The sequence below is a fragment of the Papaver somniferum genome, chromosome 11 (assembly GCF_003573695.1).
Source record: "Papaver somniferum cultivar HN1 chromosome 11, ASM357369v1, whole genome shotgun sequence".
Taxonomy (NCBI): Eukaryota; Viridiplantae; Streptophyta; class Magnoliopsida; order Ranunculales; family Papaveraceae; genus Papaver; species Papaver somniferum.
In genome coordinates this window covers 30425883-30497971 of record NC_039368.1, presented here as the reverse complement: position 1 = coordinate 30497971, position 72089 = coordinate 30425883, and the positions used below count along the sequence as shown (strand labels likewise).

At 37.5% G+C, this 72089-nt stretch overlaps 4 protein-coding genes across 4 annotated transcripts; all 4 read left to right on the top strand.

Moving 5' to 3' along the window:
* The first annotated feature begins 2796 nt into the window (after nt 1–2796).
* LOC113321259 (CDPK-related kinase 1-like) lies at nt 2797–7935 on the top strand. The gene is made up of 12 exons (XM_026569157.1): nt 2797–3265; nt 3380–3865; nt 4266–4396; nt 4514–4555; nt 4646–4754; nt 5300–5378; nt 5457–5753; nt 6048–6160; nt 6393–6500; nt 6583–6645; nt 6736–6903; nt 7301–7935. The coding sequence occupies exons 2-12, from the start codon at nt 3389–3391 to the stop codon at nt 7436–7438; spliced, it is 1725 nt and encodes a 574-aa protein (XP_026424942.1). The 5' UTR covers nt 2797–3265; nt 3380–3388; the 3' UTR covers nt 7439–7935.
* A 2202-nt stretch (nt 7936–10137) lies between these two features.
* LOC113324265 lies at nt 10138–11311 on the top strand. Its single transcript, XM_026572587.1, has 2 exons — nt 10138–10873; nt 11070–11311. Exons 1-2 carry the CDS (start codon nt 10138–10140, stop codon nt 11309–11311), a joined length of 978 nt encoding a protein of 325 aa, XP_026428372.1.
* Nucleotides 11312–36671: 25360 nt separating this feature from the next.
* LOC113323836 lies at nt 36672–41141 on the top strand. The gene is made up of 6 exons (XM_026572180.1): nt 36672–37316; nt 37666–37758; nt 37891–38124; nt 38655–38757; nt 40195–40424; nt 40723–41141. The coding sequence occupies exons 1-6, from the start codon at nt 36991–36993 to the stop codon at nt 40943–40945; spliced, it is 1209 nt and encodes a 402-aa protein (XP_026427965.1). The 5' UTR covers nt 36672–36990; the 3' UTR covers nt 40946–41141.
* An 871-nt stretch (nt 41142–42012) lies between these two features.
* On the top strand, nt 42013–46147 carry LOC113324264 (histidine kinase CKI1-like). Its single transcript, XM_026572586.1, has 6 exons — nt 42013–42030; nt 42124–42360; nt 42649–43368; nt 43469–43844; nt 44084–45756; nt 45917–46147. Exons 1-6 carry the CDS (start codon nt 42013–42015, stop codon nt 46145–46147), a joined length of 3255 nt encoding a protein of 1084 aa, XP_026428371.1.
* Nucleotides 46148–72089: the final 25942 nt, after the last annotated feature.

The following is a 72089-nucleotide window of genomic DNA, read 5'->3' as shown; positions in this document are numbered from 1 at the left end:
CCCATATCGTAGATGCATATATGCCTAAAAAATAAATCATAGATGAATATAAATTATATTAAATGAATAAATATTTTATTTTGTTTTATTTATTTGGTACAAATGTGTAATAATAATTATTATTATTTATTGCATTTTATCGAGCGAAAGAAATATGTTATCTATATAATGATTTTTTTTTATTTTGTTGAAGTTAGCATAATAAATACAATATGATTAATTTAATATTTATACTTTTAGGTTTTATATAATTCGTTAGATTTATGTAACTATCTATATAAAATTTGTTTTTACAACTCTTCAGAACTTTAGAAATCTCTACAAGACATAACTCTGCAAGAGTTTATCAATTTATATACAACTTTCAGAAAGTTATTAATTTTCGTGATTCTTTTAAAATCTCCATAAATCTTTAAAAGTATTTATCAAGTAAACCCTTGGAAATCCCCCTTGGATAACAATTTGATAGAGCATAGTAAATCCGACAAAAATCTCAATAGTTTCACCTTGAATTACAACATTGGGATGCTGCGTTTCTTTGGCCCAGTTAAAAATTAGATCTGTTCCTCCTGTTGCTCCCAATTTTTTATGGTGTACGAGATGTCCTCTAATTCCAAAAATGTTGCTTGCAAAATCCATAGTAGTTAGTGCAGTGTAGTAATGGAGGGTCTGTGGATCTTGTAGAGTGCAAATTTTACGACAATTCCAAAGTGAACTTAAGATAATATTTAGATATCGGAAGTTGAAGTTAATTCTAGAAGTCAGAAACAAAAATATTCTGCTCAAAAGAGTTGGGCTATTTGGATTAGGGTTGTCAATGGGTACTCATTACCCGGATCCGGAACCGGACCCGGTATATTAGGGTCCGGTTCTGGGTCCTAAAGTTGGACCCATTAGCTACTTAGGACCCGGCGGGTAATTACCCGATTGGACCCGAATTTAAACGGGTCCAAACGGGCAATACCCATTGGGTACCCGCGGGTATCGGGTACCCGTTTATTCATTCTTTTATTCATGTTTTTAGCAAAATTATAAGTATTTTTTCTAGTTTTAGCTTTGATATTTTACTCATTTAAATTTTTTCTCTTACATTTAATCTTTATTTAGTACATTCATAAGAAATAATAATATTTTTTTATAAAAATTACTTAAATCCAAGCTAAAAAGAGAAATATATTAAGTTTTTGAGATTTTTTAAATAGTTTTCTTTAGACCCAATGGGTACCCGGAACCGACGGGTACCCGGGTATTTAAACGGGTCCGGTTCTGGGTCCACAAATTTAGGAACCGGACCCGGAACCGTTAGGAACCGGACCCGACCTTTATAAGTAGGGTCCGGGTCCGGGTCTAGTGATACCCGGGAGGACCCGGACCCGTTGACACCCCTAATTTGGATAACACATCAGAAGTAGCTTTTCGACTTCCAGAAGTCAGTTTGAGTATTGAATTTCAAAACGACTTCTAAAAGTCGAAAAGGTAACTTTTTGTGAAGCAAAAATGTTTTGTTTATGGAAAAGCAGAAGAAGCAGAAGTCAGACGCAGATTTGTATCCAAACGTGCTAACATTTTTCTACTTTTAGAAGCCTTCCGAAATCGTGTTCCAAATTATATTAATGACCTTTTGTTTTTAGAAGTCAAAAAGTAACTTTCAAAGTAGTGGTATTCAAACAAGTGTATACTGTTGCAAACTAGCAACAAATGCATGAATTCCCTTCCGAAAAGTTATAAGTGTTCGGACAAAAATCCCCTACTGTCGTTCCTGTTCCCGTTCCCGTTCCTTTCGCCTGTAATGTGGTGCACATCTAAATCCTTCTTTCGGATGCGCGTGGTGGGTCATGAACTGAATATTATTTACCAGTACTTCTACGACACATCACAAAAGAAAAAAAAGATAGCAGGGAAAGATGATAGGGATGAGAACCTTTGTTGATAAATTGGACCGTATTCAAACTGAGTCTGTGGATGGCAGGGATGCAGGCTAACGTTTCTCGTGAAAAAGAGAGAAAAGGAGGATCCAGTTTAGCCTCGGTGACCATCATCAAGCCACAAGCATGTACGTACGTTCTTCTTCACCGTGACGTAACTCTTGAATACTCGGGCCATATTACAACCACTTAAAAATTAAAAATCCATCTACTACTGTTGTCTGAAATGTTTTAAAAGAAGATTATGCCGTCATTTACAAAACTGTACTTGACTGATGGATTTCATATCTTTACTGTTTATGACTATGATAACACATCAACACGAAAGACAGAGACAAACCTACCCTTACTAAAATCCACAGTTTTAGATTTTTTTATTTTATAAGGGACGGTACAGCCTGTAGCGGTTCCGCACCTGACCTGACCTGACCTGATCACATCCTTCCCAAAGACCAACGCCTACCCAATCACACCATCCAGACACAGCGAGTCATTTACCAGAAAAACCACAGACCAATTAGTAGACTAGAATATACACCTCCTGATATACACAGCATACATAACTGATAAGGGACACATCATTTTTTTTTTTTGTTAGGAAACCAGCAGGAAGACAGTGATCCGACATAAGATTATTTATGGTAGCTGTAGTTAACAGAACCAAGTTGGAAATGAATCAAAAAAGCTAACTAAAAATCTAATAAGTAATAACTGATAACATTGGCCTGACAAAGTGCACAATGAAATGGTTGATATTTGTATAAGGGGTGACTGAAAACAGAAAAGTCCAAAAATGCAAAAGAGAAACTCATTTTGCACTCAAAAAGAAAATCTTTCTCACAAAAATTTTCACACAGAAAATAAAAATAATAAAATAATAAAAGCGAAGAAAAGGAAAGGAAGGAAAAAAAGAGAGGAAGTTCCCCTCCTTTTCTTCTTCTCTTTACTTTGCTTCTCTGCTCACCATTCTCTCTCTCTCAATCTCACAAAAGCTCTTCCTCTCTGAGTTGAGAGAGAATTGGATACCTCTTTTTTATTCCTCTTATTTCCCCCATCATCTCTTGCTTTATTTCTCTCATCTTCTTCTTAAAATCCATACTCCTCCGTTTTTTCACTGGTTTCTTAATTTGGGTATCCAATTTTATCTACAATCTATCCTTCTAATCTTCTTGCTGATATCAATTTCTTCCCTGTTTTTTTTCTAGGGTTTTCAGCTGTCTCTTTGAATTTTGATTTTTTTTTTTAGTTTCTATAAGTTGTTGTTCTGACTGCTAATTCAAAGGAAAAAAAAAAACTCAAAAAAGAAGAAAGAATTTTTTTTTATCTCTCCAAAATTCTGGGTATGTATTTCACTTCATTATTACTCTTGATTTTGCTTTTTTGGTAAACCTAGAATTGTGTATTGTGTATTGTATTATTTTAGTGTTGTTTATTTTTTGTCTTTGTTTGTGAAGGTTGTGATCATGGGTCTTTGTCATGGAAAACACATCCATAATCCTCAAAATCTATCCGAAAACCCTATAATTCCTGGAGATCTTGAAAAACAAGTGATTCCAGAAGTAGATAAATCAACCAATTATCCAAGTCCAAGTCCATTACCAAGTGGATTCAAGAATTCACCTGCAAATTCAAGTGTGAATTCAACGCCTCTTAGATTCTTCAAACGACCTTTCCCACCTCCTTCACCAGCTAAACACATCAAAGCATTCCTTGCTCGTAGACATGGCTCTGTAAAGCCAAATGAAGTTTCAATTCCTGAAGGAAGTGAATGTGAATTGAGTTTGGATAAGAATTTTGGATTCTCAAAACAGTTGGTCTCTAAATATGAGCTTGAAGAAGAATTAGGTCGAGGTCATTTTGGTTATACTTGTTCTGCTAAAGTCAAGAAAGGTGACATGAAAGGTCAGGAAGTTGCAGTCAAGGTTATTCCAAAAGCAAAGGTTTAATTCTTTACCCTTGCCTTGTTACTTCATTTACTCTTAATTGTTTTGTTTAGCATCTTCATGTGAAGTATGATTATCAATTGGAAGAAATCACCTCAGTCAGTCATCCTGTGTAATTATCATCCCCTACAGTTCTATCTGTTTCTGCTGCAAACAGGAATTAGTCGTTTCCTTCTTATCAAATTGGATTTCTTATGCTTATAGGTAGTTAATAACTTTTAGTTAACTGGATGAAAGATTCTCGCCTTATGCAAGCTCATCTTCTGAAGACCTATAATATTTTTGGACTGGATCAGTTTTTCAGGGTTTCCTGGTTTCGCTTCTATTTTCACAATAAGACCATGCATGGTTGTGTGGAAATATATATTGTTCTTATTATTGAGTTATGTTTTGGCAGATGCAAACAGCCATCGCCATTGAGGATGTTCGAAGAGAAGTGAAAATATTACGTGCTCTTGCAGGACACAAGAACCTGGTGCAATTCTATGATTCCTATGAAGATGATGATAACGTTTATATAGTGATGGAGTATGTTCGATATACCCAAATCTGGATTTTTATTTTCTTGTTTCATGTCGATGTTCTAGACAGTATATTTCAGCTATATTCTAAGGTATTTGATGTTTCCATTCTGTTGTTCTTCAGGTTATGCAAAGGAGGAGAACTTCTAGATAGGATACTGTCCAGGTACTTTGCTTGTTATACATTGGCACTAGTTGAAGTTTTTTAGTTTACATAGACATTTAGTAACTTGCATCTTTCTAATCACTTTAATAGGGGTGGGAAGTATTCAGAAGAAGATGCCAAGGCTGTCATGGTTCAGATTCTTAATGTTGTAGCCTTCTGTCATCTCCAAGGTGTGGTTCATCGTGACCTCAAACCAGAGGTAATTCCCTCATTCTTAATATTCCAACCTGAGATTTGCACAGTATTTTTTTGTTCCTGGCCATATTTAACCTCTGAGAGAATATCCTCTCAGGGGTTTAGTCCCCTGCTGATTGTTTCTATCTCTTTCAAGTGGGTCTGATTTTATGACCGTTTCGCCTATACTAAGCTTGGCATGGCATCCATGACTGGTATACCTTGCACTAGACAATTCAATGTATTATCTTTTCAGTGGTTTATGATATATAACAAGGATAACAAACGGTCTCAACTTGTTCTGTGAGTCATTGTCTTAGTCTAGAGTTACTTTTTTTTACATGTGGTGTCAGTGTCATTTTATGTTTTTTAATGAAAAACAGTAAGATAATATAGAAAAGGAAAGGGAAGTGATGTGCCAATACCATAAATGTGTGTCCAGCATTATTTCCTGATCCATACATGTTAAATTATAACTGATCAGTGTCATTTAATGTTCTTACTTTTTGATCAGATCATCTAACTACATTATTTATCCTTATTTTGATTCGATTGTACTTGTGCTTGCAGAATTTCCTTTTTAGTACAAAAGATGACACTTCGCCCTTAAAGGCAATCGATTTTGGATTGTCCGACTATGTAAAACCAGGTTAGTCACAGTTATCCGCTTCTCTTATTAATTTATTTATTTACTATGAAGTTGTTTTGACGTCTGGAGATTGTGCAGATGTAAGGTTGAATGATATTGTTGGAAGTGCATATTACGTTGCTCCAGAAGTACTACATCGGTCATATAACACTGAGGCAGATATGTGGAGTATTGGGGTGATTGCATATATACTTCTTTGTGGGAGCCGCCCCTTCTGGGCTCGGTCGGAATCAGGCATTTTTAAAGCTGTTCTGAAGGCAGAACCTAGTTTTGACGAAGCTCCTTGGCCTTCTTTATCTGCTGATGCCAGAGACTTTGTAAAGCGGTTGTTGAACAAGGATTACCGAAAGAGATTAACTGCATCCCAGGCCTTAAGTAAGTTACTTAAATTTCGATATAAATGGGTGATTAGTTTTACAAATTATAAGAAAGGTTTCTTCATGTCTCTCCTGTTAGACTCGTGATCTCAAGTCTAAATGAACTTTAGATTTTGAATTCTCCTAAAGAATGTCTATAAATTGTCAGATAATAACTAAAACAAGTTCTGAATTTAGAAAAAGCAATGGAATATTTTTCAAAGTTTGAAAAATAGGTGAACCACATACATCAAAAGTTTTTTTTTTATCTGATGATTAGATGACTAATGACTGTAGCCTTATCTTTTTTTAGGTCATCCTTGGCTGATGAATCATCAAGATATCAAGATTCAACTGGATATCTTAGTGTACAAGCTTATAAAAGCTTATGTATGCTCTTCTTCTCTACGAAAATCAGCCCTGGCGGTATGTACTTTGGTCTTCTCAATAATTTAGCATTTCATTTTTACAGAATCAGAAAATAGGTTTGCCAAATTCGATACTTTACGGTAGCATTAAATATTCTGTTGATGCTCCAGTAAAATAGATGGGTTGGATGTATATGAACTTTAAATACAGGAATTGATTCAAATTGTGGATGCAATAAAGAATTCGGAGTTTCCTCATGCCATAGTGTTAAATTCTGTTATTGTGACAGGCTGTTGCAAAGACCTTATCAGTACCTCAGCTTGCTTATTTCCGGGAGCAATTTACATTGCTGGGGCCAAATAAAAGTGGCTGTATCTCTGGACTGAGTCTCAAAACGGTTTGTTCTGATTGAATTCCCTCCTCTCCTTTTCTTTTCCCACTTTCCTATGTTAAGGTTAATCATATATTGTCATTGACAGGCTTTGATGAAGAATTCTACTGATGCTATGAAAGATTCACGGGTTCTTGATTATGTCAACATGGTATTAACCTTATGGACTTCATCTCAGTTTATTCGATAGGTTGAATGAATAATTTATGGCAGTTAGCTAATTGTTCTGCGGGTTTTGCAGGTAAATTCATTTCAATATAGGAAGTTTGATTTTGAAGAATTTTGTGCTGCTGCTATAAGTGTTCATCAGCTTGAAGGAATGGATTGTTGGGAACAACATGCACGCCGTGCTTATGATCTCTTTGAAAAGGCTGGCAACAGGGCAATCATGATCGAGGAACTTGCTTCGGTATGTATCTACCATCAATAGGCCTTTGTGAGTCTATATGTATATCTGGGTCCTATGTATGGGGAGGATATCAAAGAACGCTCTTGGTTGTCTCCTTGATATATATAACTTTACCACAACTGACCACCTAGCTGATACGAATGTTATCAAGCCCATCTATTTTACGTTTTCAAATTTTCTTACAAGACTCAAACCCATACTAGTTCCTGGACAGAAAAAATAGTGTAGCTCCTCATATTCACGTGAAAACTATTTCTTGTCAACCCAGGCAAGTTTTATTTATGTCATACATAGTAGACGACTCTGCTATCTTTATTTTCCTTTTTCTTGCCGTTGTTTTCTTAAATTGTTCGATTGACTTGGGGGGGTGATCATTCAGTTTGTTTTTCTCTTTCAGGAACTTGGGCTAAGCCCATCAGTCCCAATTCATGTCGTCATGCAAGACTGGATCAGACACTCGGATGGTAAACTTAGTTTCTTGGGATTTGTCAGGCTCCTACATGGTGTATCTTCACGTTCGTTGCAGAAAGCATGAGATACTTCCCTATTAACTTTACGTCCACCATACTACATGCAATGATTCATTGTTACATAGTTTCCGTAGTCAGTATCCATCAGGTGAGAAAATCCAAGCTGATGTTGCTCATCCAACCCTACTTTGGTTCGTGGAAAGTTATATATGTATTCATCTAGAATTTAAATTGGGGTCCAACTCTACTAAGGATGGCAAACACGATAAAGAAGCAAGACAATGTGAAGAGAGCATAAGCAAATGTATAATCTTCAAACAAGTGAAATTGTGCATTTCTTTTTTCTTTTCTTTATCCTAGGAGAGGTATCTAATGTGTATTTTAGGTGTCAAGAGGATTGTACAGTTGAGGGTATATCATATATGTTTTTTCAGGTCTAAATAGTAATATTTTTCGAGGTTCTTGTGATTCGTGGGTTCATCGTCTTGTGTATCCTCCTAGCTTCTCAGTGAGTTTTTATTTTCTCTTAAATAAATTTCATTAGTCTCTGAACCATTTTGTATTTGCGCTGACTTGCAAAGGCAGAACTGTGGGGTTCAGGGTGTCTCATCGATCTTTTGTTTGTTGCCTCTGTTGTGCTACATTGGTGGATTGCATTGTACATTCAGCAAGATATGGGAATAAAAACCTAGTATCATCAGGGCATGGTGCCATTTAAGCCTCTTACAAAACAACCATTCTGCTGAAACATTTCAACTTTCTTTTGGTCGAGGCTTCGGGTTGTAGCTTAAATATGCTTTGACGGGATTCCTATTAGCTTCCCTGGGTTGGCCTAAATTGACGTAGAGGAGAACATTGTTTTGTGTTTTGTTTAAAAAGTCCTGCAAAACAAAATGGTAGACAAGAAGAAACATCATCTGTACTTCTGTAGTGGAGTTTATGATTGACTGCCTTTTTGATATGACCATTAATATTGGGGCAAAGTTTGTGACAAATCCAAGTATCTAATGTATTTTCTGACTATTCAAAGCTAGACCAAATTCTTGTCTGACTATTGTCTCCTTTCTTTTTAATTCTAGGAGTTTACTTCTTTTGTATTTGATACAAAATCACAGGAAAGCATATTTTGTTTTGACTATAATTTCTGTATCTTTCTCAAAACATGCTACCGGTATTACTCTTTATAATCAAAACTAAGGAATTATTAGATTATTCAAATTTTAGATATTAAACTACAAGCAATTGACAACATACTATATATACCAGCGCAACCTTCTCCCTTTAATCAGCAGCAAAAGGTGGTTGCCAGAATCATCTTACAATCTATTTTTCATATATAAGTCAGTTGCCTAGAAACCCTTTGGCAGGTTCCAGAGCATCCGCTTCTCTCTACTTAACTACAATTTGTGGCAGAAATGTCAAATTTAGAAAGCTCGTTAAGGATTTCCTCATGTGAAAGTATTCCATCAAGTCCAAGAAGTAGTTTCTGCAGCAACAGTTTCAGCACTTGTCAACTGTCTCGCTTCTATAGTGAACCGACCAGTCCAACCCGAAGTTGTACTTCGGATTCTCCATTTCTTTGGGAGCTAGAGAAAGAGCAGTTTATGATCAAAAGTTCAAGTCCTGCTATTCCTCTTGGTGACATAGATAATAATTTTGAAGAAAGTTTTGAGTTCAAAACTATTACCACCATTTTGGATAATTTCGAGACACCGTTGAGTTGTCACCAAAACCATCCGAAACCAGAAACAGATCAGATTTGTTTCGCAGACCAACTCTTTGACAATGGTCATATCCTTCCATTAAAACCACCCCCACGGGTCCAATACTGTAATAGTGGTAGCAATGCAAAATTTATGTCAGAGAAATCAGTTCTTAAATCGTCACTTGCGTGTTGGAGTCTCAACAAGGCTGATTTTGATCCCTTTGCGACCGCTCTCGAGCATGTCAAGAAAGAGGAGAGGTGGAACCAAAGAATTCCAACTAATGACAGTCGTCGTCGTTCTCGTTCTCTGTCACCAATGAAGACTACTACTTGTCCTCCTTCACTCTGTGCTAATAACGCGAATGAACTCCCAGCAACCTGGAATGGGAAAATGCCACCTCATCCCCGGCACAGAAATGCAAATCCTAATAAACTAACTTATTTTGAACTCAAAGCTTTAGTCACTACAAAACCAGTTGAAAAGACAAGGGAGGCAGCGACATTGGCAGTGTTTCCTGGGAGGTCTGTGAAATTGGTCAAAGCTCAGAAGAGTAAGAGAGTGAATTTGTTGAGGGAATTTCTTGTACTCAAAATGGGGTGTCTGGGAGTCAAAGTTTAGAATCGTCACTCGCGTATTGGGTAATGGTTCCACACCACTTTCACTGGACTGCAGATCTCTATCTATATATGCAATGTACTTACTTTTTATTTATGTAATGTCTTGTATCAAAAGGTTTTAGTGACCGCCATGTTCACCAGTCACATATATGCTATTTTTTGCCAAAACTTCCATCTCCGTCAGATAACTTTCCTACTGAACTCAACTGCTTTATACAGGTGAAGTGATACCTTACTTTTTCATCTCTGCCTTGCCTGAAAATATGACACATTGAAAAAGTGAAAGTATCGCTTTTCCTGAAACTTCAATTATTTAGGTAACGTAGTAGAAGTTCTTGCGCTTTCTTAGCTATATATACAGGTTATTTAGTTATGCGGAAGACATCTTATATCGCTATACAGTTGATTAAATTCTCTAGCTTATTACTGCTTCCTTGAATCATGTCGAAGAGATGTAGAAAACAGAAAAAGTTTAACGAAGAGTCGATAGATGAAAGCAATGGAACTGTGAGTGTTCTACCAACAGAGATCGTATTAGGTATACTATCTCGTTTACATTTCCAAACAGTCTTTGACTGCAAACTAGTATCCAAAAAGTGGCGAAGTCTCATAGTTAGTACCCTTCCTTATTTTGCTGATATGCACTTGCGTTTTCATCGCAAGTTACTACGGCTTGATGATGATATCAATAGCGGTGCTGATGCTGGTAATGATAATACTACAGATGGGAGTTTGGGCATTCTTTTCTCGATTCAATTCATGAATTATGATAAGTACAAGGTCGGAGTTTACTACGGGAACTACCACGACGACAATAAACGGTTTAGTTACAGGGAGTCGACATCCCTACTGAATCATCCTCAACTAAACAGCAATAAGAAACAAAGTTATTCTTTAGTTGGCTCGTGCAATGGTCTGGTTTGTTATCGTATACCCTTCTCTGATAAGCGTGGTTTCTACGTCTGCAATCCCATGACCAAAGAATATGTATATTTGCTTGAGGAAAAACCATTTCGTTCTCTGAAGCTAAGCGGATTCGGATACCTTCCTTCTTCAAATGAGTACAAGATTGTTAGAATCTACAGTGATGGGAAAATTCAAGTGTACACTCTCGGAAGTGGCAGTGGGTGGAGGGATAAAGGAGAAGTCAAAGGCGATTGGGTGAACTCAAAGGTAGGTATGCTTGCAAACGGAGCGCTTCATTGGTTGGACTATGCAAAAAATGAAAATAATGGCCTTCGATTTGGCGGAAGAGAAATTTAACGAGGTCCAGTCTCCGCCTTGTTTTCTTCCCCCTGGTTATGATGGGAAGAATCAATACTTTCAAATCAGTGTTCTTCCAGGATTCTTATGTGTTGTTCATCTTGAACTAGATAAAGGTGTGGATATATGGTCGTTAAAGAAGATGAACGGCAACAACATCGACTATACGAAAGAACAAGTTCAGTGTTGGACATGGAGCAAGGAGTTCAGTATAGAAGCTAAAGATTGGAACTGGGATATGTATGACCCGTTTGCCCTTACCAATAGCGGAAAACTTCTGTTGTTGAAGAAACACCGTATTCCACGGGGGCGTCACTCAGCAGCATGTAAAGCTTTCCAGTTACGACCCTAAGACCGCAACTATGGAACAACTCGTGGAGGATGATCAAGTAAAAACTATATTAAACTTTGAAGCCATTCCTCACATAAATAGCTTTGTTTCACTGAGTGCTCTAGGAGAAAAGTGTAAGAAACGAAAGAAGTATCAGCGGAAGCTTGGGCGTGAGAAGACGATATAGCGTATGATTCTTAAATTAAATGAGTATATCTCAATGTTTAATTCATATTCTAGTTTACCGTAGCTCGACCTTCAACGTTATCTTGTTTTATTTTGCTTCAATTTTTTTTTCTTTAATTTTACAAAAACTTTTTGTCAGTACAACACAAATAAATAGAGTGCTTAGCTTAAATTATATTCCAGCTAATTTACATCGTAGCTATAAAAAACCCGCAAATGGGATATGGAAAGTAATTGAGGATATAATAATAATAAGCGAATAATTTTCTGCTCTTGTTAATGCACAGTCTCGTATGGAATTAATTCCGTGGGAGCAAAGTGGACTAACTTCTGAATCTTCTGCTCTTGTTAATTTCTCTGAGTTTGACAAAATCGGATCGCGAATTTTTCCATATCTTAAAGAGATGGATATACACTCACATATGAAGACAAACACGACGATATTGAAGGATCCCATAGACCGATTAACCAGATTGATTCTTGCTAGGGTATATATATGACATAGGGTATTTATGAGACATGTTTGTTTTATTAGCAATTTCATTATTTTCAACTCTAGATAAAGAAGATAAACTTGAAATCATGATCTACTAAACCAAGGTTCAATGACGAATCATGCGAAACCCGATCGACTTGATTTTCTTTTTCATCAGAAACATATCGTTTGCTCCATCATGAAAGTCATCTTTTAGAACCTAGAACCCAAATATATCATTTTCTCGTGTAAAACGAAACTTCATGAAAACAAAATCAAACCACTTTTATACCCTTTTAGATTCCCAAATATAAGATATATCTCTTTTGAAGGAAAAATGACATTCAATAATATGGAACGTCTTTCGGGAGGTATTGCAATAATATGGAAATGGATTTTCTTGTGAAGTTTTGAGTAGTGAGAATAATTGCTTCATCGGCTGCGGATCCTCTGTGCCGGAAATCCCCTGTTCCCCTGTTCCAATCCACTAGTAGCGCGAACACGTGGATACCACCTTAACAACATTTAACCCCGTTATCTTTTTTTAATCTATTTTTACTTGATAAAAATAAAAATAACAAAAGAGAACTAATTTCTTAAGATCCTGTTCAAGTCCTTCCGTTTACGAAAGTAATCTGATCAACACATATCTTTAAGATTCCTGTAACCCAAATCATATTCAGGAATATGTGACAAACAATTAGGATTTAATAAATAAATCTCTCAAATCAAGGAAGAAACCTATTAATTTAGTATAATCTTTGTAAATAATATCTTTGATTAGGTTTAGCTTGATTCTTTATTATAAATCATCATTTCTCAATCAATTAAGAAACCAAAAAATTAGTCGAATTCTCTTCCTTCACCGTCAACTTTTATCACATTAGTTTTCCACACATAAAGAATCTGTTAATAGGCAATTAAACGGGGATCACTTGACAAATCTTTATCACCTAAAAATCATGGTATGGATGTGATCCAATATGAAGTCTTTGAACTCAGACAACCATCTTTATAGATACGGTAAAAACCCAATTTCAAAATCTTGATTGCAGAAGAGATCTGTCATGAACAGTTAGTAAAAGAAAAACAGGATCGCGAAAAGTTTCCTGTTATTAGCTTTATTTTTGATTAAGTAAATACAGATTAAAAAAGCAAAGATGACGGGGGTTAAAGGCCAGTTAGGATGATATCCACTTGTCGCGCTACTAGTGGGCGGAACAGAGGCACAGAGAAATCCAGGCACAGAGGATCCGCGACCAGATTCATCTATTAATGCAAGATGACCCAAGTCAACCAGAATGGCTTCTGTCCTATATGTATGGTTATGGTAATTAATGGTTCCAAGAAATAAGAACAATGGAACTTTATTAAAGATTTAGGAAAAAATATGACTCAACCTTGGTGTCTTATGGGTGATCTAATTCTTATGCTGGTACTTCTTCATCAAGTAATGGTTGGATAAATTCAGTCATTCATTCTGTGGGGTTAGAAGATATTGGTTTTATTGGTAAGGAGCACACTTAGACAAACAATAATCTAGGAACTTGTAAAAAAGATCTAGAATTGATGTAGCTCTTGGAAATGCTGAATGGAATGTCTGTTTTCCAGCTTCAAAACTTCTTCATCTTAATCAAGTTGGAAGTGATCATTGTCCGATCATGTTAGTCTCTGATTATAAGCTACCTAAACTTTGGAAGCCTTTCAAGTTCTTTCTCTCTTGGTTTCATGACTAAAGCTGTGCAGTTGAAATTGCTAAAGCTTAGGGGAAGCATGTGCAAGGTTTTGCTGGTTTTAACTCAAAAAGAGACTACAATTTACCAGAATAACTCTTTATAAATGTAACAAAGCTCATTTTGGAGACATTAATCAAAATGTTGACATTCTGCAACAAAAACTAGGAAATGTCCAAGCCTTACCTCATTTACCAGAAAATACTTCAATGGATTTTGAAATCAATGAAGAATTGCATATGGAACAAGATACAACATGACTTCAACATGCAAAAATCTAGAGATAATTTTCTCAAAGATATGGACAATAATACTAAATGTTTTTCATACTCTTACCAATAGGAAAAGTGCAAGAAACAACATCGATTCTCTAAAAGATAAAGATGGAGTATGGGTTCATTATAAAGATCAAGTAGCTAGCCCACAAACTGATAACTTCAAGAATATAAATACTTCTTATAATCATGTCATTGACAAAAGATTTCATAATCACTTTTTACCTTTTAGTAACAGGCCTCAAATACATACCCTAGCCTAGACCTCAAACTATGAAGGTAATCCATTTGAATTAGGGAAATTCCCATAGTAATGTTCAAATAAAAAATTTTGTTGAGCCAGGTGGATGGCCAAACAAGTTTCTCCACTATGAGAATAACACTACGGGGTTGATTGTCAAGCTCCCGAGCTTAGGATAAAAGATGGAGTGTGTAGGATGAACGCGGTGCTGGAAGAAAAAACTCTGCTGCTCATGACAAAAACTCTGGCATTGGTCATATCAACGTGGGCGTGAGAAACAAAAACGCCAACGGTCGATTTTCCAACGTCCATATTCTCAACGTTATAGTTTTGAAAATTATAAATTCCTTCAACTGAATTCATTTTCAGTCACACCACTACTATTCCCTTCTTCTAAAACTCGTCTAAATCAAAAAAATTTGATACAATATGAACGACATTTTAAGAAAAGCGGTCAATAGTGTAAAGAAGAGAAGAGATCGAAGAAATGAACCGGCACCGCAGCCTGCCGCAGGTGTAGATTTTTCTCAAAATCGGGAACAAAGTTTGCTTCTCCGAGTGTCGTTGCTGCTCTATCATTAGTCCAAGGTCATGTGTCGGGGCATCAAGATCGGTCTGAGGGTTATTATAGAATAAGAGGTGGATTTTCAGACTTAAAGGATGTTTATGAAGTTCTACCCCATCGAGTCCGAGAAAGGGTTGACAGATATCTCTGGCGTGCGCTTTATAGTGTGAAGCCTAGAAGAAAAAACAACAGACTTACGACAACAGTGGTAGAAAGGTGGTGGCCGACGACGCACACATTCCATTTTATGGATTTTGATATTGATAAGCTTGTTTAACTTAATTCAAATTATATTTTTTTAAATAATTATTGAATAATCAAAAGAATTCACCAGAGTTGATATTATACTTGTAATAGGAATTACGCCCCTTGATTCGTATTTCATTTGTGGGATCCCAAGTGGAATTGGAGAGCCGAAACCATTTAACCAAGATGAATGGATATCAAATAGTAAATGAGAGACGCTTTTCCCCTCGTTTATGGAATCAGAAATACGTGAAGATTATAAAGAATTGAAAGGAAGTGTGATTAAATGTTCAGCGTTGAAGTCTTTCCTTATCCAACCCAGAAACCCAGAAGATGTAGATGACTATCCTGAACTCTAAAGGGTGTTTATCTTATGGGTACTGGGTCAGACATTCTTTTCAAACTCAACTTCTGTTGCTCGTGTTGGTTAGCTTCAAGCGTTAGAAGATATTGACAAAGCACCAGATTATGACTAGGGATGTGAAATTTTAGCAGAATTGTACTGTGGGCTGGATCAAGCGTCCATGGGCGGAGATAACTTCACTGATTTCTGGGGCATCATAGAGGTAAATATCAAAATTATTATTTTTAAATTTAAATAATTTTTATGAACAAATGTAGATTAAGTCAAAATACTAACATTATGGAGTAATTTGCAGTATTGGTGGTATACCTACTTCTGTGTTAGTAAACCAATCCTTAAAGACGATACCCATAGATTTCCAATGTTGGACATGTACATCTCGACCAACTTGGCGAAGGACACTGGCAGCGACGTCTCGGGTTCCAGTTTTGTTCAGAGGTTTTATCAGATGATTCGGAGCCACAAAAACGTAGTTGTTGACTATTACATTGATTTTCCTCAGTATGGTGTTAATGTTGGACAATGTATTCTTGATTATTATCTGCGTAGAGTTGTTTTTTACACTCCAGAATCAGAAAGAGGGGTTTGGTACCTGAGAGAAAGATCGCAGTACCAAATACAAGGTATATATGCAATTGCAATTAACCCGCCACAACAGATGCAAACCTCCGGATCAGATTTTGATAGGTTGAGAAGAACCAATTGGGAGAGGTATGAACTAAATACACAGAGGGATATTAGTGAAGCGCAGTATGTCAGATGGTACAAGTCGATTGTGAATCCTGTAATTGGGACACATAACATGCAGATCTATGGGTTTGATTTCCCAGGGTTATCACGCCTGTCCCATGATGCAAATATCGTTCCTAGCCATCCAACTCCAAAAGATCCATGCTTTATGACTTACCCCACCACGGGTACAAGTTCTTCATCATCTTCGTCAAATATGCTCGAAATTCATTGGGAGATGCCAAGTATTACTTCACAAGGTGAGCCAACCACGATCCCCATTGTTTCCCAAGCTATTGAACGTGATTATCCTTACTACAATGTCACTGCCAGTGACGAAGAGTTGCAGAACCAACTGAACGATTTGTATTGGATGAATCGGAAAATGGAGGTTATACACTTGAATGTGTGTCGGAAATGGCACGAGGACAAAATGTTTGGATTGAGTCCAACTATAAATGATGATGGGCGTTCACCGTATACCGATTCCACCAGGAGTAATAGATCATTGCACGATAGTGATAATACAGTGGTGGGAGAAACACAAGTACGACAGAGTTCTTTACCACATGTACGACACAATATTTCACCACAAATTGTGCCTGTGTCTCAACCTCAAGTATTTCGTCTAGATCCTAGGCACATTTCATCATCATTCTCGCCCTACAACCCAAATGATTGCTACAATGTTACACCACCACCACCACCACCACAACAACACACATCTTATATGCTTGGATGAGAGAGTGCTTTCCAATCGCCTAATGTTGTTCAACCATATTTATCTCCTTATGGAAATTTATTTAATATGTTGGAAAGTGGGGATATCCCAGGTCTATCCCCAGGTCTTGGAGAATTCTTGACTCCAGAAGATAACAATAGGAGAGTTAGCGATGAGCGACGTTAGAGAGATTGTAATTTTTAATTCTGCTGCATTTGTAATTTTAGTTTCAAAAGTACGACGTTCTGAATTAAATGAAATTACATATGTTAAAATTAAGAGTTTTACATTAGCTTCACCGAATAATGGTGGACTACATTAGCTTCAATGGTGAAAAGTACTAGGTGGAACAACAACTACAAAGAAAGGGTTGAAATTGTTCAACACCTTAAGGATTTCGAAACATTTATCGAAAGGAAAAGCCACATTTTTCCATCTTCGCCATTCAGCCAAAGATCTTGTTACCATCTCAGCATCAGTTTCACCTCTCAGGCTATATTGATTGGCTTGTATGGTTAAAGATACAAACTCACTTACTTCTTTCTTAATTGTACGAAAACGATTTTCTATGCCACATATGGCACGACGACTCGGATTACGGGTGTAACTACAAAACCCGTCGTGAATAACCGCCCATAAATTCACCCATGCATATTTTGCTGAAGCAAGCTGAGTAAATAAAAAAACATAGTTTCTGCAAATAGATTCATCTTTTTCTTTAGTATGCGGAGCGCGCGGAACTAACAAGGGTCGAGACATGTTCAAGAATTGAAAAATTTGTTGAAGTTGAAGAATGTATTTAAGCTCAGAGAAGAAGAGTAAAGAAGACTAGATGTGTGAATGTGAATTTGGAATTGAAATGGAGAGTATTTATAGAACTCAAAAATTATAGCTGTTAGATCACAAGAGTTTTAAGTTGTCCAGATTCAGCCGTTGGCGCTTCTATGAAAAACGCGGCACTTTAATAAAAGACTCTGTCATGTGAAGTAACAACTGGCGATGCAAGGACAAGCGCCAGTGTTTTTGGCTCAAGCGCCAGCGTTGGTGCCAAGCTCTCCCGGTCTTACATCACGCACGCGCTACGTGTTCCATATCACTCAACAAACCAACAAATTTGTTGGTTTAAACATCCATTTTTCATGTTTGTTGAGTCCATAGTGGGAGAAAAATGAACAAACTTTGCTCCCACTATCGACTCACCCGGTCTTACATCACACGCGCGCTACATGTTCCATCTCACTCAACAAACCAACTTTTGTTCATTTTTCTCCCACTATGGACTCAACAAACATGAAAAATGGATGTACAAACCAACAAATTTGTTGGTTTGTTCATTGCATTAGAACATGTAGCGCGCGCTTGATGAAAGGTCAGGCGAGCTTCTCACCAGCGCTGACGTTTGAGCCAAAAACGCTGGCGCTTGTCTTTCCAACGCGCGCTCTTGCTTAATGCGCCAGCATCTTTCCTGAAAGCGCCGTGTTTTTCATAGAAGCACCAACGGCAGAATCTGGACGACTGAAAACTCTTGTGATCTAACGGCTATAATTTTTGAGTTATATAAATACTCCTCATTTCAACTCTAAATTCACACATTCTTCACTCTCAATCATCTAAAAAAATGCCTCCCTGAGTTCGCGGTGTCAGATACACTGAACAAGAGGATTTAGCTATTTGCAGAACCTACGTTTTTCACACAGGAGATGTTGCCGATGAAAATGCGGGGGTACAAAAACCACACCTAACAATTCGTTTGGAAATTTGAGAGGACTTACTCCAACATACTTTCTAGAGAATCAACTAGACAGTCAGACTCAATCTAGACAAAAGTATATACAAGAGTTTATATCTCTATTTCTCAATTCAATCTGCAATCAGCAAATAGAAATTTGCGAGCCCGATTGAATACAAGAGAAGTAACTTGAACAGTACCAAAGACCAATGTTCAAGCATCAATCAATTTCAACCAACAACCAAAGGTTGGATTTCCTAATTGATCGATACAACGCACAACCTGTGATATTTCAATTATATAAAAAAATATAATGCGGAAAAGAAATAACACAGACACCTGAATTTTGTTAACAAGGAAAACCGCAAATGCAGAAAAACCTCGGGACCTAGTCCAGCTTTGAACACCACACTGTATTAAGCCACTACAGACACTAGCCTACTACCAATGAACTTCGGACTGGACTGTAGTTGAACCCTAATCAATATTACACTGATTCAAGGTACAGTTGCGTTACTTATGTCTCTGATCCCAGCAGAATACTACGCACTTGATTCCCTTAGATGATCTCACCCACAACCAAGAGTTGCTACGACCCAAAGTCGAAGACTTGATAAACAAATCTGTTTAATACAGAAAAGTCTATTGGAATAGATAAATCTGCCTCCCACATAAATACCTATGAGTTTTTGTACCGTCTTTTGATAAATCAAGGTGAACATGAACCAATTGATAAACCGATCTTATATTCCCGAAGAACATTTTAGTATTATCAATCACCTCACAATAATCTTAATCGACTAGCGAAACAAGATATTATGGAATCATAAACGATGAGACGAACGTGTTTGTGATTACTTTTCTATCTTGCCTATCGGAGATATAAATCTCGAGCCAAGTTTACAATTGTATTGAACACGATAAAAACAACAAGATCAGATCACGCAACTACAGAGAAAATAGTTGGGTCTGGCTTCACAATCCCAATGAAGTCTTTAAGTCATTAACCTACCGGGTCTCGTGAGAAACCTAAGGTTAAAGGAGAATCGACTCTAGATTATGCAACTAGTAATACACAGAAGTGCGGGTATTAGGTTTCCCAGTTGCTAGAGTTCTCCTTTATATAGTTTTCAAATCAGGGTTTACAATCTAAGTTACCTTGGTAACAAAGCATTCAGTAATTACCGTTAGATGAAAAACCTGATTCAACCAAGCTAATATCTTTCAACCGTTAGATCGAACTTAACTTGTTACACACAAATGAAATGTACCCTCATTTAGGTTTATGTAACCGTACCTAAGCGTGTATACCATGTTGGCTCAACAATAGTTAACCGAAGTTAGCCATATGATCACTCTCATATCAACCTTGTTCATCTTAAGCATAACTAGTTCAAATGACTCAAATGAAACTAGATAAAGAGTTGTTCAATTGTTATATTCTCATAGAAGTATACAAGAACACAATTGAAGCAAAATCGGTTTGATTCACTTGAATCAATTCATGAACATTATAACCATGGTTTGCAAAGATTGCATTCCTTGTTATATAAATGTTTAAGTTCATGAACATAACCGATTTTAGAACTTTAACCTTCAAGTATGCAAATGGGAACACATACTTGAAATACCCGGACCAAGATTGGGTTTCACCAGTACCCAAACGGGTACGCGTAACTTCAATCCCAAGAGAAATATTCCGACATGAACCTTACGCCAGTTCACGAACGGGTACGCATACTTAGGTTCCCATATTTCTCAAACCAACAGGTACGTGTACGGGTACACATACTATGGTTCCCGGACATGAATTACCTATGTGCAAGAGTACACATCATATCATATATAATAATGGTTAAGTGTTCTAAACTCTTATTTCAATCATTGAAACTTTCTTAAAGGATGACAATAGCCGTTTTCACACACTATTAGCATCAAAGAAATTTTTAAGTTATTAAAATAAGCATAACGAAACATTCCAAGTCTACACCAAATGATTGTATCATACAAACCATGTAAGATGTTACTCAGCAATTTTCACATGATCATCTTTTGACTTGCGTCAAGAATATAAGATGAACTTGGTCGAAGCGAAAGCTTGCCAACACATATTCCGAGAAATATGTAAGCGAGTTAAACTCAGCTCGAAATCTCAAATTTGTATAATAGAAAACTATATCGTAATACGACTTATGTCTCAATATAGGACATAGAGTAGAAATAGACTTTCCAAGTGATAGATGAGTTTCAGTCTCCACATAACTTTTGTTGATGAAGTTCCACAAGCTCTCGTTAGTAGTTATTCGTCTTTAAATGATGAACGTCGTGAAGTCTAAGGCTCAACTACACAATCTATGTCCTAGTCCGAGACATATATAAGTAGTCTAGAAATCAAGACTTATAGTTTTGATCACTAACATTGAAAAACATGCTTGAGATAGCAACGCATGCAAGTTCGACCAAGCAGTGCTCTAACAATATCCCCCTTTGTCAGTTTTAGTGACAAAACTATCAATATATATGGATTACAAAATAAATAAAACTTTGTAGCTTTTCATCTAAATGCTTGATCTCCTTGGCATCTTCAACACGACTCGAAATCTTCGTCACTTCCAAGTACTCCATGATTCTAAACGTGTTCAACTCAGCATCATAGTTGTTGAAGATCCGTATCGATAACAATGAGAAAACAAATGCGCTCAATCATTGTTATATAGTGTCATAGTATCATTACACAACATCAAAGTTCAATTGTATCACAATTTTGACAATAATACTACGGTGATATGTATCACCCCCCTTAGTCAATACTTCATCTCGACATGAAAACCACTCCCCCTTACATAATGATCCGTAAACCATATATATTTGTAGTATGAAACTACATATTAATTCTCCCCCCTTTTGTCAATATAAATTGGCAAAGGTACGAAAACTAGTGGGATCCTCATAAATTTTCACAGAGATACTTCATGACCAAAAGAGAATAACATACCAACTTATTTAGATGCAATCATATAGCCGAAGCTAAATGCATTCATCAAGGAGTTTATAAAGATACAAGATAACCCATATAATATTCCACAGACGCATTCTCCACAAAGATTTGGCAATTAAGCACAAGTTCAAAAAGAACTCTCCCCATAAAATGTTATTCCCGAAAGAACAACGAGAGGAACCTTAATTTTATGAGAAAGGAATGATTTCTTTGGACATAATCAAATCACATGAGAAAATGAATTTGTATCCAAAAATCACAATTGAATTAGCCACAGAAAAATGATCAATTCAATTGGCCATGCTCGATGATGAGTGCCAAATAGTGCATATTTTTACACCCTTTTATTGGCAATTATCTCATCTTTTGTGCTTTAAAATCATATATTATCCCAAATTCTGTATTTTCATTGTTTTCAAGAATAAATATTTTTACTAATTGAATTTGTGTTTTTAGGTACTAAATAAAGCTTGGATGATTTGAGAAGCCAAAAAAGCAGAGGAATAATTACTAGCGACTACGGAAGAGAGACAACACAAAGCTCCCGCGAGAAGGCAGTGAAGCGCGAAGGAACATCACATGAAGAGCAGACGCAATCCGCTTGCACACCTCCCGCAAGCCGCTTGCACAGCATAAATCGATACATGGGTTTGGTAGAGAACCCAAGAACCAAGATCCAAAATCCAAACCCGCCCAAGACGTTAGATTTGTTAAAGCTGCTTCATCCGACAGCTCATCCTTCAGGACATCAACATCTGATGGTTTCGCCTAACACTCGAGTCGCCTCTTTTTTTTTTTTTTTTTCGGTCGAACAGAAACCCAATCTTTTCCCCTCCATTTCTCATTACTCTGCCTGTAAAACCACTAGTACCACCTACATTTAAATTACTCCATCTCCCCGACCATTTATGCTCTCAACTTCTATCATAAACACCAATTAAGCCTCTAACCTCTGTCTCTCTCTATCTTATCTCCTCCCTTATCAAGAACAGTAAACCTAGAAGATAAGATTGAGAAATCTAGGGATAGGGTCTATCTTCTACAGTTGAGGAACCTCAAATTAATGTCTTGCAGAGAAGAATTGAAGAGGGGACAACGAATTCAAACACGTTTTGGTGAGTGGGTTGTTATTAATTATCAAATTGAATTCAAATTGAGTGAAAATTATGTACAAATAGAGAAGGCAGTGTGATGAAAAACTCATTCCCGGATTATCCGGTGCACCAAGCTGTAGTTTATGTTTATTTTCAGTATTATCATCATGTTCTAATTTACTTTGCTAGGGTTTAGATGAAACCCTTAATTATATGTTAAGATAATTTATGTCCATGTTGTTGTTCTTGTTGTGCTTCATTGCTTTAGGAGTGATAATTAGCTAATGGATCAAATTAGCATGTGATTAGTTGTACTGTAAGAAGACAACTAATACTAGGGGTGAGTTAGTGATATTGGTTGATAAGTTAATCCATTTGAGACCTCTATGGAAGAAGATTTGTGCTAAATTGATGTAAGAAGGATTAGTTAGCTTTTTGATCAAATGAACCTGTGATCAGTTGTACTGTAAGAAGACAACTTATACTAGGGGTGAGTTAGTGAGAATAGTTGATAAATCATCCATTGTATTCTTCCCTGGAAAGGAACAAGAACATAATTTGAATAAATTGCTTAGCATAGGATTAGGATGTGGATTCGACTGCCCTAGTGCCATTTAATCTGCATTCTTGTTATCTATTTTGTGTTACATAACCAACATATTGTCGTATCGACACCAGAAAAAAACCCTTGTTGTTACTCTCACTTTGAATCAGTATAGTAAGACCATAAGCTTCACATTACGCCCACCTTGTCCCTGAGGATCGACCTGTGCTTGCCCTGTGTTACATTAAGAAACTGTGACTTGCAGTTATCATTGTAGGCACTGTTTATAATCCTACCACTCGACATAAGAAAACTTACGGAGCAACACAGTATATGCACAAAGATGTGGATCAGGGAAATACCAATACCACGGAATAAACAAAGATTCGTTTTATTTTTCATCACTATTTTCACAATGACATATAATAGACTTAATCTTTGTAAACAAAAGTACATCCTTTCTTCCATCAATATTTGCATAATGACATAAAAGGCTTAACTTTTGTATTCAAAAGTTTATTCTATCTTTTATCAATACTTTCATACCGACATAATAAAGATAACTTTTGAACACGTATGGGACAATCAAGGTTCACGGACGTAAACAACATAACAATTTGGGAATATATGAAACCATAAAGATTAATACTGCAAAAATCATCTTCCAAATATTAGAATTTAAATAAATAAATCTGAAAACATTGAAGATGAAATCATTGGATATAGCTATGTGTACTCACAATAATGCCTATTCCAAACCCTAGTTATCCTTATTAAAAAACACAAGAATAAAATTCTCATAAGAAGTTTCCTAGACATTGAGACCTCTGAAAAATTCTTTATCATCCCCGAACTCCTTGTTGTCAACAGCCATGGGAACATACGGTTCGTGAAGATAGGAGTCAATTCCAACAAACCTTCTAGGCTGATGATGTCGAACCAGGGCCTTCAGAATTTCAAGAGTTCTCATAACAAAATCCTTTATTTGTTGAATCTCCTTCCTTGTTTCCTTCAACTCTTCAAGAACACCAGAAAAACTCTGAGAGTTTGAAGGAAAAACTCTTGGCTTCCTCACATTCCTTCTTTTTCTTTTCAAAGTTGGAGGTAACTGAGATCTTTCTTTTTCCTTCATGATTGATGGCTTAACAATCTGTTAGATTACTGCTCGGTCAAACTCGCATGCTTTGCTATCTCAAGCATGTTTGTCAATGTTAGTGATCAAAACTATAAGTCTTGATTTCTAGGCTATTTGTAGATGTCTCGGACTAGGACATAGATTGTATAATTGAGCTTTAGACTTCACGGCGTTCATCATTTGAAGACGAAGAACTACAAAGGGGAGCTTGTGGAACTTCATCGACAAAAGGCATGTAGAGAATGAAACTTATCTATCACTTGAAAAGTATATTTCTACTCTATCTCTTATATTGAGGCATAAGTCGTGTCACGATATTGTTTTCTATTATACACATTGAGATTTCGAGCTGAGTTTAAATCGCTTATATATTTCTCGGAATATGTGTTGGCAAGCTTTCGCTTCGGCCAAGTTCATCTTAGATTCGTGACAAAAGTCCGAATAAGATCATATGAAAATTTCCGAGTAACATCCCACATCGTTTGTGTGATATAATCATTTGGTGAAGTTTTGGAATGTTTCATTATGATAATTTCAATAACTTGAAAATCGCTTTGATGAAAAATAGTTTGTGAATAACAACTATATAACATCCTCTAAGAAAGTTTCAATGATTGCATTAAAGAGTTTAGAATCATGTAACCATGTTTGGATATAAACATAGTGTGTTAATCACATTATTGTGCAAGTCTAAAACCGAGAGCCCGAAGTATGCGTACCCGTATGCGTACTGGTGGTTACTGATTTATGGGCAAGTATGCGTACCCGTACGCATACCGGCGGAAAGTTCACGTCCGTGAAAATCTACTGGAGTTTGGAAAGTGTTGTAATGTGCACACCCATATGCGTACTGGCGTAACCAAACTCAAGTCCGGCTACTCAAGTATGCGTATCCGCTTGCGTACTTGAGTGGGTTACTTTTTAAAACCGGTTATGTCCATGAGCTTAAACATTTATATTATAAGGAATGCAATCTTTGCAAACCGTGGCTATAATGTTCATGAATTGATTTGAGTGAATCAAACCGATTTTGTTTAGATTGTGTTCTTGTATACTTCTATGAGAATATAACAATTGAAATACTCTTTAACTAGTTTCATTTGAGTCATTTGAACTGGTTATGGTTAAGATGAATATGGTTGATATGAGAATTATCATATGGCTAACTTCGGTCAACTATTGTTGAGCAAATATGATGTACACGTTTGGGTACAGTTCATAAACCTAAATGAGGGTACATTTTATTTGTGTGTAATAAGCTAAGTTCGATCTAACGGTTGAAAGATATTAGCTTGGTTGAATCAGGTTTTTCATATAATGGTGAATATTGAATGCTTTGTTACCAAGGTAACTTGGATTGCAAACCCTGATTTAAAAACTATATAAAGTAGAACTCTAACAACTGGGAAACCTAATCCCCACACCTCCTGCGTGTTACTAGTTGCATAAACTAGAGTCGATTCTCCTTTAACCTTAGGTTTTATTAAACCTTGTAGGTTAACCACTTGAAAGACTTCATTGGGATTGTGAAGCTAGACCCAACTATTTCTCTTGTAGTTGCGTGTTCTGATCTTGCCCGATTCTACTATCTTCTCTAAGATTTGCTCGAGATTAATTTCTCCGATGGGCAAGATAAAACGTGATCACAAACATCTTCGTCTCATCGTTTGTGATTTCTAGTTTCGCCATCATACGATTTAGATTATTGTGAGGTGATTGATAATACTAGGCTATTCTTCGGGAATATAAGACCGGTTTATTAATTGGTTCATGTTCACCTTGATTTATCAAAAGACGGAACAAAAACTCTTGGGTATTTCTGATGGAGACAAATTTATTCAATCTTATAGACTTTTATGTGTGAGACAAATTTGTTTATCAAGTCTTCGACTTTGGGTCATAGCAACTCTTAGTTGTGGGTGAGATCAGCTAGGGGAATAAAGTGCGTAGTATCCTGCTAGGATCAGAGACGTAAGGAGCGGAACTGTACCTTGAATCAGTGTGAGATTGATTAGGGTTCAACTACAGTCCAGTACGAAGTTCATTGGTAGTAGGCTAGTGTCTGTAGCGGCTTAATACAATGTGGTGTTCAAACTGGACTAGGTCCCGGGGTTTTTCTGCATTTGCGGTTTCCTCGTTAACAAAATTCTGGTGTCTCTGTAATTTCTTTCCGCATTATATTTTGTTATATAATTGAAATATCACAGGTTGTGCGTTGTATCGATCAATTAGGGAATCCAACCTTTGGTTGTTGATTGAGATTGATTGATCCTTGAACATTGGTCTTTGGTACCGTTCAAGTTTACTCATCTTATATTCAATCAGGCTCGCATATTTCTATTTGCTGATTGCGGATTGAACTGAGATTTAAATATATAATACTCATTTATATACTTTCCTCTAGATTGAGTATGATTGTCTAGTTGATTCTCTAGAAAGTATATTAAAGTAAGTCCTCTCATATTGCCAAACGAATTGTTGGGTGTGGTTGTTAGACCCCCGCATTTTCACAATCATATTGACATATTTTCCATCAGAAGACATGATGCTTGGAGTATCCATATGCATACGGTTTTGTGAGAGGAATTCACAATTTAAACTCAACAAGCAGTCTTATTATAAAAAGAGTTTCAGAGAGAAGGAAAAGGGAATGTAGGGTTACGAAACCTTTAAACACAGGTTCGTGCACGCACAACTCACAACCCTAAGAAGGGTATAATCGTCGAGAATAACCCTCTTTTATTGATTGACCAGGGAAGTCCTTTCCAATATCAATTAGATATAGAAGAACACCAAACTTGCAAAACACAGCAAAGATAAGAAGAGAAAAGAACGAATAAAATAAAAATTCTCTTTTCCTAAAGCCTGAGGTGTGCACAATATTGTCTCTTTTGATCAGGCATATGAGACAAGATGCACCAAACAACACAATCAAATTGTGATGCGTTGAACAACAATCTTCCCACCATAACCTTTCTGAAAGGAATTCATAGAACCCTGTCTTTCAGAATGTTTAGACCACACTTTCTTCTCTAGTGGTCTTGTCTGATCCTTGGAAACTAACTTCTTCGAAGAAGATAAAATATTACATACCTCAGAGGTTTTCTGAACAAGTTTGAGCTTGTTTGCTAATCGATTCGCTCTTCGTTGAAGTTTATTGACATACCTCATTTTGTGTTTGTAGTTGAAACACTTTGAAAGTTCATGACCTTTGAGTGAACAATACGAGCATGTCAACCTGGAAGATAATTCAGACGCCCGAGATGTACAAGCTGCCAGACACATAATGGAACCTGAAAAAATAGACATAGATTTTCCAACAGAAAGGTCAACTTTTTCTTCCAGATTGGTTGAGTTTTCTTCTGAAAGAATATCAAGATTGATGTATGTATTGCTACAATTATCAAAATCAATATTTTCACAAAGAATCGCAACACTTGATTTTTCGTCTTCATTAGAATCATAGTGATCAGATATTTCATCAAGAGTTGCAGCAAGACCTTTGTTCCCAGTGTATTTTCTGCGGTTTAGACACTCATTCGAAAAATGAGCAAAACCTTTACACTTAAAGCACTGTGGAATATCCTCGTCATCAGTCTCGTCAACATCCCCGTTTTTAGGAGGAACACAATTGTGAGGTTTAACTGATGACCTAGGTTTATCTCTGGAGAACCGTTTACTTCTCTTCAATAGAAGATCTTTAAACTGTCTTGTGATCAAAGAGACTGACTTGTCAAGATCTTCATCTGATGAATCATCCTCAGAAAGATCATCTTCAAAGATGCAAACACTTTTACTTTTGTCAAGTAATTTAGTGTTCTTTTGTGCTTTGAAAGCAACATCCTTTCCGGATTTGGATGTAAGTTCATGATCAAAGATCTTTAACTTCCCAACCAGCGTATTTCTGGATAGAGCATCAAGGTTATTTCCATCAACGATGGCATGCTTCTTAGAGTCGTATCTAGATGAGCGATATGCGAATTTTCATCACAATTCCCTTTGCAGGAATAGTCTTATCCAATGCAAAAGATGCATTAATAATTTCAGACACTTTGTGATTAAACTCATCAAATGAATCTTCATCTTCCATATGAAGGTTTTCGCAATCGGAATTTAGGTTTTTAAGCATGGCTTCCTTTTTCACTGGCATTCCCTTAAAATACGGTTTCTAAAATATCCCAAGCATCTTTAGATCGAGTGCACGTAGTCACATGGTGCTGAAGATCTGGAGTAATGGCATGAATGATTGCATTTAAACCATCAGAAGTTTGCTTTGCAGCAAGAATCTCAGCAGGGTCATATGCACCAATATCCTTTGGAACGGTCGCATCTCCTACTGCAACAACGGGAGCATCATAGCCAGTAATTACATAAACCCATGATTGAAAATCACGCGCTTGAATAAAGGCACGCATAACAATTTTCCACCATAAGTAATTTGAGCCATCGAAGACTGGTGGTACGTTTATAGAGATAACATTTCTGTCCATATCAGATCGCTATAAACATAGACTTATAAGGTCTTTAATGTGTTTGCATGCTCTGATACCAATTGAAAATGCGGGGGGTACAACAACCCCACCAAACAATTTGTTTGTCAATATGAGAGGACATACTCCAAAATACTTTCTAGAGAATCAACTAGACAGTCAGACTCAATCTAGAGAAAAGTGTATACAAGAGTTTATATCTCTATTTCTCAATTCAATCTACAATCAAAAAATAGAAATTTTCGAGCCCGAATACAAGAGAAGCAACTTGAACGATACCAAACACCAATGTTCAAGCATCAATCAATTTCAATAAACAACCAAAGATTGGATTTCCTAATTGATCTATACAACGCATAACCTGTGATATTTCAATTATATAACAAAATATAATGCGGAAAAGAAATAACACAGACACCAGAATTTTGTTAACGAGGAAAACCGCAAATGCAGAAAAACCCCGGGACCTAGTCCAGCTTTGAACACCACACTGTATTAAGCCACTACAGACACTAGCCTACTACCAATGAACTTCGGACTGGACTGTAGTTGAACCCTAATCAATATTACACTGATTCAAGGTACAGTTGCGTTCCTTATGTCTCTGATCCCAGCAGAATACTACGCACTTGATTCCCTTAGATGATCTCACCCATAACCAAGAGTTGCTACGACCCAAAGTCGAAGACTTGATAAACAAATATGTCTCACACAAAAAATTCTATTGGAATAGATAAATCTGTCTCCCACAGAAATACCTATGAGTTTTTGTTCTGTCTTTTGATAAATCAAGATGAACATGAACCAATTGATAAACCAGTCTTGTATTCCCGTAGAACAACCTAGTATTATCAATCACCTCACAATAATCTTAATCGAATAGTGAAACAAGATATTGTGGAATCACACAAAATGAGATGAAGGTATTTGTGATTACTTTTCTATCTTACCTATCATAGATATAAATCTTGATCCAATTTTATAATTGTACTCAACACAATAGAAACAACAAGATCATATCACGCAACTACATAGAAAATAGTTGGGCCTGGCTTCACAATCCCAATGAAGTCTTTAAGTCGTTAACCTACAGGGTATAGTGAGAAACCTAAGGTTAAAAGAGAATCGACTCTAGCTTATGCAACTAGTAACACAAAGAAGTGTGGGGATTAGGTTTCACAGTTGCTAGAGTTCTCCTTTATATAGTTTTCAAATCAGGGTTTGCAATCTAAGTTACCTTGGTAACAAAGCATTCAATAATCACCGTTAGATGAAAAACCTGATTCAACCAAGATAATATCTTTCAGCCGTTAGATCGAACTTAACTTGTTACAAACAAATGAAATGTACCCTCATTTAGGTTTATGTAACCGTACCTAAACGTGTACACCATGTTGGCCCAACAATAGTTAACCGAAGTTAGCCATATGATCACTCTCATATCAACCTTGTTCATCTTAACCATAACTAGTTCAAATTACTCAAATGAAACTAGTTAAAGAGTTGTTCAATTGCTATATTCTCATAGAAGTATACAATAACACAATTGAAGAAAAATCGGTTTGATTCACTCGAATCAATTCATGAAAATTATAGCCACGGTTTGCAAACACTGCATTCCTCATTATATAAATGTTTAAGTTCATGAACATAACCGAATTTACAACTTTAACCTTCAAGTATGCAAATAGGTACGCATACTTGAAATACCCGGACCAAGATTGGGTTTCGCCAGTACGTAAACGGGTACGCGTACTTCCAAACCCAGCAGAAATATTCAGACATGAACCTTACGCCAGTACGTGAACGGGTATGCATACTTAGGTTCCCGGATTTCTCAAGGCAACATGTACGTATAGGGTGCATATACTATGGTTCAGTACATGAATTACATATGTGCAAGAGTACACGACATGTTATATTCAATAATGGTTAAGTTTTTTAAACTCTTATTTCAATCATTGAAACTTTCATAGAGGATGACAATAGACATTTTCACACACTATTAGCATCAAAGCAATTTTCAAGTTATTGAAATAATCATAACGAAACATTCCAAGTCTACACCAAATGATTGTATCACACAAACCATGTAAGATGTTACTCGGAAATTTTCACATGATCATCTTTTGACTTGCGTCAAGAATATAAGATAAACTTGGTCAAAGCGAAAGCTTGCCAACACATATTCCGAGAAACACATAAGCTGAGCTCGAAATCTCAAATGTGTATAATAGAAAACTATATCGTAATGAGGTAATACGACTTATATCTCAATATACGAGATAGAGTAGAAATAGACTTTCCAAGTGATAGATGAGTTTCGGTCTCCACATACCTTTTGTTGATGGAGTTCCACAAGCTCTCCTCAGTAATTCTTCATCTTCAAATGATGAACGCCGTGAAGTCTAAGGCTCAACTACACAATCTATGTCCTAGTCCGAGACATCTATAAGTAGACTAGAAATCAAGACTTATAGTTTTGATCACTAACATTGACAAACATGCTTGAGATAAAAACGCATGCGAGTTCGACCGAGCAGTGCTCTAACAACCGATATCGGTAGGAATGTATCCCAATCGACGTTCTGGGAGAAAGATTATAAAAGGTTCGCCGCTGGAAAGATGAACATTCATGGGCGTGATTGTCACGGATTGACGCATCATTTTAGTGTAATTAGTTGTAATGTATCGGAATTCGTCGCTCAATTAATGAAGAATCACAAAAATCAGCTCGGTGAAGCCGAACAGGAAATGGAACCCAGAACTCTAGAGATGTGGCCAACATCTCACCGCGGTCGTCCTTTCGACTTCCATTCTTGTTTCAACATTATTAGGGTGCTCATCAATTACGGTCCCTACATCGCCCTTGGAATTCCACCACCCGCCGAGAATTGACGCCTATGTAGTAGTTGTTTTAATCTAATGTGTTTCTTTTATTATCATGTATGATGTGGTTGTTCAATGCAGTATGTTTTTATTTATAAGATTGATGGTGCAATGTTTAATCGAGGAAAATTTTAAATTACTTATGGTATTGATGATGCAAATGTGAAGACATCCACATGTTTGGTTTTAGATAATCGTTACAACACAAAATAAACAGCAAACTAAATAACATAATACCATAGTGAATCAATTTTTCCTTCAACTTCAATCTGTCCACTCTACCAAAAAACACTAGGACATTCCCCAAAATGCCTTCCATATGTGTCTTCTTCATAAGAAGTCCGCAAATGCATAAAAGTCTTGCAATCAGGCTTTGAGCATCCACTGAACAATGTTTTTATTTATGATCTCCATATCCACAATGCTTGCAGTGTAATAATTCCTTATTCAATTTGGCTTTAAGTTTGAAGTTTTTGCATAGGTGTTGCAATCTTTTCTTATTCTTCTTTTTTAATCTTCATAGCATCATCTAGCATATGTGGTTCCTATGGAAAATTGGGATCTTGACATTGCAAATACCTGAGCTTTTCCGGTTGTGATTCAATCACCATTCTGATGCGTGAACAACCTTCCCGCGGACATTTTGAATACATCCAAGGGCATTGCATAAGAATGTGGTTATCCATGAAACATAATGGACAAACCTCTTTTGCTTCGACGCATAATATTTCCTTCGCTTTGCCTTTAGAAAACATGGTGAATGCTGAGAAAGAAATCTATTGGTTTGGTTGAGAGGCCACCCTAATGTTGTATTTATAACAAGAAAATAGGCGTTGGTAAGTCAAACAGGCGGTTTTAGTAAAGTCGCGCGGTTTTACTACAAACACAAACTCCTATGGTAATTCAAACGGGCGCTTAAAGGAAAGCCGCGCGGTTTTACTTCAAACGCCAACGACTAAATTTCCAACGACTCGATTTTCTTTCTCGGCCTATAAATTCCATTTCTCCCATATCCAAAAGCACACCTTCTTCTTTTTTTTTTCTTCTAAAACTCTTAATCTCTCACTGTGCAGACATATTTTTTTCATAGGGTAATCACTGGTGTGGGATTTCAAGACGGTTTTTTTGGGATAATGTTTTTCTAATGTTCGTCTCACTGACGGGAAACCCAGGAAACCGAGATGCTCGTTGATTGCGTACTCGTTCTCAATCTATTAGGCTTGCAGTCCAACCATTTCTTGCTCTGGTAATGGAAATTGATCGAGAAAAGTTCAGCGGTGTAACTGAAGATGACGTGATCCAAACAGCTCTTGATAATTGAGAGGAACCTCACGGTCCTTTTCGTTATGAAGCGTGTTTTATAATTCTAAAAGATGGTACATATCGGTCACATATGTACTGCACTCGAATGCCGCTCCCGGTCTTTACAGTGGAAGAAGATGTTACTCTTGTTCGATCTTGGTTACATCGTATGATGAGACCATTGAATAGTGACAATTTCTGGGAAAGAGTATTGGGACATTTTGTAGCATCAGAACGAATTTGTAAGAAACAGTAAGAGCCTAGAACTAAGAATTGCATTCATCACTAAAGAAGTTAAACATTCACGGAAGTTTTGTGGATGGTTCACCGTAGCTATTCTGGATTATCCAACAAAGAACTGGTGAGTATCTTACCTTTGTCCTCACTGATCAAATGCATCATAAATATCTGAACTTGTTGTTTATCTGTTTTACAGAATCCCATCGCTCTTACCAAGTTACTGAAGAAAGCAGAAGAGAGTATAAGCATTTTGAATGTTATGAACTCTACAAAGAGAATGTCGTTGGATTTGATGTAGTTTAATGTTTTTGTTGTGGTTTATTAAAATGTATTTTTTTTTTGAAGCATGAAATTTATTAAGCTAATAACCGGATATTACACTAGGGTATGTGTTACCCAAAGATTCATAAATTACATTTGGATTGGTATGCCATGAATCTATAGCAACGAGACACTGCATCAGGAAGTGAGCAACAATCTTCAGATTATAGTTGCACCGGGGTGTGATGTTGGAGTTGGTGTCGAAGGTCGAAAGTTCTTCGGTCAATGCTTTCCATAATAAAAACGGTATTTTTAATGGACACGATAATATCCATAAGATCTTTGATGGTGGTAGATGGTGCCAATGCAGTTGATCTGAGGTCATAGTAACGTGTACGTATCCAGTTGTTGTGTTGTATTGTCCGAACGATACTTGGTTACCTCCTTTTGTTCTTGCTTGATCCATAGATTCTCGCCAATGTGTGCTAGTGTTGGCCATAGTTGTTGGGAAGTCATCCCTTGGATTCTTTCTCATGCTTGAATAAGGAGGGTCGAACATTTAATACATAACTGAGGTTGCAGTTAAGATACAACAAATCTAATTCCACTATTACACTTAAAATACGAGGAAACAAACAAGGACTGTAGTGCTAACTCAAATGGACCAAAACCTAACCTAAACTATGTGCTTTATAAGCGAGCACTTACAGCTAAGACAAATAAACTAACTATTACAATTTCACCTATGATTGGATAATAATTAAAATAAAACTACCAAGTAGTAATAGCTAAAGTAAACTGAAGAACCAGAAGTTAAATAGGGTGGAAGATCCACCAGCTCAAGGGAATTACTTAAAACTTTAAGTTAAAGGGTGTTGTACTGTGGTTTTATAAAAATGTTCTTCGATGTGGCTCCTTAATCTTGATCATGTTCTGAATTAGATAATGCTACGAGTTGTTGGTGTTCAAAAAATATTGTAATTTTGAGAGGTTGATTTGCAATAACCATAATTCTCATAATTCTTGCCCTTGTCCATTATAAACCATTAGATTGTTGAATAGGTTGTTGAATGCTATCGGACCTTGAAGATTTGGAACATAAGAATTGGCATTCACTCAGGATGAGCGAAATATATGAATGCTATGTAAGATAATTCTTAACTCTGTAAAGTCTAGGAATAATCCAAGAATGCTTGATAGGATCTCAAAGTAGATTCAAAACCCAATCTCCAATTAAAACTAGCTTCTTGCCTCAAAATCTAGATCAACCATGACCTAACACAGACGAATTCACTATAGGGTAAATCTACCTTTTACACTGAAAAATTTCAACCAACGTCCAACAAAAACAAGGCATCTAACATCACACAAAGGGGATTACTAAGACCACCAACAAGAATTAAACTTCAGAAGTATTGAGTTGACTAAAGTGCCTGGTGGTAAGAGGATAGCAGAAAGGGTTGCCTTATAAAGTTTAGGTTTAAAAACATAGGAGAAAACATAAAACTCTGGAATATTACCATTCCAAAACATTTATATGATTTTTTGGAGAGGGCAAGCTGAGAGAAAACTAAATGGAGATGGGGAAATCAAAAAAGCATTGGAGGATAGTCAGAGAGTTATGAATTTTGAATGATTTGATTTCTGATAGCAGGGCAACGAGAAGGTTGAATTTAATAGAATCTAATAGCTTTGAAGGTTAATGATGAGGCTAAGCAAGAGACATGGAGACAAAATATTAGTCATAGATCTGATATTGCAAAAATATGAGGGTAAAAGGGGTGGGCAGCAGAGGAGAATCAATCTTCAGTTCTCCTAGACAAAGATCAATATCATATTGGAGACGGTTAAAGTTTCCTGAGATACCATAAATATCAAAAAAAAGGCCGACGCATGAGGAAACCCAACTCAGATGAAAATCCATTAATAATAGCCATTAACCTCCATCTAGCAATCGGTCGATACCCAGAGATAAACACATCCCTGTTAATCAATCCATCTTCCCGAACAACAACAAAAACGAGCACAGACAACAACAGTAACCCAAAACTTCAAGGAACATCTCCAATCCATCGATTGGAGTTAATAATCAATAAAAATCATGATCAAACCACAGATCTAGCATCTAATAACCCTTAATTCATCCCTAGTGCCAGTGGATCAGACGATTAGCTAAGGTTTTGAGGATTTTTCATGGAGAATTTTCTTAGGGTTTTCTCTTTCCGCCGTAGCGGAGGTTATTTTTCCTGTGTGTTGTTGTAGTTTGATTTTATTTTCGAGTTTAAATTGTAATAAATTTCGCTTAATCTGAAGTGGAAATCTATTTTAAAATCTAAATATTTTCATTCATTGATAGTTAATGCCAATTCTTTTACAAGATATAAACTTAGTCAATAATAAAAAGTACTAAACAACTTCAATAAAAATCAAGTACAAGTTTTGGCCTCCTGTTTATCTTCATTTGATGTATCTTCCTTTCAACGCGCTCTTTGACAGTTTCGCCTTTGTTTTTGAATTTTTTGTTGTTAACTTTCAAAACTGGAGCTCTTCTTTACCTTTTACGGAACATTTTCTTGGAGCAACTTCAAAAACTTGCACTTCCTTCATACAATTTTCGATCTTTTTAAAAATCCCACATACCTTAGAAACAACAACTTCAAGTTTTGCATCGCAAAAAAGTGTGATCGCCTTTTCAGCCATTTCACCAACAATAAACTCAAAAATTGAAATAAGTTTTAGAAGAGAAAATTCAAGAGAAATGAATTTTGGTGTGAGTAAATTGTTTAAAAATGATGGTAATTCATAGAGGTAAAAAGTGAATTTTGAATTTTAAAAAACTAGCCGTTGGCGTTTTTGCTACAAACGCCAGCATTCTAAGTTCCATCACCGCGTTTGTGCTTTTAGCGCCGGCACTTGTTCTTTCAACGCCGACGCTTTTTCTTCGAACGTTAGCGTGTGTCATAAGCTCTGACGCTTAATGATCAACCGCCCAATACTTTACCGTAGTGGAAAACGTGTTTGGTCATCCACCTAGCTCAACAAAAATTTTCATCCGACCATTACCATAGGAATTGCCTTTACAACATCTTTCACATACATAAGCACCAATAATCATTTTATTATCGGGCTTGATACTAATAGGCTCATCCGGTCTCGGAACATTACCCGTACCCATCATCATACCGTTTGAGGTATGTCTCGACTAGTGATCAGTGATTACTAGTTGCTCGCAGTATCCATTAATCCATTAGAGGAGGATGAAGAAGAACAAATGCAACCGTCAGTCTCTCTGGTCAGTAGTTTAGGAGAAGAAGATAATATTCCACTCTGTGATTCCAGTCGAGACTACACCCAACAAAACTCTATGATTACTTACTTTGCTTTCTTTATAAACCCTAACCTCCTTTTTCATCTTCTTTATTAGGAAGAGTACTACTGAAGACTCTCTCTTCTTTTCTGAATGCACACTTCCAACAAAAAGACATGGCGATTTTTCACAGAGCTCCTAAGAATAAACAAAAGCAACCTAGATCTCCGATTCTCTATCTGGTTATTTCAATTTCAGTAATTGCATTTCTTTTCATACTATCTTGTTGGAATTCTACTTCTAAATTCTCTTTTCCCACTGTAAAAGAAGCCCTACAAAATGTAGTATCTTCCTCCTCTATTGATCATACTTTAGAGAAGAAATATTTGTATTGGGGTAATCGAATTGATTGCCCTGGTAAACATTGTCATTCTTGTGCTGGTTTAGGTCATCAAGAATCTAGTCTCAGATGCGCACTTGAAGAAGCCATTTTTCTCCAAAGGTAATTTGATTTTGGGATTCATTATTCACATTGGATTTACAAATTCATATCATTTCTTTTTATGAATTTTTAGAGGTTGCGTCATAAATTACTTCTTTGGGTTTTGGATCATTATTGGGAGAAATCTGTAGCACTGTATTCTGAAAATAGGGTTTGAATGTGATTAGTTATGTCAAACTTTAACCTTTCTTTTGTTTTCCTTAGTGGAAGTACATGCGTTTCTCATGAGTTTGTCTTGAAAGAAATGATTAACTTTTTCTTTAAATGAGGACTTGTTTTGTGTTTTGTATACTTTTTGTGTGGATTTTTTATCTTCTTTCCGTAATTGATGTTCTGAACTGCTCTGTAGAACTTTTGTGATGCCTTCAAGGATGTGCATTAGTCCCTTGCATAATAAAATGGGAAGTCTCGATCAGCCTAGCAATTCAAGTGCTGACGACAGGTAATACTTATGTACCATATATTTCGGAAACAGATCTATGATTTTTGTTTACACAAATGCCTTTTGAAATCTAAACTCCTCAAATGTTTGATCATTTTGTAAAGTCTGAACGTGTCTTATTTTATCTCGTAGATGGACAGAGAGCTCTTGTGCTATGGACTCATTGTATGATTTGGAACTCATATCTAAAACAGTTCCTGTAATCCTTGATAATTCAAAGGTTTGGTATCATGTGCTATCAACTAGTATGAAGTTAGGAGCTAGAGGTGTTGCTCATGTAGAAGGAATAAGTAGAAACGATCTCAAAGAAGAGAAACGCTACTCGAATCTGTTACTCATAAACCGCACTGCAAGCCCTCTTGCTTGGTAGGCTTACTTTTCATTATTATCTTCTTTTTCTGGATAATTTCACTTTCAGTAACAGTTGTCTTCATTTTGGACTTTCCTAATTAAACTTGTTAGAGCACATGTAGTGGCTTGTTCATTTGTATAATTTGGAGGAGGGAGAGTGTAAAACTCTTTGTTCGTGTGTATTTCTATTTCCGGAAAGTATAAATTTTTCCAAATTTGCTTCCTATTTGATAAAATGTAGAAAATCTTCAAATGTGCCAGTTCAATAGAATAACTAATGATAAGCCTTGTTTTAGTTGTGCAATTACCACTTAGAGATTATTAGGCTTGACTGATTCATTCGATTGATTGAGTGAACGGTCAACCTGGATTGTGTAGGTTGAAGAGCGTTTTACTAGTCAGATGCAAAATTAAAGCAGCTAGAATTTTAGTTAGTTGATAATGTGCATTTTTACAGATGTAATGATCCATGTGGTTATCTAGTGCCACTTGAGTGAAACTATATAAATTTTGATGAATGACATTTGACCATGATATCCATCCAGGTTTATGGAGTGCAAAGATCGAAAAAATCATAGTGCTGTAGCGCTCCCATATTCATTTCTGCCTTCTATGGCAACCAAGAAGCTTCAAAGAGCAGCAGATCAGGTACGTTGTCCGTAGGGAACATCATAAATTTATGCAGTTTCTGTTGTGAAAATGTGACATTTGATGTGTACTTGGTGTTTATGGTATGTGTCTGAAAATCCCTGCTAGGTAATTATCTTGTGAACCAAATCGAGCTTTATCATGTTTCACCGGTATGTAAGTATTTTTAGATTCTAGGTGTATACGCTGGATCCAAACTTCAAATTGCAACAGCTTAATAAGATGTTCTAGTCATAAAAGTAATTGGTACGTATGTCTTTTTAGATTCTAGCTCTATACGCTGGATCCAAATTTCAAATTGCAACAGCTTAATAAGATGTTCTATTTATAAAAGTAATAGTAATAAAACTCAACATGGTTGTTTAAGCGTCCTATTTTTAATTTCACAGATGAGAAACACTATTATGTGGACCACGGATTCTATCTGCCTTAAAATCTGTATCCTCCATATTATTCTGGTTTTTATTTGCTATAAGTTATAACTGCAATGTCATGGTTTCCATTTGGAAAAGTGCTGCATTAGCATTGAGCTTACTTATCAGCACCCAACCTCATCCTAAATCTGGAGGAAAATAAACCAGCCTGTTTATTTATTGTAAATATTGATCTGGACCACCCATTTTCCTGGAATTAATCCATGAGTTAAGACCTTCGAGCATAGTAGAGCAATCTTCTCACTACAGGTCAATGAAATCCAGTTAAGAGGAAATTTAGGAAACAAAGTAGAGGTACGAGTTTGTACTTCGTCTAGAAATTTTTACAGATAGTATTAGTCAATATAGTTGAAAAAGTAGTTTGACACAGTAACATAAAAAGTCACTGTTCTGGTCATCTGGTGTTTATATTGTGGTATGTGCATGTTGTGGTGACAATGGTGATGGGGCAGCAGTGGTGGTTAGACCCTGAATCCCCAGGTTTAGGATTTGTCAGGTTCATATCCTAGAGCATTGGTCCGACTTTTCAACCGTTTTAACTTCCTCTCTGTTACTCAGGTGGCTGGTTGAAAAAGAATTTTTTTCCTTAAAGGTAAGGCGATATTATAGTGTTCATAATAGGAAGTAAAGTGTTAAGAGTTACGTACTATTAAACTAACTATAATCAGTATAGCCAAGTACCAAGATCTTCTGACAATGTGTTGGATTAGAAAAAACGACACTAGCAATACCGGGGAGAATCTGATAGTGGACAAAAATAGAAGATAGAGAAAGCTTACATATGATGTTTAGTCATGTAGAGTGAGTTAGAAAAATGCAATTTGAAGTGTTAAGCTTACACCAAAACATAGTCACGCTTACAATCCCGGATCATGTTGTTCTTCTTTAACTTTCTTGCAAATATTTAGGCTTGCACAAAAGAGGGTGTGAGGGTTTTTCTTTGGCGAAGATATTCTGGCTTAGTGTTTTTAGTTTATCAACCCCCAACATTCAATATTTGCAGATCAAGCAGCTGCTTGGTGACTATGATGCTATTCATGTTCGGCGAGGTGACATATTAAAAACCAGAAAGGACAGGTTTGGAGTTGAAAGAAGCCTTCATCCTCACTTGGATAGGGATACTCGCCCAGAATTCATTCTTCAGAGAATTGCAAAATGGGTTGAGGGTGGACGAACAATTTTCATTGCTTCTAATGAGAGGACGCCTGGATTCTTTTCCCCTCTCTCTTCCAGGTACAGCAACTAGTGGAAAATCTTTTATTTCTCGTTGTCTACTGAAAATAGTAATATGGATTCTTATACTTTTCTTCTGCAACATTAGCCTATTGTGGTTTGCATGTATATATTTACGCTAGTTGGTTCTCTATCCTGTCAGTTTCAGGACTCAAAAGACTTTGCCTTAAACACATAATTGATGTGACAACTTAAATTTTTTCATACGTCAAAACTTTCTTGCCCACAAGATCATGAATTCATGTTGGTTAGTGGTTGATATGCGAAGTAACGCTTTTACATTGTTCATTTCTTGCAGGTACAGAGTTGCGTACTCGTCAAACTTTAGTAGGATTCTGGATCCTGTAATTGAGAACAATTACCAACTGTTCATGTTAGAGAGGCTAATCATGAGGGGAGCTAAGACCTTCATTGGAACATATAAGGATAACGAATCAGATCTCAGCTTAACGGATGATCCTAAAAAGAACACCAAGATCTGGCAAATACCCGTCTATACCATGGACGACAAAGAGAGCTGATTGTCCATTTCATTTCATTTTATTCTTTATTTCTCTTTTCTTCCCTTTTTTTATGGTTGGAAGAAGTTTGTGAATCAGGTTTTGAAGTTAGCTTTTGGCTTCTTGATACCCAGAGAGACAAATATGGGTCTGTTAATGTTGTAATTAATGATATCGGCATTTTTCTTTTTAATACAAATGATTTCCTTTTCCTCCATGTAAAAAAAGCTGCAAAATGCAAATGTTCAAAGCACACTTGTTACTCGCCATTGCAGACTTGCTGAACTTGGAACTGGGCAATCAATCCAACGGATTGGCCAATACCAAAGATGTACGGCAGCAAGCTTCTAGATGTTACTCATGTTAGCACCCTATTATGCCTTGTTTAAAAACTGTATTATGAACATTCTGGTTCACGGTGTTTAAAAAGAAACTTTTATGGTGTTTAATTTGGCAATGTTGGAAGTCTCTATGACTGTTAGTGTAAATTATGACCACAAAGTCCGTTCCTATTGTGGAGTTTTGTCTGGTTGTTAAATGCGAGCAACGTATATGAGCAAATTGGCCCTGGCAAGCCGTGTTATCACGCGCAGAAAAGGGAATGCAGACTTGATTACATGGAAAAGAAAACAGACTTGATACACAGTACATGCACCTCTTTGCCCATTTAGTGAGATAAAGCACATAAAAAGGGAAAATAGACTTAATTAGGAAATCTTAAATGACATAAACAACATTTTATACCATAACTGGTTACAAATCCTACGGGTGACAATTAAAACAGGGCGCCAATTTAAGTCAAATTTTGAAACTTTTATGCCTCGTATACATGTTATTTATGATGAAAATTATTCAAAAAAAATTTAGTTTCCTTTTGTGTTTCATAGTCTAATCTCAACCACTATATAACTTCACATCTGTAAGAGGATTTTCTCATTCATAAACACAATGCAGACATAAAAACACACATATTCATTCACACACTAGTTTTTGGTATCATTTGGAGTTGAGATTAGATAGGTAGCAAATATTAGCAACCTTGAAGCATGATGAAGATCATCAGTTCAACAATCGCTATTCGACCAGTAATGTCGTTCATTATTCTGGTAATATAATATTGAATTATCTTCTTTTGTTTAGGCATGATTTCTCCTTTTCTTTTCCGTTCTTAATTTCATTTCTTTTAACTTTTTATGCAGGGATTCCTTGTGTTAGGGATACCGATATCAGCTATTTTGTCATACAAAATAGTGGCTTACCAAGTGCAAGAGGGTCTAGAGTTTGCTGCAAAATACCTGCTCGATCATATTTTCTCTGATGTGCAAGCAGTTTCTCATTCATTACTTCCAAATGCAGCGGCGTTGAACTTAGCAAGGATGTTGGGTTCATCCTTTAAAGAAACAACCCCGCCAGCGTTCTCCAAGATTAGTACCATGGTAAGAATACTTAAACTCAAATGTTCATTTTCAATTTGCTACATTCCGCTACATCCTACTACTGTATGTCGATTTACTGCCGCAAAATGAGACTTTTATCAATTTTTGTTATATTCTCTAGAATTTCGACATTAATTACTTTTATTAGGAAATTGAATTTCGACATTAATTACTTTTAAATTATCTCTATAATTGTATATAGCAATTGATTTGTTTCCATAATATAAACCAAATGCATCATTTCCTTCATTCCGATAATAATGTTTGAACATATTTCATTGAATGTAGGTGGCTCCCAAACTGCTGCTGGCATTCATGGTCCATAATGTATCGCAGATTTCTTATTTGCAATCGAACGGTTTATTCTTCTCTTATTACATGGATGGAAATGAAACTGTATCGTTATATTCAAATGCAACATGTGTTGATGACAAAGAAAGGGCCACCAGGACTTCTTCATACAACTTGTATAAGCAACCAATAGATAAAAACACAGGTGAACCATATGGAGAAGTATCCGTAATTCCAAACTCGGACATATGTTTTAGGAATTCAGTTTGGTTTAGGAAAGCAATGGAAAGTAAGAATGGGTGTGCATTTGTAGGGAATGTATTGGGAAGTAACAATTCATCGTCAACACATTCTTCGTTTCATTCTATGGCTGCTATTAATGGGGAAGGAGTAGTATCTCTTGGTGTATCTGTCAAAACTTTCGTAGATGCCATCAAGAGAGTAAATACTCTTAATGGTACTTTATTTTTAGGTACAAATGAAGGTAAAATCCTCACACATAACAACAATCTTAGCGCTAGTATTGTGATCAATGATGCAAGTGTTTCGATCGAAGTAACGAAAGATGGGGATAATATGGGAAATGATCATCGCAATGGAATTGCTATAGTTTCATGTGATCCTAGTCGTGACTTATTGCGAGGCAACGAAATAGAGATTCGCAGGGAAAGGTACCATATTTATTGCCAACCCCTTGATATAGCTGGCATTAAAGTGGTACGTATGCATCCTTTATTGGCTGCCTTTATTTTTAGGAGCATATCATATGTATGATTAATGCACACAACTAACTATGATTGGTATTTGATTTTGATAGGCATCAATCATGATTTTCCGTGACAATGGATTACTAACACAAGTTCGTAGAAATGATAGTGTATCATCTTTGTTATTGGCGCTTGCGATCATATCTGTGTTCTTTTCGACGGCTTTCTTTATAGTGTTAATATCTCGAGGTACAAGAAGGGAGATGTTTCTTTCAGCTACACTTATGAAACAAATGGAAGCAACACAACAAGCTGAAAGGAGGAGTATGAACAAAAGTATTGCTTTTGCAAGTGCCAACCATGACATTCGTGGTGCTCTTGCAACAATTGTTGGCCTCATTGAGTTTTGTCTTACCGAGGTTTCTCCCGGCTCCAACTTGGATAACAATTTGTCACAAATGAAAAGCGCTTCATTGGATCTTCTCGGTGAGTTTTATTTTTTCTAGCACTCCAAACTTTTTTTTCTTTCGTTTACTTGCAAAAATGCTTTTATTGATGTCTAACAATATCCACAAGGAAACTATTTAGATCATCAAAATTTTAAAAAAGAACACCATTTGTGATTTTGAAATCAAATAACTTTAGTTTCTTTTATTATTCATGTTTTCTTAACAAATCGGGTAATAACTTCAATCATTTTTTTGTTGGGTGTGAACATATTTCAGAATTACTGAATTCAGTTCTTGATGCAAGTAGAATTGAAGCCGGCAAGATGCAATTGCACGAAGAATTTTTCGATTTAGCTAAAGTAATAGAGGAAGCAGTTAATTTCATATATCCAAGGGGGTTGGAGAAAGGAATAGATGTCGTGCTGGACCATTGTGATGGTTCGGTTCTCAAATCTCCGCTCGTCAAAGGTGATCGTGGAAAACTCAAACAAATACTCAGTAACTTGTTAAGTAATGCAACGAAGTTTACATCTGAAGGACATGTTGTCTTACGTGCTTGGGCAAGAAAACCAAATCCCAACGCCTCGATGCTTTCACCAAAATATAATGGTATCTGGAAACGTGTATCACGTTTACTTTGCAATAACATTGGACAAGATTATAACGACACACTCCGTACATTTGAACATAATGAAAATTGTTTGGAGTTAGTAGTTGAGGTGGACGACACGGGAAAAGGGATACCAAAAGAGAAAAGAGATTCTATTTTTGAGAACTTTGTCCAGGTTAAGGAAACGGCGCTTGGACAAGGTGGTACTGGGTTAGGTCTTGGAATTGTGCAATCATTAGTGCGTCTTATGGGAGGAGAAATAAGTATTCTTGATAAAGAAATCAGCGAGAAAGGAACTTGTTTCAGCTTCAACATTTTTCTTTCCCAAGACGAAAACACGATGCATACGACAAGGCTATACCAAATCCCCTGCAAGATAGAAGGTTTATCATCATCACATGTTATACTTGTTATTCAAGACGATGAAAGAAGAAACGTTACAAAGAACTTCATGCGAACACTAGGTGTAAAAGTGTCAGCTATTAACCAGTGGGAACATGTTCTTCCTACTCTCCAACAAATAAAACGCCGGTTTTATGTTAGTAGTCGAAGCTCTTCTGGAAAATCTGAGCAATTAGGTTTATACACCGATCATTTGAGTCGATCAACATCGCATAGTCCTATTACAACAATGTATGATGAGAGTTTAAGTGGAAATGAGCAGGCTGAAGCATCACGTTCATCAACCCCACGTAGAAGAACCATTTTGGTGAGGAATGCGGCATTACCTTTCATTATGATAATAATTGATGATCATGTGGAACAGATATCTGAGGTATGTTCAATAGTTGATAATTTTCGTAATAATCTGCCTAGTGATATGGGATTTCGGATTGTTGGATTACTCTCTCCCATTATTACCGAGAAAAATATGAGGCTTTCCAGGGCGAAACTAATGATTACGTGTGATGACATTTTTATTAAACCATTTCATGGTTCTCGACTGGATCAAGTTCTAAAGAAATTACCAGAGTTTGGGGGTAATATTAGAGAAGAAAGTCAATCAAATTCCACGGATAAACGAGCCACCGAACTTTCTTCTTCGACAAAAAAGAACTTTTCTCCCCGTGCAGATCGAATAATACAACAAGGAGGTGTTAGTCCTAGCACCGATGATTTTAATATTTTGAATGGAAAAAAAGTCTTAGTTGTTGAAGACCAATTTGTCTTACGGAAAATGGCAACGACAATCCTTTCTCGTCTTGGTGCTATCGTTGAAGTTTGTGAAAATGGCGAAGAAGCCGTAAAACAAGTTAGTAAAGCTTTAAAAGAACCTGATCATAGACCAGAAGGAACTTCAAAATTTCTTCCTTATGACTACATTTTCATGGATTGTCAGGTAAAATTTCTTTCTTGTATATTCTTCTGGGTATTCACAATTTTCACGCAATATTTTGTATTTTGTTTGCGTTGCTTGGTAAAATATAATTGTTACATATAATGTATTGTTGTAAAAAAATCTCTTCATTTCTGTATTTATTTCATATTGTTGTGAGCAGATGCCTGTTATGGATGGATATGAAGCCACAAGGAGAATACGGATGGCGGAACGATTTTATGATATTCACATCCCAATTATAGCCTTAACAGCAAATGAGGCGGGTGATGAAGCAGATATGAGAAAAGAAGCTGGAATGGATTTCCACATAACCAAGCCATTGAAAGTGGATCCTTTATTGGATGCCATTCGTTTTCTTGATACTATTAATACATGTAGCACATTACTGTAGATCAGATGATCCCTCGGAATATCTTGAAAGAATATATTGTTGTATATTGTTGTTTTGACTAATGTACTTCACTAATCGAACACTGATCATTTGAACAAATAAAACTAATTATATAGTTCGTTTATCTGAGTTTTGGGAATACTTTTGCAATTAATTTTTTTTACCCCTTTGAAATGCCGTTTTTATTAAAAATCTGACTTCAACAGACATTAAATGGAGGCTTGGAGAGATCTCTAAATCTCTCACTTTGCTCCAAGTGAACCTCATTGTGAGCTACATAAGACCTAAGTGTAACATTAAAAGAGAAAAAAATACAGGACAAAAATTATGTGTAGGGCAGCGGCCAAGAAATTAACCCACTATCATACCAAGGCATCACTTCATACTTGGTAGATGATGCTATCGCTGGGATAAAATGAGAAAGTAACAATTCACCCCCTAGTTCATGGTGACTCCTTTGAGTCTCTCTTAATACCCGCTTTCATCCCATATAAGTCTCTCTTAGGACCCATGTTGGAAACAAAACACTATAATCAAATTACACAAAGAAACCGCTGAGTCGCGTACTAGGTCGCTATCTTTAAGGTGTTTCGCGACTCTGCCTCTTGATTGTGCTAGCAGTCAGTTTTTGTCGAAACCCTATGGGATAAAACAACTTATCTCTTTCGATTTCTCTGCACTGAGAAATCGAATCAATAATAACTCTTTCAACAACACTTGCTCAGAAAAACTTGACGAAATAAAAATAACGTTCTATATCTTTTCTTCCAGAAACCAGTTTTTTTTTTATAATCAAAAAGAATCAATGGAATTAATGGAAAATTAATTTTCGATTAATGCCAATTAAATTTCTTTGTAACAGCAAAAAAACGGCCGTATTAAAATTTCAACATTAACTGTAATTAATCATGATATAATTATCTTAATACGTTTTGAAAATTTAAGTTAAAAACAGCAAAAAAATTGTTTCTGGATCAGCAGACCTCCCAAGACCCCGCTCCCGGACTAATGTAATATAATATATAGTATATACCCTAGTGAAATTGTGTGGGATGGGAATTGAACCCATGCCTATAGTGTGGGAGCTCAAAACAATGCCACCATACTATCTCTCTAACTTTGGCATATTATTACAAAACTATGTTTTTAAATATATACCCCAACAACCCATACAGGTGGTCGATCACATGCACCACAGCAGGACATGAAGTCTAGGCACTTGCACACCCTGGAGGCCTGGATCATGGTGAAATAAATGAGTTGGTATGTTTGCTGTTACACAGTACAAAAGGACTACGATAAGCATAAAGGTTTGTGTTAACTCCGGCTCTCCACGTCCATTAGGCTTAAGTGATTTAACTGCTTCTAGGTCTCTAATCATCTAATGAATGTGTAGGAATAGTCATAGATGTATAAGTTTAAGAAAGAAATTTTCCATGTAGTGCCTTCACGGCTCCATGGCCAGAAACTTGTTGCATGCCCGTCTGCGCCTATCCGTGAATTTCCCTTTTCTTTTCTTTTTTTCCCAAAATGAATCCAAGTCTCAAAACACCACTTTTACATTCACTCAGAAGGAGGTTGGCAGGCATAATGAATTATCCTAGGCAGAAAATGAAGCTGTCACAAGCAGAGTTTTTACTGGTAATTAAATGCAACAAAAATCTGTTTCAGGATTCACATCAACATTGCTTGCTATAACTAGATAACGAAGATGTCGATTGATTACCAGTACCCATACCTCGCACATATATACAGACGGTTTACAAGGTATATCCATCATCCTAGCAGATGGTAAATTCTTAAAGGAAAAAAAAATTGTACACACCAATGGAACTTTTTTATCTTCACTGTGAACACAAATCACGATGAGGTCCACGTGTACACAAACAATATTGCATTTGAGGATAAAAACGTTAAGGTGAATAAATCAGATATGAAATGATGCAAATACGATGACTCATCGATTCAGAGTCTTCGGACTCGTCATTGTCTAGTCCATAGAGTGTGATTCCGTGCCATTTCATATCTACGAAGCACATATCACTGAGTATAATAATAAAAGAAGTAAAATGAGTAAAGTGCTGAAATATAAATGAGACAACGATTTACGTGGTTCAGCACTAAGGCCTACGTCCACGGGGGTTGGTGTTTCACTATGTATCTGGGAATTACAAACATAGTCGAATGACTCTGACTAAAATACGAAGCTAAAAGGGGAAATGGATCTCATACTTACTCTTCCTATTTCTCTCTCCTATGTTTACTACGAATTCCTTGACCCCCTCTCTCTTAGTGGAGAGGGGTATTTATAGGATTGATACATGGGGCGCACTGTCAAGGATAGTTGCAACCTTTATCTTCTGGTTCTTTGTACCGATGCCGCTGGTATCCTCGTTCTGAACCGATGCCCCCAGCGGCTATGCCAGATGACGATGGGTCACTTCTTTCTCATCCACAGATCGATTGACACGTACCCTATGCTTATGGTATTTAATGCTGGTGGTTGGGATGGTCCGCACGCGTCAGACAGATGTATGATGGCCCTGTCACATCTTCATCAGTGGAGTTAATCTCCACCGTTGGTCTTGGGACTGCCTTGAGATGGGATAAAGCAGATCTTTGGGTGCTCTTCAGTACTTCGAGGTGACTTTTTCCTTCAGTGCTCCCTGATCCTGAACCGTTGGATCATCGTGAAGATGAACAAATATAGGCGATAGAGGTTTCCTGGGTGTTGGGACGTGGCATCGTATCTTGATGACCTACTGTTGCATGTCTTCCACGTGTACTTCCTTCAACACATGGCGGAAGATGAATCATGTGTATATAATTTTCCCCTTTTCTCTAAGCTTGAAGCTGGTCCAAGTTTGGAAAAAAAAACCGTCTCCACATTCATCTCTCCTTATTAACTTCTCATTATCCTTGGCGCACGTTTCCCACTATTGGCATTAACTTCCCCTTGATTCATGGGAGGTTATTCTTGATATAAATATGAGAGAAGTTGCTAACATAATAAATTTTATCCTTCTTCACTCCTTGTCGGTTTATTCTTCCTGACTCTTCATTCTTTTTTCTAGTTCTTCTTTGTTCTTTAGTTCTTAACTGCTGCTGTTGCTGCTCCTGATTCTCCTTACAACTTCGACCAACTCTGACAATATTCTCTGAGTTAAGCCGTCGTTACTGTTCTCCAATAGTTTCGACCTTGTTCACTTTTGATCGTGTAAAATGCTCAACCTCCAGGTATGGTGTTCATCATCTTGTTCTAGATTTTAGTTGATATTCATTTTTTTTTCTGCTGCTATATCTAGGTTTTTGCGATAAAGAACAAAATATACAAAAGTATATATCCTTGCCCCTGTTCTTTTTCGCAAAAACTTAAGACTTCTCTGCTGGTCATCGAAGCTTATTTTTGGTGTTTATGACTGAATTAGGGTTTCTCGTCTCTGTAAGTCTGTTTGTCTCTGTGCCCCTTCGCAGATATGGCTGATCGCCATCGGGTTCCTTATCATACTCCGCCATCGAGCCCCTACAGATCTCCACATAGAAGTACTGATATTTCTATGCCAAAAGGTGGTCCGCCAAGGTCTTCTCCGCCAGATCTGCGAGCCCAAAAAGTTTCATCGTCTTCGGGTCCAAGGGTCTCTATTACGAAGAAAAGAGATCCACCAAAAGGGTCTCGGTATGCGGTTAACCGTCCAGTGGCTAACCCCTCTTCTCAACATGTTGATCCGAAGGGTGTGCAACAACCTTCTCCTCAGCGCACTGAACCATTAAATGTTCGTCCTCTTCAGACCCTACCGCCTTAGGCGTCGATGCAGTCGAGACCTAGAGCTTCCCAATCCATTCCTTTGGTGAAGGAGTCTTCTTCAAAATCTACAATGCCCCCAGCGGACCCTCCGAGGAATCCACCGGTTAAAAGGAAAGGCTCTGATTTAAATCCTCCAAAAGCGAAGAAGCCATTGTTGAATGAGCCCGATGACTCTGATGTTGTTCCGATGATACGAAGCATTTCAGTGGGGAAGAATAAAGTCACTTTAAAGCATGTGGATCTCGAAGCCTTTAAGAAGAAGCATGGCCTCAAAGCTTTTGATGTTAGGTTCTTTGCGCCAGATGATTATCTTACCTATGATATGATTGTGAATTATAAGTATGATGAATTTCATTTGCTGACTACTATGGGAGCCTTCGAGGAGGGTTTGATGCTACCCTTGTATAGGTCGAGTGATTCTTTTTATTATGACGTTCTGTCCGATCGCGAAGTTTCCACTCACATAACTCATCGTCGTTCAGTGGTGCAGCTAAGTGGGAACTATCTTAGGACCTTGAGGGAGTGTTATCTTCGTAGTCATGGTGAAACGACAATGACCTGCTATACTCCTGATCCCGCCGAGAGAGACTTGTATACTCCTGCAAACTTTAATGCCTCTTTTGGGGATTATATCAACTGTAGGAACCGCAAGCCTTGGAGTGTAGGTCTTCGTTCAATTCCTGCTCTCATGGTGAAGTTCGTCTCTTAAGTGAGGTGAGTGATTGAAAGCTTCGCTACGTTCCTGGTATCGAAGGGACTTCTCAGCAGAAACTCTTTCCTAGTCGTGAAAAGCTCAAGAGTGATCATGACTATGAGTGGCATGCCACCGTTATTGAAGTTGTCAGTCCTTGGGCTTACGGCTGGGTACCTGGTCCACGGGGCTGGCGTCCTACCGCTGGTAGTCAACCTCGTGATAGTGCTCCAGCTTTCTATGGTGACATCTGCCTCTGGCGGTTGAACTTCGATGGCATGAGTTTCGATTATGCCTTTGATGTTGCTGATGAAGACGAAAGCTCCGATGCTAACCTTCCTCCGAAGGGTAAAGCCGCTGCGAAGGTATGGTCACTTATGTTGCCCCTTTTCTTCTTAGTTTAAGGTAAATAGTCGTCATTTTGATGCGTTGAGTGTTATATCCTTAGGCAAAGAAGAAAAAGAAGATTGGCGCGGTTCAGTCTTCTACTGCCCCTACGGAGGAGGCAGACTTTCAGGATGAGGTTAACAACCCCGTGAATGATGAAGATGTTGAGGACGAATAGGAGGTTACCGATGATGAGGAACGAATAAATACTTCCCCTCCTAATCATGAGAAGGATGCAAGCAACGATGGTGGTACCAACAAAGAGAGAGTTATATTTGACATTCCGATGAACGATCCCCCTATTGGATCGGCGCAAGACCAGGAGAATGGGGATGCTGAGCCTCATCCAACCCCCCCCCCCTCCCCCCCGCAGAATTTTGTTTTTGGTAAGATTCACTCCGCTGATGGTCTGACGGATATTAACATTGGCATGGGACTAGATGAGAAGTTTTCTCTGGTTTCACCGAATGATGAATGAGATGTTCTTGGGGATGAAGGTGAGAAAACCACTGGTGGGGTAGGAACTGAGGTTGGCGACAAAAAGGCAGCTGGAACTGGTGATGAAGAAGCTATTGGGACCGGTGATGAAGAGGCTGCTAGGACCGGTGGAGAAAAGGCAACTAGTCAAGAGGGCTATGAGACTCGTGTTAACGAGGAGGCCAGAGCCAAGAGGTGCTCCACTGGTCAAGATGATGCGGCTGATATTGGAACTTCCGCTTGTTCACCTTCGGAGGGTTTTGATAGAGCCCTGATGCAGGATGGTGATGATACTATACTGGATTGCTGATGAAGAAAAGTCTGATGTTTGTGCCGAACCCTTCCCCAGTGATATCTGGTGAGAAAAACTACGATGCCTTTACCCGTTGGGAAAAGAATTTGGGAGCTACCTCTACAAGCTTATTGGTCGATACCCCTTCTTCTGTTGCTGAAATGATGATTAACGCTGATGGGTACCAGTACGGTTATCCCCAACAGCGTGTTCTTGAAGTAAGTTATCGTAGGTTCTATCTTTTATTGCTGACATACCTTTTTATTAATAGTTATGTTTTGTTCATGATTATCGTAGATAATGAGAAGTGAACATTGCAACAATACTCTGTACCAATTCTTCAAGGCGAAGGCCCTCAAGCTTGAGGCAAAGCTTCTTCATAGGGAAGAAGAGTTGAACGCTGATGAAGTGCTTATTTCTTCTAGGGACAAGGATATATTGGAACTGAAGAACCATCTGAAGGGGAAGGATCAACTCATAGCCGAGAAGGAGAAGCTTCGTGTTAAGCTTGCATTAGTTCGTAGTGAGTTGGAGAAAGACCGTAAAGATGCTTCGTCTTCTAAAGGTTTGTCTTTGTTTCTTTTCTTCCCTTCATATTCCTCTTTTGTCTTCTTACTGTGTTGTCTGAGTCTCCATCCCTATCTTCAGTGGTTGATATCCGAGAGTTGGCATGGATTCAGAATGAGAGGACTCGCCAAGCTTCTCGGATTAAGGAATTAGTGGAGAAAATCAAAAAAGAGGATGACAAGTGGAACGCTCGGGCAGATGAGCATAATAAATTTATGGCTCATTATCGACAGCAACGGCAGCTGGCAGTTGACATGCAAAATCGTTATAATGCTGATCGCCAACAGTTCAACGAGACCCTAGAGAGGACCCAAAAAGGTCTTGACGAATCTCGTGAGAGTATTTCTCATCTAGAAACCAAGATAGCGAACTTAGAAGAGGAGCTGCGTCAAGCTCGTTCATCTCTTGACCCCGAGGTTCAGGATTACATACAACGTTTTGTTCGGGAGAGGGACGAAGCCATAGCTGAGGCTTATGCACTCAGCAATGCTTTAGCGGCTTATCGGGCCGATGTCGCTCGTTTAATGGATTCCGAGAAAAGTCTTGAGATTAATATGTACAGACTTAGTAAAGGGAAAGAAGAGATGAATAACGAAGTCAACCACTTTCGGCATTTAGATTCCATGAAGCAGGTAGAGTTGGATGAGTGTCAGTTTGCTCTCACGAATCTTCAATTGGATTATAAGAAAATTTCCGACGAGTATGATTTCCTCGACGATGCCCGGGATGCCGTAGTAAAATGAATATGAAATAGCTTCGGCTAATGTCGAAGGTATATATTTGTATGGTCGTGAGCGCTTCCTTTACTCTGATCTTCTCACGTATTTGTGTTTTCTTTTTCAGAGCTCGAGGGACAACTTAGCCTTGCAAATGAAAGGCTTGAAAAAGGCTCAATCTGACCTAGTACACCAGCAGGGTCAGGCTAGGTATTATGAAGGGCTGGCTGGATCTCGGGACGAAGCCGCAAAGGAGGCGGTTAAGGAGGTATCTAAGCTGAAGTCTTCGTTGTCGAAGTCTGAGCTCAAGGACACTGTGATTGCGCATAAGGCTCGTAGTCAGCTTTCCGGGGAGATCAACAAGACGTTGACCAAGATTGATCAAGGCCTTTTGAGGGACCATGGTATTACCAATAAATATCCTCGTCTCCCTGTACCCGAGCCGATGACCTATACCTATGACCTTTCTTCGGGAGGAAGTGTTCCTTCGTCTCAACCGAAGAATCCTGCTGATCACACGGAGTCTTCCAAGGAGAAGTAGATTTCTGCGTATGTCATATAAAGTTGATCTTTGTTGATTACTTGGATTCAGGCCATTTTTTGTTGTATATTGCTTTTCTTGCTTATTTATCCGAACTTTTAATCAACTTTTATGGAATAGATCATCGTTTATTAGGATATGTAAAACTCCTCTTTACCTGCATCATTAGTTTATTTGATTTTTAGGCAGCGAGTAAATAGATATTGAAAATTAAGTAGATAATAAAAAGTGTTTGCTGGCAGTAACGAAGGTATGCACCTTCGTTATCGACTCTGGACCTGTCACCCCGCTGGCTAATCCTTGGCCAGAGGATCACCGGACGGTGGGGGTTGATGCAGCGTTCCCGGATATGTAATACGTTATTAAAGTATTTACATGCATTCATCCCGCTGAGACGTTGTCTTATTAGTTGGTTGGGTATCTCTTTCTGTTGGAAGCCTTCCCCATGGTCCTACACTTATAGACGCTGATAGGGGAGTCCCGAGAGATTGTAAATAGTTACTTTTCCCCAATAGAATTCAAGAAGCTCGTTCGATTGATGAGTTGAGGTCTGCTATTCCTCGTCCAGAGATAGAAACATGTCAAGCGGGTACGCTGTCTTCTTCTTCTGGTGCTCTTCATGCAGATGCAGAACTGCGTTGCTTTTATGGATAGTATGGCTTGAGATACTTCGCATTCCACGGGTGTCTGAGGACTTCTCCTTTTAGGTTATGCAGGTAGTAGGATCCATTTCCTGCAATATCATGTATAACAAAATGTCCTCCCCATGTTGGTGCTAGCTTTCCCCACTTCTTCTCTCGCTGGTATTAGGGTATAGTTCTCAGCACATATTATCCTTCTACAAAGTTTCTAAGCCTAACCTTCTTTTTGTATTCCCTCGTCAGTCTTCGTTGGTAATTCTCCACCCTTTATAGCGTTGTTTCCCTTTTTTCTTCCAAATCATAGAGCCTTTCTAGCATCATATCCGGTGTAAGGTTTTTCTCCCATGCTTCGGTCTTCGTGGTTGGCATGATGAATTCTGTTAGGATGACGGCTTTGGATCCTTAGGTGAGGAGGAACGACGATTCTCATGTGTCGGACCTTCGGGTTATTCGGTATGCCCACAAAACATTGTGTAATTGCTCACACCATCGTCCCTTGTATTCGTCCAACTGCTTCTTGAGAATAAGGGAAAGGGTATTATTCGTGGCTTCTGCTTGGCCGTTGCTTTGAGGATATATGGGGGTTGATTTGTTCTTCCTGATCTTGAAGGTATCGAAGAGCATGTCAATGTTCTTCCCTTGCAGCTGCTTGCCATTGTCGGAGACAATTTCTGCTGGGATGCCAAACCTGCAAATAATGTGTTGGAAGATGAACGTCAATACATCCGAGTCGCGGATTCTTGCTAGGGCCTTGGCTTCTACCCACTTACTAAAATAATCTGTGACTACTATAAAGAATCGTCTTTTCCCCGATCCTTCGATAAGGGGTCCCACGATGTCTATGCCCCACTTCGAGAAAGGCCATGGGCTATCCACCGAATTCATCTTTGTTGTCGGTGCATGGATTCTTTTGGCAAAGCGCTGGCATTCCTCACATCTCCTCGACATTCTCGCAGCATCACGTATCATTGTTGGCCAGTAATATCCCTGCATTTTTGCCTTGTCTGCTAAGGATGTCATCCCACTGTGGTTACCTGCATCCCAATAGTGTATGTCCTTGAAAACCCGATGTCCTTCTTCTCTTGATAGGCAACGTAACAATGGTCCGAGGAAAGACTTCTTGTATAAAATTCCGTCCCTGAGGTCGTACCTTCCCGCATTTGACTGCATTTTTCTATCCTGCTTTAAGTCTGTAGGTAGCATTCCTTATTTAAGGAAGAGATGAACTTCGGTTCTCCAATCTTCTTCGTTTTTGAAGTCTTCGTCCTCGTTAGCTCTTGTCATGATATCATCTTCGTGAAAGTCATCAGCGATTTCTTCCTCTACATCATCGTCAGCAATATCCTCCCCTACGTCGTCTTCACGATTTGTAGCGAAGGATTCCTGAGGGAAGACCGAGGGCTCGTATACTCTTGTTATATTTATTTCCTGAATGCTTTCATCTTTCAGCATGGATGATATATAAGATAAAGCATCGACATGCCTAAGTTCTTTTTTGCATAAATGCCGAAATTTAATATTTGGTATTTGGGATGCCAGAGTCGGGACCAAGGCCATGTATGATGAAAGAGTCTCGTCGTAGACATTATACTCTAGCCCTATCTGTCGTATAACCAGTTGTGAATCACTTGTAAGGCGTACATAGGTTATTCCCATTTCTATTATCAACCGAAGAGCGTGAACTACAGCTTCATATTCGACGATGTTATTGGTGTGCCCTCTGAATTCCAACCTTAATGAGTGCACGATCCTTTCTCCGGTAGGGGTGGTGATTACGATGCCTATGCCCGCACCTTCCCTATTCTTCGATCCATCAACGAAAACCTCCCACCGCCTTTGGTTTGAGGGATCGAGGATGTCAACTGGGTCTTTGCCTTCGTCTATTTCTGGTATGCCCCTTACTTCCTCATCGTTGTCCATGGGTAGGTCTGCGAGGAAATCCGCCAAGACTTGTGATTTTTGGGAGTGTTGGATTTCATGGATAATGTTGAACTGATCAAGGTGAGTGTTCCACTTTGATATCCTTCCTACTTTCCCAGCGCTCTTGAGAACCGCTTCCAACGGTGCTTTGCATAGAACCCGAACATAGTGAGTCAAAAAATAAGTCCTTAGCTTTTGGGTAGCCACACTAGCGCCAAGATGAGCTGATCGATCTTCGTATAGTTTCTTTCTGCCGTTTTCAGAGTTTTGCTGACGTAATAAAAAGGTTGCTCTATCTTTGTATTCGTCTTGACCAATACTACGCTGACTGCATCTTCGGTTTCCGCTATGTAAAGGGCCAGTACTTCGTCGGGATCGGGATTTTATAGGATTGGGATCGTGGCTAGATATTCCTTGATCTTTTGAAAAGCTTCTTCGCATTCAACGGTCCATTCAAACTTGCTCCCTTTTTTTGAGGATGTTGAAGAAATGTTTGCATTTGTCCGATGACCCGGCGATGAATCTTCCCAGAGCTGCTAAGGATCCGTTGAGCTTCTGAACTTCTTTCAAGTTCTTCGGGGACGACATTTCTAAGATGGCTTGGATCTTCGCAGGATCTACTTCGATGCCCCTCTTTGTTACCAGATACCCAAGGAATTTCCCTGAGGTGACGCCGAACGTGCATTTTTCTGGGTTCACTTTCATGATGTGCTTCCTCATTGCTTCGAAGATGTCCCTCAGGTCTTGATGATGATCCTTGCATAACTTGATTTTGACGAGCATATCTTCAACGTAGACTTCTAAGGTTTTCCCAATCCATGGTTTGAAGACAATATCAACCATCCTCTGGTATGTTTCCCCTGCATTTCAAAGTCCGAAGGGGATACTTGTGCAAAAATAGAGGCCGTGCGGGGTTTATAATGTTGTATGTTGTTGATCTTCTTCTGTCAATGCCACTTGGTTGTAAACAGAATATCCATCCATGAACGATAACTCTTCGTATCCTTCGATAGCCTCTACCAATTGATCAATGCTTGGGAGTGGGTAACTATCCTTCAGGCATGCTTTATTGAGGTTGGTGAAATCGATACATATTCTGACTCCTCCATTATTTTTCGGCACTATGACCATATTCGAGATCCACGTTGGATATTTGACTTTCTTGATGAATCCTGCTTCTAATAGCTTGCGGAGTTCCTTCTCAATTGCTTTGTGATACTCTGGTGCTATTTTTCGCACCTTCTTCCTGAAGGGCGGGGTGCCTGGCTTTATACGAAGCTCGTGCCCAATTATCCTCGGATCAATCCCTGGTATGTCTCCTAATTTCCACGCAAAGATATCTGCGTATTCCTTGAGAAACTTGATCAGGGATATCTCTCTTTCTTTGTCCATTAAGGTCCATATCTTGATCATCTTCGGATTTTCTTCGGTCCCTATATTGATATCCTTCACAGGTTTTACGGGTGTGAACGTAGGCTTTGGTTCCCCTAGGAGAGGGACATTCTTTAATTGCTATTTTGTAGGCTCTTCAGCTTTCTTTGCTGTCGAAGTACTTACCTCAACGTTTAGAACGATGCTCTCCTTTGTCAGACTCCTTCCAAATTTTTTTTCGAGATAAAGATCAATTGTCTTCTCCTTCGCAGCCTCTTTGTTTAGGTCTCTTCGGAATTTCCGCTGCTTATCTTGTTCATTATTGAGTTGATTTTGTAGAGCCTGGAATTCCTGAGCGGTGACCTGATCTCCCTTTATTTCCATTACTCATTCGGGTGTCGCAAATCTAAGGTACTGGTGATAGGTCGCTGCCACTCCTTTGAGCTTGTGCACCCATCTTCGTCCAATGATGGCGTTATAGGGGGAAGGAGCGTCCATTACACTGAATCGAGTATCAACTTTCACTGGTCCTGCGTCTACTTGCAAAACAATGTCTCCTAACGGCTTGGTAGGTGCCCTGTTGAACCCGTAGATGGTATAATACGAAGACATCAGCTGTTCGTTGTTAAGCTCTATTTGCTTGAATGTGTCGTAGAATAGAACGTTAACTGAACTCCCTCCATCAATGAGGATCTTCTTGATGTTGCATCCTGCCACTGGTAAGGTGAGGACCAAGGGGTCGTTGTGATCTTCCATATCCTCCTCAATGTCTTCTGCATCGAAGGTCATAGGCGCGTTCATCCATTGCTCGTGTTCGTCCACTTCCACCCCATCGATTTTGTATAATTCACAGTAGTCTTCGAATTGTTTCCTTAACCTTTTCCCTATCTGTGATGTTAGCGAGGGTCCTGTAGCTTCGGAACATGAGATGGTGTTGAGTTTTCGGTTTCCCTCTGGAAGTTGAACTTGCTTGCTTCGTTTGGTCCTATCTTCGTTATCTGCCTTCTATATGTATTGCATGAGGTCGCCTGCGTCAATTAACTTTTGGATCATTATTTTGAGATTCTTGCATTTATCGGTCTGGTGGCCGTTGAAACAATGATATTCGCAGTAATCTCTTGATTTCTCGGTCCTAGGGGGATGCTTACCTTTGGACCAAGGCCATTCCAGACCTTCTCGATCCTTGATTTCTCGTAGGACGTGAGTGTAGTTGGTATTCAATTTTGTGAAGACTTGGTCTTCGAATTTCCGATTGTCGCTCCGACGATCATCTCTTCGTCCTCTGCTATCTTCGCGTGGAGGTTCTGCTGAGTTACCCCTTTTGGATCCGTTGACTTGTTCAGCTGAGTTGGTCCGATGCGATCTCTGCATTTGAGCCTTTGGATTTTCTCGCTGAATTTCTTCCAAACGGGCATGCTTCTCGATGATGATTCGAAGATCTCCTTCGGTTTTCGGCACACTTCCATGGATCTCAACGAATAGAGGGCTCATTCTATCCAAATCCCAATTGTAATAATTGATGCTAACCACTAGGTCTACGTTTCCTATAGCTTGACAAATCTTGTGCCACCTGTCGGTATATTTTCTGATCGTCTCCTTGTAAGCTATTTCCAGTGAAAAGACCTTGTCCATCCCGGCGTTGACAGCCTTGTTGTACATGTACGTTCTTAAGAATCTCTCAGTGAGCTGGCTGTAAGAATCAATGAAATTGGGCGGTAAGTTGTCAAACCAAGATAGTGTCGACCCCTTTAGACTTGAAGGAAAGTATCTGCAAAGGACTGCATCGTTTTGCTCCCATCGGGCTAAGACGTGATTATAGTACTGAAGATGAGCTGCAGGGTCGCTGGATCCGTCGTAACATTCGAATGCTGGGACGGGACACTTTTGAGGGATGAACGCTTTGGCCAGGTGGTGGGTCAGAGGTGTGGTGCTAGCTTCTCTCATCACCTCTTCTAGTCTTCCACCCCCTTGTTTAGCTTTCAACTGTTTGATTTCATCCATCATCTCCGTACGAAGATCTTCCATTGCCCGCTGTTGATCTTCTTGGATCCTAGATCGTCCCGGTCTTCGGTTCTCACTATTGAAGTATTCTGAATCATCGGGATCATAATCTGGGTCGGATGATCCGTTTCCTATGGCCGCTTTTCGGTTCAATGGTTCGGGATTATTGGCGTTCGTCAAGATGATTCGTCGATCATGATTATGCTCAAGAGCTTTAGAATTGTCTTCTTCATGCTGGGGGACCGCTTCTAAGCTCTGGGCAATCTTGTCTTCGAGTTCTTGGTTTTCTAGAGCTAGCAATGCTACGGCATACGCGTACACCTTTTGGTTTTTCTTTAATTCCTCAAGCTCCGCCATCAGTTGGGGGGAATGATTCGATCCTTGGTTCGGAGTTCCGACCTGCCCTTTTCCTCTAATGGCCACAATATGATCTTCATCAAATGTTTGGATCAAAGGATTAGGCGGATCGGTGGTTGTTACAGGGAGTTCGACACGAGGGAGCGCTGGTTGGTTTTCTTTCAGCGAGGGCTGAATAACTGGTAGAGTTTGGTTCATCTCATTTGTTGGTGGCATTCCGAAGGCTTGTTGTTGCATTGTTGAGTCTGCAAATCCTTCATGTCTTTCGTGGGCACGAGATGCTGCTGCTTTCTTTGTCGCATCGGCTTTGGCCGCCAGAGCTTTGACCGCTGCCGCTGCTACTGCATTGGTGTCTATTGGTGAGGTGATTTCCGATGTATCTGGCTTCTGGTTTGGATCCTTCTTCTTTTCACATTTTTGTTTACTGCGTGTCATAACTGGTGTCGTTCTTGGTGTTTCTTTTGACGATGCTTTGGTTTTTCCTATATCCTTCGTTTTTTCCATCTTCGATTCTCTCTTCTTCTTTTTTTCTGCACAAATAAATCACCATCGAAGAAACGACATCCGCGTGGGTTGGGTTAGAGTTAGTCTAAGCCGAGAATTTACAGGAAGTGAGGAAAATATCATAACAAAGATAACAGTTTGAAAACGAAGATCCTATAAGAATGAAGGTAGATCTATGCATGGATTTGATTTTCAAAGATAAAAACTTGAAAATATTTTGAAAGCGTAGATCCCATAAAAATGAAAGAGGATCTACCCGTAGATTTGATTTTCAAGGACAAAAACTTGAAAATATTTTGAAAATGTAGATCCCATAAAAATGAAGGTAGATCTACGCATGGATTTGATTTTCAAATAAACACTTGAAAATATTTTGAAAGTGTAGATCCCATAAAAATGAAAGTGGATCTACCCATAGATTTGATTGTTAAAAGATATAGATGCGTGTTGAAGCTGTTTCGGGCGCTGTTATTTTCAAAGAACGGTGCTTGGAACAGAAAGAGTGCATAAAGTCACAGGATAAGATAAATCTTTTACCGGGACAGAGTCCCTGTTTCTAGCGCCAGACTGTGAACACATAAATCACGATGAGTTCTACGTGTACACAAACAATATCGCATTTGAGGATACAAACGTTAAGGTGAATAAATCATATATGAAATGATGCAATACGATGACTCATCGACTCAAAGTCTTCGGACTCGTCATTGTCTAGTCCATAGAGTGTGATTCCGTGCCATTTCATACCTACGGAGCACATATCACTGAGTATAAGCAGTAAAATTAGTAAAGTGCTGAAATATAAATGAGACAACGATTTACGTGGTTCAGCACTAAGGCCTACGTCCACGGGGGTTGGTGTTTCACTATGTATCTGGGAATTACAAAGATAGTCGAATGACTCTGTCTAAAATACGAAGCTAAAAGGGGAAATGGAGCTCATAATTAATCTTCATATTTCTCTCTCCTATGTTTACTAAGAATTCCTTGACCCCTTCTCTCTTAGTGGAGAGGGGTATTTATAGGGTTGATACATGGAGCCCACTATCAGAGATAGTTGCAACCTTATCTTCTCGTTCTTTGTACCGATGCCGCTGGTATCCTCGTTCTGAACCGATGCCCCCAGCGGCTATGCCAGATGACGATGAGTCACTTCTTTCTCATCCACAGATCGATTGACACGTACCCTATGCCTATGGTATTTAATGCTGGTGGTTGGGATGGTCCGCACGCGTCAGACAGATGTCTGATGCCCCTGTCACATCTTCGTCAGTGGAGTTAATCTCCATCGTTGGTCTTGGATCTTCCTTGAGATGGGATAAAACAGATCTTTGAGTGCTCTTCAGTACTTCGCGGTGGCTTGTTCCTTCAGTGCTCCCTGATCCTGAGCCATTGGATCATCGTGAAGATGAAGAGATATAGGCGATAGAGATTTCCTGGGTGTTGGGACGTGGCATCGTATCTTGATAACCTATTACTGCATGTCTTACACGTGTACTTCCTTCAACACGTGGCGGAAGATGAATCATGTGTATACATTTACCTACGGATCGAGGCTGTTGTTTCATGGAAACTGATACATCAGTGATTTAATCCAATGTATATATATATACCTACTAGTAGCCATATGCATGTGGACGGCTTGTGAGATGTTGTATATGGTGCCAACTACCAAGAACTTCTGCATCATCCCGTCTTATTCTCTGTAGTATCTTTCAAGAGAAAATATATTCTACGCACTCCATGCAGAAAAATTTGATTCAAAAAAAAAATGTAGAAAAACTAGGCAATAAATTGCTAATTTAAAGATGCACATCCGTAGAAAAGGATACAGACTCAGATGGTTATATGTGTACATAATAACTGCAGTTTCCATGATGCAAGGATACAGACTCAGTCAAGAAAGAAGAACCAAAATAAAACAATACAAAAATTAAACTATAAAAATAAGATGAAGAAATGCAGATGAGCTCTCTCCGTAGGAGGCCTAGGTGATACCTTGCTTAATTTGATTTTTTATTGGAACTAGATCTGTGACCTATTGTGTGTTGCTTGGCTATGCAGATCATTATTTTATGCGCGGAACTCATACATATACATGATGCCGAGATGGGAGATTATTGGGCGAGGCACTATGCAGGACCTGGCCGTCCGGAACTAGGTTTGTCTAGTTGAGGGCTTGTATATACACGAACACGACCAACCTTGAATCTTGATCCGTAGACCATCAAACTTAAGTGACGACAACTTAAATTTTCCATGTCCACATATGCCACAAAGTTAAAATAAGAAAGAAAGCGGTATTGCGTCCATTAAGAGCCCGTTGCACATTACAGAGTACCTGCACATCCTTTACTGCAGCACAGTAAGATCTAGTTGAAACTAGCAATTGGATTGAAAATTCCGAATAGCATTTCCATATTTTCCCAAGCTCAAAGTCGTTGTACTTGTAGAATGAAGTTTCCACACACACTTGTTGAATATAGAACTATGGATGATTTAATTCGCCGTCACATAAGGTTACATTAGCATCGCTACACAATGAATGCATGCATGAAATATTGATATTCCAATTTTATATTGATTTCGTTGTGTGGAACGGAGATCACTAGTTACACTCTAATCTCTATAAATAGCATATCACCATGAAACTCAATTTTCATAAACCAAAACCAAACGCATATCTCCTTTACACAATCTTAAAGATCAATCAGATTGGTTATCTGCATTTGTTCATACATCGTAATTTTAACCCTAGCCTTATTAATCCATGCAGCCCGTGCCAATGTTGATGTTGGGCGCCTGGTATGGAACAATAATCTTGCAGCATATGCTAGAGATTATGCTAACCAGAGAGCCGGTGATTGTAATCTTATTCATTCTGGAGGACCATATGGTGAGAACATTGCAATGAGTACCGGTTATCTCAGTCCAGCAGATGCTGTAAATATGTGGGTATCTGAGATAAGTTTTTATGACTACGGACATGTCAAGGAGGAGAGTGTGGGCACTACACACAAGTAGTTTGGAGAAACACTTTTCGCCTTGGGTGTGCAAGTGTGACTTGTGATAGCGGTGATACTTTTGTCATCTGCCACTATGATCCTCCAGGCAACTGGAGAGGACAACGTCCTTATCAAACCTATGATGCGGTTCCGTCTGATATAAACAACATATATAAAACATACCAGCAACAAAGGACTGGATAATTTTACTAGCTACTATATCGGTGTTCTAGTAATAGCATCAGCTTAGGCCTTAGGAGCCTTTATTTGCTATATGATAATTACTAGCCCTTAACCCGTGCCGTAACGGCACGGACCATGATGTTGGTTCGTTATACTATATCGTATAATTTGTGTCCTGAATACTTATCAACTCCTTATGATTTAATATGGATTTGTCATAAAAATAGTCGAGATTTTCCTCTTTTTTTTCTTGTGTTTTTCCTTTAATATTTTACCGTCGGAGATTTGTTCAAACGAAAGAAATATAATCTTAATTTCCAGACACTTTTTTATTTAGGTTCATTGCTTAATATGAGATAATGCTCTACATGAACATGGAAGTTTAAATATTTTTTTGGAAATATGTCGTCAGCAACGCTCATCTCAGTGAAATCAACTAATCAATACCGTTCATAAGAGTCTCCTCATGCTCTTATTTCGCTCCAGCTGACTCATCTATCATGGTCATGTTGTCGATCTTCCAAATAGGCAGAGAATAATATTTTTTTGCATCGAACGGATGATACAAACTCTCCAATGTGACATGATTTTCCTGTATTTTTTCAACACCCATTAGATGACAATGTTTCAAATGTGTACGAATTACCTTTTCGAAGGGATTGTATATATGAAAACATATGCCATTAAATCTTCAACAAAGTATTGTGCCCAGCAGTTCGTCTTAACAAAGGCTTTGGTAACTTCAAAAGTCTTGGACATTTTGTCACTTCCATATGTTCCTACCTTCACTTGGAATACAATCTGGCGACATATTACCTCATAAAGAACCTTGAAAACATATTGTGCTCCCTGATCCTATTTCAAATTTATAGGTTGTCAATAGATCCTTTACCAAAAGTTGACATCTTCTACGTTGAATATTTATAAAAAAAATTATGGTATTGTGGATTGTTGTTTTCTAAGATTGTAGTTTTCAAAATTGGCATCTTCAAGTCCCACGACTTTCTAAGTTTATGTATCCTGTTTGTTTTTAACATTTTAGTTAGCCATATTATGTTTGTTACTAACTTTAAACCTGATGTCATCTTCTACTGTGAACTTTATGTGATTTCAGAATCGAAATAGTTATACCTCTTTCATTCGTATCAAGTAATCCGTCGTATATCCCAACAATTATTCAACAACAATTATTTTCTTTTGACGTTTCCGGACCATCGGTAGCCATTATTATCAAACGCAATCTGTCTAATTTTTGTTGATATTATGTATTTGCAATGTTCATTTTTATTAAATAAATAGATTGTGGAAAAACTTAAAAACAAAAGAACATAAGTATTGCATCGGGTCTAAGTTACTATATCCAAAATACTCTGGACACTGCTTCTGGTGCCTTGTTTCCTCAAATTCATCGTTGCATTCTAGACAGTACATGCAACACCAATCATTTGCGAAGTGAGCTATTTGCGCAAGTGTGGTCAATGTATCCCTTACCTGTAATAATAATAACAACACGTCAATTTTTTCAAGGCGTCCAGTTGTAGATGGTATGAATCTAATAGATTTGAATTGTACCTCAATTTTAGATATCACCTTCTTCTCACATAACATAGCAATTGAGGAAGGACAAATCTTGACCACTCTTTACATAGGCAGAGTTAGCCAAACTATGTCTTGAAATTTTCTTACGTGGAAATTATTATTAATCCATATTTTAGTCGGCTCCTATCGAAGCCGATCTAATTAGTCATATAGAAAGTTAATCTTAAATTTTTGATCTTATTTCTTGACCAAATTATTGAAGTATTCTCAGTCATGTTCAGCTTTGTGTGATCTACCCATCTGTATCTACTCTACCTTCTAACCCAGTAAATGAAACCTATACATATTGATCCGTAATTTGATATTGTTGATTTGTAATCAATAGGTCGCATGATTTGAGAATGTAAAATATAAAAAATATTCTATAAATATCGGAGGCGAAATTTAGATTTATGATTTAGAGTTTTTTATGATGATTTTTATGAACAAACGTAATTTTCAAACAAATATTTTGGAATGCAAATACATTTTCCCGTTCAATAATGTTTTATATCGGGAATTGAGTGAAAGTTGTTGTCTTTGTAGGTAGTTGTCGCGAAACAACTCGACATTGATGGTCTTTCAGGGAAAAAAATGTAATAGTTTTTGAGAGAACGATAATGTTCTCTTACGCGGGTACACCAATTGCCTTTATATAATACGGATACCGTTTCGGTGATCCAACAGTCATGATCATATTGTCTTATACGTTCCGGTATCATCCTCGAATGATTTTTGTCCTTATCAATTGTGCTAAAAACAACCAATTACATCTTTCACAGTACAATGTTGCATGTTTTGTGAAGATTTTTTTTTATTCGGTCAATAAAACTCACGAAAAAGCAAAAACTATCATTATCCACTACTATTACCAACACCCACCACCATAAAAACCATCCACCGCCACTATTCCACCAATAATAATGTTACTGCCTCCACCATTCACAAACACCCTCCACCGTTTATACTAACCCTACTTCCACTACCACCACTAGAATTAATATAACTTTTAGTACAATTATTTATTAATAAAATTATGTATACCTTGTGAAAACGGTAGAGTTGTTTGAGCATATTTGCATTGTTATTTTAGTTTTCGATTATTGATTTGATTGACTAACGGTTGTTGAATCTCTGATTGCACCTAGTTTGTTTATTCCATGTTCTCTATATTCTAATATAAGGACATTCAAACAAGATCAAAGATTTAACGTTTCTACGGATCTAAGTTTTTCTAGATCTATAAGATAGATTCATTGATTTTCCATTCTTAACAGACTTCGTTCTGTGCGACAAATCAAGTTTTTTTTTTTGCAGTTTTTTGCTTTGGAGATTAAATCGAAAATTGAAGATTTGAAGACTTTATTCTTGTATTTTGATCTTGGTGTGACTTTCTGTGACTTGATTTTCCAGGATTAAAAGGTTGTTTATTTTCAATAAACGTAAGACTTTTGAGATCAACAAGTTTTTTGTGATTTTATCATAAACCTTGTAATCCAGATTGATTATTTCGGAATCATTGTCTTGTTTGATCTCGTAACCTAGGAGCTTCGGATCTGGCAACGGGTCTTAAAAGGGAAGATCCATAACTGTGCTTTTATCATATATTTCGGTATTGTGATTAGAAAGTGAGTTTGGTTACTAAACAGTTTTGATCATTTACTGTTTGGAATACGATCCAAAGGAATCTTGTCTTTCCAGTTGAAATATTGGTAGAAGAAGTTATTGTGAACCATTAGTAATGTAATCGTTTATTAAAAATCAACAATCAACAGTTTTGATCCTTTACTGTTTGGAATACGATCCAAAGGAATCTTGTCTCATGATAATCAAGAAACAATAGTTAAAACAAATATTAAGAAAGAATTCTTGTATTGCATAAGAAATAATAAAAGAACATTAACCAAATAATGGTTTGTTCAGACACATTAAATACATATAGAAAACAGATGTCCTATTCAGACAGGACTTAGACATCTGACTGAACAACCAATGATACTCAAGTCAAGACTAACTTGACTTGAGTTGACTAACATTCCTATTAGCCCCTCTCAAACTGATAATGGTTATAATAATTAGTTTGAAAGAGAAAGCACAAACTAAGAAACAGAAAAGCAACATGTTTAAGCAATCCACAATCAGAGCTGGGAGCATAAGAAGTAAAACCAGTAGCCAATCCTGCTGAAAAAGAAGTATGTGTTGGAACATTTGAAGTATATGCAGAATTTATTGAAGGAAAACCACATGTTGAAGTAGAAACAGAACCAACTAATGTAGAAGCATATGAGCCTAGTAACTGATGCAGTAGAGAATTGAAAGTTGGTGCACATAACCCTTTTGTAAACAAGTCTGCCAGCTGATGTTCTGAGGCAATATGCTGCACATTTAAGAAACCATTAGCCACCAATTCTCTAACCACATGATAGTGTATCTTTATATGTTTTGCCCTGAAATGAGAAACATGATTAGATGTTAAGTAAATGGCACTGGTATTGTCACAATATAAAGTAATTGGTAACTTCAAAGCAATAAGTAATTCTGACAAAAAGAAGAAATCCATTCCAACTCAGTTGTTGCCACAGATAAGCACTTATACTCAGCTTCTGCAGTAGACCTTGACACTGTAGGCTGCTTTTTACTAGACCTGGAAATTAGTGAACTACCAAGAAAAATGGCATAACCATATGTAGATCTAGCTGTCTCAGGACAATTTCCCCAATCTGAATCAGTGTAAGCTGTTAACTCAGTTATATCACCCTTTCTTAGTGTAATTCCATAACTAATAGTGCCCTTTAGGTATCTAAGAATTATTTTTACCAATAACAGATGAACATCTGTAGGAGCATGCATAAATTGACTGACATAATTAACCCCAAAATATATATCAGGCCTAGTCAAGCACAAATACTGCAACATACCAACAATTGTTCTATAGGCAGACACATCTGATAAAATGGTACCATCATTGACAGACACTCTAGGCCCTTTATCCACTGGAGTGTTACATGGACTGCATTCTGTCATATGAGACTTTTTAAGTAGCTCAAGAGTATACTTTTTCTGTGTGAGTAAAATATCATTAGCAGTCATGTGTGCTTCTATGCCCAAAAAAAAATTCATATCCCCTAATTGCTTCATTGCAAATTGAGAACTTAAAAAGGTAACCAGATGATCAAGCAAAGCATCAGAAGTACCAGTCAAAAGAATGTCATCAACATATAAAAGAAGTACCATCATTTGAGAACCAGCAACATATACAAACATAGAAAAATATGAAACTGTCCCAACAAAGCCATAAGATAACAATGAAGAACTGAACTTTTGAAACCATGCCCTTGGTGCCTGCTTTAAACCATATAAGCTCTTTTTCATATGACATACTTTATTTGGAAATTCTGCACTAATAAAACCTGGTGGTTGTTTCATGTAAACTTTTTCAGTCAAATCTCCATGTAAAAAGGCATTGGATACATCCAATTGCCTTATTGACCAACCTCTTGTAACAACAATGCACAAAACAACTCTAATTGTGGTGGACTTAACAACAGTACTAAAAGTTTCACCATAGTCAATTCCATCTTGTTGATTATAACCCTGAGCAACCAACCTAGATTTACATCTATCCACAATACCATCTGATTTCAGTTTAACTCTATAAACCCACTTACATCCCAAAATATTCATATGGGGTTCTGGATCCACTAAATCCCATGTACCATTCCTTAGCAAAGCCTTATTTCATCTTTCATGGAATCTTTCCAGTCAGGAATTAGAATTGCTTCTTTAAAACTTTTTGGTTCAGATGGAGTGTCAAGCAAAGAAGTAAAAGCAGATGGAAGAGGATATTTAACTAAAGATTGATGGGGATCAACTAAAGATTGAGAATCAGTAGAAGGAGAAAAATAGAACTCAGTTTCAGAAAATATAACATGTCTAGAAATGTAAGTTCTTTTAGAAATAGGATTATAACATTTATATCCTTTATCCAAAATACTATAACCAATAAAAATACATTTTACTGATTTAGGAGACAATTTATCATCTCTAGAATGTCCTAGAAAAGGATAGCAAACACATCCAAAAACTCTCAGAAAAGAATAATCTAGGACATCATTAAATAAGACTTGAAAAGGAGATTTATCAAGGAGTATAGGAGTTGGGGTTCTATTTATAAGATAAGTTGCTGCAAGAAAAGCATCATACCAGTACTCTTTAGGACAAAAAGCATTAAACAGCAGTGTATTTCCCATCTCAGTAATGTGTCTATGCTTCCTCTCAGCAAGACCATTCTGTTCTGGTGTCTTTGGGCAAGAAATTCTCAGTTGAATACCAGATGAATCAAGAAAACCTTTAAAACTTCCTTTGACTAATTCACTTGCACCATCTGTTTGAAAGGCTATAATTTTTGTTTGAAAAAGATTTTCAGTTAACTTTTGAAATGTTGAAAACATTGTAAGGCCTCAGTTTTAACTTGCATTGGATAAATCCAATGAAATCTGCTGAAATCATCAATAAAAAGGATATAGTATCTATAACCTGCTAATGAAGTAACAGGAGAAGGACCCCACTCATCACAATGAACTAGTGCAAGTGAAGATGAAGCATGAAAGTTAGATAAAGAAAAAGGAAGTCTTTTACTTTTTGCCAATTGGCATGGATGACAAATACCTTGAGAATTAACAGACTTGACAATGATATTTTTATGAGTATGAAGTTGTTGAATTATCTTGGAAGAAATATGCCCTAATCTGCTATGCCAAACTTGAGGAGAAGCTAGAAGAGATGAAAATGCATATTGCAACATAGGAGTTGTAATGGGATACAAATTATTTATCATTTTACCATGTGCTAATAGAGCGTGAGTCTGAAAATCTCTTATCTCATATCCTAAAGGATCAAAAGGAATATAACAGACATTGTCCTTAGTAAACTTAGCAACTGACAGCAAATCATGTTTCATGTCTGGCACATGTAAGACATTATCCAATCTAAAGCTTGTTTTTGGGGTATGAATTTTAGCATTACCAACAAGAGATATAGATAAAGGCTTACCATTTCCAATGATGACAGTATCCTTTCCTCTGTAGTTAGAAGTATTTTGCAACAAATATTTATCCCCAGTCATATGTGTAGAAGCACCACTGTCAGATAACCAGACTGTATTGGAAGAAGATGGATCGTCATGGACATTCAAATTGGTAAAGGCATGTTGAGTGGTACCAGAAGATGTAGCTAGATCAATAGAACAATGCACTTGATTATCAGAAGTAACATAATTTGCTTGAGCTCTATAGCCTGATGAAGGAACACCATTTGAGTTACCACCATTTGAAGCACCAGTTGGAGGTGGATGATATCTATAGAAGCACCTAGTAGCAATATGACCATTTTTCTTACAGATTTGACAATGCAACTTTGAATAATCCACATAAGGTCTTCTATCACCACTTCAACTGGAGCCATTAGAAGAATTTGACCCATGCTGATATTGGTTGTTCTTAAAATTTCCACCATTACCATTCTTGTTACCACCATTCCTTCTATTATTAGGATAACCATTTGAAGCATTCTTAGCATAAAAAGCAGTTGAATTCTAATCATCATAAACATTAGCGGCTTGTTGTTGTCTGTCAGCTAAAAATTGTTCTTGAGAAAGCAATTTTTCCTTTAACTCTCCAAAAGTATATGGTGTTTCTCTATTTTGTAAAGATATGGCAAACACATCATAATCACTGCTTAACCTATTGAGAACAAACATTAGTAAATCTCCATCATTAACCTTTTCTCCAATTGCAGCCAAAGAATCAACTATTGACTTAATCTTTTAAAGATAAACCACAATAGACTGATTTCCTTTCTTGATTCCATGTAATTGGGTTCTAAGCATGTTTTTCCTAGCCAGAAATTGAGTTCTAAAGCTTGTTGCAAGATAATCCCAAATATCCTTAGCAGTTGAAAGACCAAGAACATCACCACTAACAGTTTCAGTAAAGGTAGCCTTGAGACATGTAGACAGAAATCTATCTAACTTTCTCCAAGAAGTCCATTATGGGTTTACAATTTCAATTCCATCAACAATGATTTTCTGTGATGGTTCTTGCAATTCACCATTTACATAACCAAACATATCGTTAGAGATCAAAACACCTTCAATTTGACGTGCCACATCAAATAATTTGATCTATCAATTTCATAGAAACAAAATTCGTAATATTTGTAAAAGGAAGTGAAGAAGAAGTACTAGCGGAAGTTGACATTGTAGATTCAAACTGAATTACAGGAGTGATGTTGTTGATTGAATTATTGCTACTGTTGTGTTGTTGTTGTTGTTGTTGCTTCGTTTTGGTTTTGTGAAACGGTTTCTATTGTAATTACTGGATCTAGTTGTTACCATAAGGAAACAGGATGAACCCTAAAATTGAATGAGAAAAATTGTTGAATTTTTATTACCCAAAAACTGAAATTTATTGAGAAAATCATTAAGCTTGTATGATTAACATGATCGTTATGTATCTGATGCCATGAGAATTATTACAATCTCATGATAATCAAGAAACAATAGTTAAAACAAATATTAAGAAAGAATTATTGTATTGCAGAAGAATAAATAAACGAACGTTAACCAAATAATGGTTTGTTCAGACACATTAAATACAGATACAAAACAGCTGTCCTATTCAGACATGACTTAGACATCTGACTGAACAACCAATGATACTCAAGTCTACTCAAGTCAAGACTGACTTGACTTGAGTTGACTAACATTCCTATTACTATATACTAGATATATATTGTATTGTACGTGTGTTGTGTGCAAGTGATTGTATGTTGGTGAGGTTCGATTGTCTAGTACGGATATAATATCCTCCCCCTTTCATTCATAGTGCAGGCGGAAATGGGAAAATG

Bases quoted from the DNA above. Each gene is read 5' to 3' on its own strand.
- LOC113321259 (XM_026569157.1), top strand. From the start codon at position 3,389: ATGGGTCTTTGTCATGGAAAACACATCCATAATCCTCAAAATCTATCC. The intron at 4,556-4,645 runs GTACTTTGCTTG...TCACTTTAATAG, and splicing joins CTAGATAGGATACTGTCCAG to GGGTGGGAAGTATTCAGAAG. The intron at 5,754-6,047 runs GTAAGTTACTTA...ATCTTTTTTTAG, and splicing joins AACTGCATCCCAGGCCTTAA to GTCATCCTTGGCTGATGAAT.
- LOC113324265 (XM_026572587.1), top strand. From the start codon at position 10,138: ATGTCGAAGAGATGTAGAAAACAGAAAAAGTTTAACGAAGAGTCGATA. The intron at 10,874-11,069 runs GTATGCTTGCAA...ATCTTGAACTAG, and splicing joins TTGGGTGAACTCAAAGGTAG to ATAAAGGTGTGGATATATGG.
- LOC113323836 (XM_026572180.1), top strand. From the start codon at position 36,991: ATGGCGATTTTTCACAGAGCTCCTAAGAATAAACAAAAGCAACCTAGA. The intron at 38,125-38,654 runs GTAGGCTTACTT...ATATCCATCCAG, and splicing joins ACTGCAAGCCCTCTTGCTTG to GTTTATGGAGTGCAAAGATC. The intron at 38,758-40,194 runs GTACGTTGTCCG...CAATATTTGCAG, and splicing joins TTCAAAGAGCAGCAGATCAG to ATCAAGCAGCTGCTTGGTGA.
- LOC113324264 (XM_026572586.1), top strand. The intron at 43,845-44,083 runs GTGAGTTTTATT...AACATATTTCAG, and splicing joins CGCTTCATTGGATCTTCTCG to AATTACTGAATTCAGTTCTT. The intron at 45,757-45,916 runs GTAAAATTTCTT...TGTTGTGAGCAG, and splicing joins ACATTTTCATGGATTGTCAG to ATGCCTGTTATGGATGGATA.